Raw genomic sequence first — 72,089 nt, 5'->3', positions numbered from 1 at the left:
CTATACAGTAGGTCCTTATTTGTTATCTATTTTATATATAGTAGTGTGTATATGTGAATCCAATCTCCCAATTTATCCCTCCTCCCCCTTACCCCCTGGTAACCGTAAGTTTGTTTTCTACATCTGTGACTTTATTTCTGTTTTGTAAATAAGTTCATTTGTACCCTTTTTTAAGATTCCACATATAAGCGATATCATATATTTGTCTTTGTCTGACTTACTTCACTCAGTATGAAAACCTCTAGGTTCATCCATGTTGCTGCATGTAACATTATTTCGTTCTTTTTTATGGCTGAGTAATATTCCAGTGTATATATGCACCACATCTTTGTCCATTCCTCTGTCAATGGACATGTAGGTTGCTTCCATGTCTTGGCTATTGTAAATAGTGTTGCAGTGAACATGGGGTGCACATATCTTTTCGAATTATGGCTTTCTCCAGGTATATGCCTAGGAGTGGGATTCCTGGGTCATATGGTAGCTCTATTTTTAGTTTTTTAAAGAATCTCCATACTATTCTCCATAGAGGTTGTACCAATTTACCTTGCCACCAACAGTGTGGGAGGGTTCCTTGATGGTGGCTACTGTTTACTGAGAGCTGACTAAGGGTCTGAACATGTGTTATAACAAATTTCATCTTTGTAAAAACTCTATAATGGGAAGCATTTAGGAGTCCCAGCTACAGATAAAGAACATTCAGCTGCAGCACCTGGAATTATGTGGAATACAGACGATAATAATAATAGGTGCAGAGTCTCTTCCCCACCTCCTCTTTTCTGTGCAGAAGAGGCTGTTTTTCATTCTAGGGCCGTACTAGTCAATATAGCTTTCTGTGGTAATGAAAATGTTTTACGTCGGCACTGTCCAATATGGTAGCTACTGACCACATGTGGCCATTGAGCATGTAAAACGTGGCCGATAACACTGATGAACTAAAATTTTAATTTTCTTTTAACTAGTTAAATTTAAATAGCACACGTGGCAAGTGGCACCATTTTGGACAGCACAGCTGTAGAGGGTAAAACTGCTTGGTGGCCAAGGTCCCAACAGAGTCTAAGAGTTTCTCACACTCCACTCTTCTTTCTCTTAGCTCTACTATTGGTCAGCTTCTGGGACAGGATCCTCAGACTAAGGCACTGCTAAGAACTGAGGAAGAGGGAAAAGGATCAGGATCTTTCTTACTCCCTTTATTCAAAATGAAATATTTATAGGGAATTCCCTGGCGGTCCAGTGGTTAGGACTCTGGGCTTTTCACTGCTGAGGGCACGGGTTCAATCCCTGGTCGGGGAACTAAGATCCTGCAAACTGTGCGGGCACAGACAAAAAGAAAAAAAAAAAAACCTAAATATTTAAGTGTGCAAACACTTATTTCACGTGTTCATTTATTTATCTAACAAATATTTATGGAACTCTCCCCACATGGCAGGTATATCTGCTTATTATAAGTCTATGCATTGGCCCCTGGGTTAAAACAGCAAGCAAGGCAGGACTGGAGAGTCAGACATTAATTAAATCATCACACAAATGCATCATTAGAAACTCAAATAAAGGGAAAGTATCAGGAGTTGTGAAGGCATTTAAGGATGGAGGATTCACGTGAGGCATCGGGAAACACTTTAATTTTTTTTTTTTTTTTTTTTTGGCTGCGTTGGCTCTTCGTTGCTGCGCACGGGTCTTTCTCTAGTTGCGGAGAACAGGGGCTACTCTTCATTGCAGTGTGTGGGCTTCTCATTGCGGTGGCTTGTCTTGCTGTGGAACACGGCCTCTAGGCGTGTGGGCTTCAGTAGTTGTGGCTCGCAGGCTCTGTAGTTGTGGTGCACGGGCTTAGTTGCTCCACGGCATGTGGGATCTTCCCTGACCCGGGCTCGAACCCCTGTCCCCTGCATTGGCAGGAGGATTCTTAACCACTGTGCCACAAGGGAAGCCCTGGGAAACACTTTTCTGATGGTGCTCAAGTTCAGCTTGTGGAAGTGATGTTTTAGCTGAGAAACTAAGAATGAGTTAGAGTTAACTGAGTGACAAGGAAGCAAAAGCATTCAGGGTGGAGGGAATAGCATGTACAGGCCTGAGGTGTGCAGAGTGTAGACATGATTAAGGAACTTTAAAGAAAGGGTCAGTGGGGGAATTCCCGGGCAATCCAGTGGTTAGGACTCTGCGCTTTCACTGCCGAGGTCCCAGGTTCAATTCCTGGTCGGGGAACTAAGATCCCACAAGCTGCATGCAGTGTGGCAAAAAAAAAAAAAAAAAAAAAGAAAGAAAAGAAAAAGAAAAAGAAAAAAGGAAAGGGACAGTGGGAAGAGACAGACTGAGGCTTTCTACACAGCTTCATTTGCCATATCAGGGCTTTTGACCTTTATCCTAAAAGCAGTGGCTGGCTACTGAAAGGATTTAAGCAGAAGAGTGACCTGATTAGAAAATAAACTTAAAAAACAAAACCAAACACACAAAAACCTTGGCTTTTCACAAGGGCGTCATTGTTCCCTGTTCCTTCCTTCCCTCTCCAGCAGGCAGGCAGGTGACTTCCCCAGACACAGGGCTGCAGCTGGCTCAGGACAGACTAGAAGAGCTTGGTCCTGGGCCCAGAGGATGAATGGAGCTGAGCTGTGTTCTTTCCTCTCATGCTCTGTGTGTTCTGTGTGTTTCTGCCATTGAATAAATACTGGGTATTTATAAAAACTGTCAGCAAGCCACCCACTCCCTTTTCTCTGCCTCAGGCTCAGAAGCCCTCAAACAGTAACAGGCTGTACCAGAATCTCTGTGATATCCAGAGATCCAGCTCCTAAAGGACAGCTAAATATAACTCTCTTCCACACGCTGGTGCCTGTCGTCTCCACTTTTACGATACTAGCTCTGAAACATCCAGGAAACTTGAACTTGACGGGCAGTTTAGACCAAACCAGGGCAGAGGGGTGTCACTGGGGAGGTGGGGTGACTTTCAGTATTTTCTTTTCTGGCCACCTTTCCATTGAGCCACAGGTCACGGATTGGCCTTCAGAGGGTAGAATGACAAGTGAAAGAATTTATTCCAGTGAGAGAAAGGCAAGAAGAGTGAAAAGGAGAGGAATGACTTGTGAGTGTATTTGAACTTCAAAATAATGAGACTAAAACTTCCTTCACAAAATGCAACTGTTACAGTCCTCTTCTTCCAAAATGAATTGATTTTACCTCCTTCCCTGGCATCGTAGAAAAGTCACCCATTTTGCTGTAACACACTTGACCTTGATTCCCAGCTCTGCCGCTTACTCGGGGCAAGGTAACTCACCACACAGAGCTTCAGGGTCCTTGTCTAAAAATGAGTTAATGGTGCTTGTTTGCAGGGTTGTGTGGCTGTGAGACAATGTGGATGGAATGCTTAGAAATAAGCAGGGATTTCCCTGGCGGTCCAGGGACTCCACGCTTCCAGTGCTGGGGACGTGGGTTCGATCCCTGGTCCAGGAACTGAGATCCTGCAAGCTGTGTGGCACAGCCAAAAAAAAAAAAAACAGAAAAAGAAAAAGAAATAAGCACTGGCTTTGTTATCCAGTAATGCATCTGTGTGTCTCTCTTCCCCATGACACCGAGCTCCTCAAGTGCAGAGAACTCTCACTGGCCTTTATATTGACTACCTACTCCTGAAAGTGTTCAAGATAAAAAATGAATTGTTGATGTAGTTATCTAATAGTGAAGGAATTCCTCTCTTCCTGCCCAAGATGGTCTATCTTCTAATTTCCTACACCCTTGACTGTTTATTTAGACACAAATTGGGAAAATAAAATTAGTGGATACACTTCCAGAAAGATAGTTTCCTACAATGTTTCTACTTACACATACACATACATATCTTAAATTAAATAACTTTATTTTTAAAGCAGTTTTAGGGTTACAGAAAAATCAAACAGAAAGTACAGAGATTTCTCACATGCCCCTTCACTCCCTTTCCTCTACTGTATTAACATCTGGCAATAGTGTGGTACATTTGTTACAACTATTGAGCCAGCAATGATACGTTGTTATTGACAAAGTCCATAGTTTACATTAAATTTCACTCTTTGTGTTGTACATTCTATGAGTTTTGACAAACGTATAGTGGCATGTAGCCACCATTACAGTTTCATACAGAATAGTTTTGCTGCTCTAAAAAGCCCCTGTGCCCACCCATTTATCCCTCCCACCCCACCCACCAACCCCTAGAAACCACTGATCCTTATACTCTCTCCGTAGTTTTGTCTTTTCCAGAAGTTGTGTAGCCGGAATCATACAATATGTTGCCCTTTCAGATTGGCATCTTTTACCTAGTAACATGCATTTAAGATTTATCCATGGATGCAAAGTTGGGAGGCCCACACGGCAAGGAGGTTGAGGGCAGCCTCTGGAAACCGAGGGCCACCTCCAGTGAACAGTCAGCAAGAAGCCAGGGTCTTCCATCTTGGAAATGCAAGGAAATGAACTCTGCTATCGACCTGGGTGAATTTGTGAGTGTATCGTTCCCTAGCTGAGCCTCCTGATGAGAACCTAGCCCTGACCAATATCTGATGGCAGCCTTACAGAAGACCCACCCAAGCTGTGCTGCACAGAAATCATGAGGTAATAAATATATGTTGATTTAAGTTACTAAGTCGTGGTAGTTTATTGTGCAGCAATAGATAACTAATATACACTTGTTGAGAGATATTTGGGTTGTTTCCAGTTTTTCCTGACTATCAACTATGCTAATATAACTGCTCTGATGCATGTCTCCTTAGTGCATACCCACAATTGTTTCTATAGAGCAAATTACTTGAAAGGGATTTACAGGCATAAGGCACTGGGCAAGACAGAGGGTGGCAAAGTTTTTCTGGGAAGGACCAGGTAGTAACTGTTTTAAGCTCTGAAGGCCCTGTAGTCTCTGTTGCAACTATTCAATTCTGAAATCGTATTACGAAAATGCCGAAGACAATCCATGTGAGAATGAGCATGGCTGTGTTTTAATATTTCATTTGTGAACACTGATACGTGAATTTTGAATAATTTTCACATGCTACAAAATATTGTATTTCTGGTTTGTTTCAACCAATTAAAAATGTAAAAAACATTCTTAGCTTGCAGACTACATAAAAACAGGTAGAGACCAGATGGGCCCACAGGCCATAGTTTGCAGGTCCTTGGGATTTTCAACTTACAGGATAGGGCAACATTGTTTTCTGAAGTAATGGTCCTGATTTTCTCTCCCATCAGTAGTGTAATGTTTAGGAGTTCTCGTGGCTCCACATCCTCGCCCATATTTGTGACATCTATGCAATATTGAGTTTTCCAATCCAAAACATAGATGAGTCTTTGCCTTTATTCATATTTTCTTTTATGTTCTTGGTAGTTTTTTCAGATGAATTTTTCCCTCATACTTATTTTGAGTTTCTTTTTTTTTTAAACGTTCTTTTTGGGGTTTTTTTGGCTGCATTGGGTCTTCATTTCTACGTGTGAGCTTTCTCTAGTTGTGGCGAGCGGGGGCTACTCTTCATTGCGGTGAGCGTGCTTCTCATTGCGGTGGCTTCTCTTGTTGCAGAGCATGGGCTCTAGGCACGCGGGCTTCAGTAGCTATAGCTCAGAGGTTCAGTAGTTGTGGCTCATGGGCTTAGTTACTCCACAGCATGTGGGATCTTCCCGGACCAGGGATCGAACCCGTGTCTCCTGTATTGGCAGGTTGATTCTTAACCACTACACAACCAGGGAAGTCCCGGGTTTATTTCTAATTAAATTATTTTCTTGTTGTAATATCTAGTGGGTTCTTTTTTCTCTTGTATTTCAAATTATTTTTTGTACCTTAATTATGTAATCCTCCACCTTAGAAGGTTTCTTTATTTTTTCTTTATATTTGGGCAAACGTAGTACAAGTTGTCATTTTAGTGGACACATGATATTCTCAAGAATATTAAAGGCTTGGGGGGCTTCCCTGGTGGTGCAGTGGTTGAGAGTCCGCCTGCCGATGCAGGGGACACGGGTTCATGCCCCAGTCCGGGAAGATCCCACGTGCCACGGAGCGGCTGGGCCCGTGAGCCATGGCTGCTGAGCCTGCGCGTCCGGAGCCTGTGCTCCGCAATGAGAGAGGCCACAACAGTGAGAGGCCCGCGTACCAAGGGAAAAAAAAAAAAAAAAAAACAAGAATATTAAAGGCTTGGGACATCCCTGGTGGTCCAGTGGTTAAGAATCCGCCTTCCAATGCAGGGGATGCGTGTTCAATCCCTGGTCTGGAAAGATCCCACATGCCGCGGGGCATCTAAGCCCACACAACTGGAGTTGAGGCCCGCGCGTGACAACGAAGAGCCTGCATGCCGCAACAAAGACCTGACACAGCCAAAAATAAATTAAAAAAAAAAAAAAAAGACAAAGTCTTAAGACTCTGAAATAGCTTTGCATCGTTTCCTGCCCACTCTTCTAGGTTGCTTTTGAAATATGTATATGTACATATTACATATGTGTGTGTGTGTGTGTGTGTGTGTGTGTGTGTAAAGGTGACATGGAGCTAGGGTGGTGAGGATGGATATAGACATAAGCAGGGCCGAAAGTGAGCAGAAAGAAACAAATAGGTGAAAGTGGATCATGGGGAGAGAATTTAATGGAAATGTTTATGCAAAGGTGGTTGTGGAACATGGGGAGACTAAATAATGTTACTAAGTTAATATTAATGATAATAACAATTACGTATTGAGCATCTACGCTGTACACTGTGCTCAGTGTTTGATAGACATCGCTTATTTCACATCAACCAGCAAGGTTCCTAGTATTATCTCTATTTCACCACTGACAAAACTGGGGTCCCAAATGGCTAGATAACCTAAGAGCACCAACAAACCAGCAACAAGCTGGGATTCGAGTCCAGCCAGCATGCTCCTAAGCCTTTGCTACTTCCATTCTGCCATGTTGACTTTCCGTGGGTCGGATATCCCGCAAGCAGCAGCATCCACATGAAGAGGCCTGGACCTCTGTGTTCGTGTTCATTGTAATGTTATTATAGCAAACAAAACAGAACAAAAACAACTACTTCATTACAGGTAAATGGTTCAATAATCTATGTTACATGTTTACACTTACTGTAGAATATAATACAGTGGTTAAAAAGAATGGGGTAGGGGGAATTCCTTGGCGGTCCAGCAGTTAGGGCTCAGCACTCTCACTGCCGAGGACCAGGCTTTGATCCCTGGTCGGGGAACTAAGATCCCACATGCCATGCAGCATGGAAAAAAAAAAAATGGAGTAGGTTGATAGGTACTGACTATCGACCTAAAAAATCATCACCCCATACTAGTAAGTGACGGGAAACATTTACAGAATAATATTATGATTATGCTGCCATGTTATTTTTTAAGATACAGAAAACAAGACTTAATGGAGTCTCCAAGTGTATTCCTGTATAAAAATTCATCAAACTGTACATTTAGAATTTCTGCAACTGACTGTACGCAAATTAAATCTGAATTTCAAATTAGACCGTGTCTATGTTTTCATGCACATCCATATGAAAATACATAGAAACCGGTCTGGAACAATTTACACCCAATTTTTGGCAGTGGTAACTTTGGGGAAAGGAAGCTCTCTTCTTTTCCTCTACATACTTCTGTATTGTTTGAATATTTTAAAAAGGTGTCATTGGGTGTCTAATAAATAAATAGAAGTACATGTTTTTGTCAATAAAAGAAATAACATAAAATAATTAATCAATTCATAGACAACATTAACAGACAGCAAATACACTTTGGAAGAAAAGAAGCTACTGAGAATCCATGTAGAGATAGACCCAACGGCTTCCTTGCAAAGTATTTCAGGAATATGTTTTCTCTATTTTTGCCTCCCTGGAAAGAAGTTGACCCTAAGCCACTTTTGTAAGGAGGTTTTCCTACAACCCTAATCACCAGTGGGCCTGAGGGCTGCATGTGGAGATATGAACACTCAGCCACCCTGAGAGAGATACCTGACCCCACCCGGGAGCTGGAGCTGACAGGAGACTCAGGACTTGCTTGAAAGAACTGCCTCAGTAACCTTCTCACACTGACGTGGCATGGGTGTGATGCAGCTGCTGGGAGTGAGCAGGCAGTACACCTGCATGAGTGGTGTGAAGGAATTATGGAATGAGGAATTCATTCTGGAGGACTTCCCTGGTGATCCAGTGGTTAAAACTGTGCCCTTCCAATTCAGGAGGCATGGGTTTGATCCCTGGTTGGGGAACTAAGATCCCACATGCCGTTCGGTGCAGCAAAAAAAAAAAAAAAAAAAAGAATTAATTGTTGAAATCTGACCTCACACGATTTGTGGAAGGAGCCGGGCAACTGAACATCTGGTAAAGGGAGCTGGAAGGACCAGAGGAGTCCCTAGCCAGTCTGAGAAGCCAAGGATATCCAGCCACTGAAGTAGGACCACAGAAGTCATGCTGATGGAGGAATCCGGAGGCAGTATTTGCCTTTGGGGGTCCACCTGCTGGTGGATCTGAGGCTGCTGTTGGCAACGTAGAGGGAGTGAGGACAAGCTGGACCTGCTAGGCACCTCTGCATCTGGGGTCATCTCATTGAACCATGGTGGCGTTCAGATATACTGCCCCCAAATTCCTTTCTTGCAAGTCTAACCTTGAACCACACAGGGAAAAGCATTCTGGAAAACATAGTTTCTAACCTAACCAAGTTAATGGTGGGAGATGATTCTGGAGGAAAGGTGGTGAGTTCCATTTTGGACATGTTAATTTGGGGTTGACTGGGATATGTGCTCGTGGTGATGTCCAGTAAGGAGTCGGGCTTGTCCAATCTTCTTCAATATGCAAACAAACTGTTCTAAGACTCTAGTTCTAATCCAGGCCTGGGGTGAGAAAGTGGAAGGCCACTGTGGATTAAGAACCTAGGAACTAAAGATATCGACCAAGAATAAAGTCAGCCTCAAGAAATAAAGTCCAAAAAACAGAAAGCCTGTACCTTTCAAGCAGTGACTTGGGGCGGTAGGATGGGAGTGGGGATGGCGAGACTCTCCAGGGCAGGTAGGAAGAGCTGGAGAGATGGCTTGAGATACCTTACCCTTGAGTGGGAAGACAACTCTACATTAATTGAGAGTCACTCTTTTCATTTTTTTTTCTTTTTTTTTCTTTTTTCATTTTTTAAGTCTTATTATGCAGGCATAAGGCAGGCTATTCAATGAATGATCCTTCTTTCAGAAATTTCAAAGACAAGTTTGTTACTTAACACAATTGGTGACCTTATTGCTTCACAATTCTTCAGAATCATAGAGTGAGTTCTGACTGAGGTTCCAGGTGATGTAGTAAACATTCCACGCAGAGAGGTCCACCAGCAGGTCAGGGGACCCTCCCGCCGGCATCACCACCATCACCACTATCACCCACCCCTCCACTCCTGCCACTGCCAACACTAGCCAGGTTGGAGGAACAGAGGCTGGGAAAGGTGGTAAAGAGAGGGCAAAGGATGGTGGCAATCCCAAAGGAACATGGAAGTTAATAGTGCTTTCAGGTAACGTTTCTTCATTTGTATTGGATAACAAGTGTAGTCAATGAACAATTATATCTGCAGTTTTCTTTTTCCTCCACTTTCTTAGTCATCAAATGAAACTTTGGCTTCCTGTTAGACTATGTACGTGGAGGAGTGGTATATTCCTCTGACTGCCTTATACAAAAAGGACTTCTGTCTCTCTCTCTCTACTTTTATTCTGCTATATTTTTCATGATAGTACTTATCTCTGATATTATGTGTTTCCATGTTTCCTTTACTTATTGTCTGTCTTTCATATCAGAATATAAGTTTCATTACAGAAAATGCCTTCGTTCACATCTCTATCCCAAGCAGATAAACCAGTACCTGGCAAATTGCAGACATCCAAGTGTTTGTTGAATGAATGAACGAATATATGAAGATGCATTACATTCTAAGAATGGCTCCATGTGAGAGAGAGTTGTATTATGGTTATATATAGGAAAATAAAATTCTGATATAACTTTATTTTTATCTGATGACTTTAGGTCTAGCTATAGAATTGGTATGCCTTATATATTATCCCAACAGTTCCACAAGCCTCAGAAAAACTGTATCCTTTATATGAATATTACCAAATAATAGCAAGTTAAAAATATTTGATATACATTTTGGTCAGAAGAGCTGAAAAGCTTTGCCGGTACCCATTTTTTTCCACTACTCTGTGTGCCTGTCCGCCTCCTTGGCTGGGTCCTCTTCAGCCTTCTGCCTGCTAGCTGGTCATCCCTTTGGTTTGGCCTTGGAGCCCTTGCTCCTCTTTCTCAACTGAGCATTTTTCTAGGTCAGCTTCTCAAGTGTCATGGTGCCATTCCTAGCCAGATGAAGTTTGGGCCCCTGGTTGAGCCCTGTCATGGGGCTCTGTTCTGGCTTCATCTGACCTGTCTGGTTCTTTGTATGAGCACATGGGTGGGACTACAGACTCCTCCCCTCATAGCTTCAAGGGCAAGACACCAGCCTTATTCGTAAGCTGCACTGTAGCTGCACAGTAGCTGGCCTACTGGTATTGAAGAAGTGAATGGATGTTGACTAAATACTGAAATATCGATGAGTGAGATTGATAGAACTGGGGGATTTGCTTTAAAATACTCCAGTAAAAATGAGTAAAATGAAATAACGTGGCTGAGGACACAGAGGAAACGAGAGTGAAAAAATGTTGGTAATGGTTGAAGCTGGTGATGGGTATATGGGGCCTCATTATATGTTTCTATTTTTGTGTGATTTTAAAATTTTTCATTAAAAAAGAAACAAGTTTCTTTTAGATTCTTATGGTGGTTTTCTGCTGCTAAATCCAAATATTTGTACATTTTATAGACAACATTAAAAAAATATACTGTTTTAATTAAGATAACTGAATAAAGAAACAGTTAAAAATAGAAAAACAAAACAAAAAAAGAAACCAGAATTGGTTGGTGAGGCAAAGCCAGGGAAACTTGCTAATAGGCTAATAGTTCAACGAGCATTTATGAAGTGGAAATTTGTAAATGAAATTTTACTGTAGGGATGAGTAGCTGTATCCAATAGAGTTGTGCACATCAGGGAATTAAATACACATAAGGAAAGGAGCAGACTAAATATACCCATATCAAATACAATTCATATATGAGTTGAGTTGAAGTTAGCTAATTTTTTAAAATTAAATTGAAGTATGGTTGATTTACAATGTTAAGTTTCTGCTGTACAGCAAAGTAATTCAGTTATACATATGTATACTTTTTAAATATTCTTTTCCATTAGGGTTTATCACAGGATATTGACTATAGTTCCCTGTGTTATACAGTAGGGCCTTGTTGTTTATCTATTTTATATATAGTAGTTTGTATCTGTTAATCCCAAACTCCTAATTTATCCCCCCCCACCCCCTTTTCCCTTTGGTAACCATAAGTTTGTTTTCATTTTTAAAATTTATTTTATTGAAGTATAGTTGATTTACAATGTTGTGTTAATTTCTACTGTACAGCAAAGTGATTCAGTTATACATACATATATCTTTTTCATATTCTTTTCCATTATGTTTATCACAGGATACTGAATATAGTTTCCTGTGCTGTACAGTAGGACCTTGTTGTCTATCCATCCTATATATATATAATACTAGTTTGCATCTGGAAGTTAGCTGGTTTTAAGATATCACATTTCATAAACATTTAAAATCACTAACTTTGATTTTTCAGGTTTTAAAATATTTTGTAACCAAAGCATTTTTTTTCAGGTCTCTCATACCTCCACAGGCCCTTTCAAAGATCTCTTGCCCTAGGAATTGCCCATAAAAATGGATACAAATGGCTTCATGTGCTGAGTTCTGTTGTAGATGCTTCAGATAGGAAGGAGTGTAAGAAAGGGTGTCTGCTTTCTGGAAATGTATCATCCAGCTCCTTTCCTTTCCTCAGGCCATACCTCTTTCCCTTTGCAGTCCTAAAAAATTCTGTCCTTACTATCCATTCTTTTCATCATTCTGCTTGGTTTTGGCATATCCCATTCATTTTCTTGAGAACTCTTTAATTAGGACAAAAGTGGGTTTTTAAAATTATTATATTTCTTTATATAATATTATTATATAAATAAAATTATTTTATTATTAGGACAAAATCGAATACAAAAATAATTATGCTTATATTTGAAATCACATTCCTAGATCTCAAGCATATACCTTCACTTGCCTAGATAAAATATTGTGCTGATTTATCTGAGTATTCGTTCTCAGAGGTCTAGCTGACTTTCTGGAGATTTTGCCGAATTTCATTTGGGCCTACACAGGCCAATCACCAATTCCTTAAGTACTTACTATGTGTTTTGGGGGGGGAATCACAGAAAGAGGAATAAGAATATTCTAGGCCGATATAAAATATCAAGGAGCCAAAGCAAATTGCAAAGATAGGGGCCTGCTTGAAGAGATTTTCAGTGCATCATTCCAGGCATGTAAATATCTTTTATCCTGTTTGCAGAGTGTTTTGGAAATCAAGGCAATTGTACACAAGAAAACTGACATATGATTCAGATGAGGGAGTCCCACTTACATGGAGAAGAAAGCATTTTAAAAGGAAAAAGACGAGAGCATCACAAAGTGCAGGTCTACAATGAGATGATCACATTTCCCTGTTCCATATGCAAGCATGAAATTGACCTACCTGGAATATTCCTCCATAAAAAGCAGCATGTAGCTCTGGCTACACTGGGCTTTCAGTGGATGGGTGGGAAGAAACCAGGGCTCTCAGCGATTGCTGATCAGAGGCAGTCCATCATTGCTAAACTATTGTCATCTTCTGCATTTACTGAAAAAATCTTACATAGCATTAATAATGCTTTTGAGCTCCTTTGGAAGAAACAAATACCAGCATACTATAAGATTATTGATAACATTCACAAGAGTTCAACATATCCTCAAAAAATCTGTCACCTATTAATTAAAGGAGCAGCCATTTGCGAAGACAGGAATTCTACATGGAGAGCTGTCATGAATGATAAATTCACTGTCATGAATAATTTTGGCAACAAACCCAATGTGTGTTTTTTTGGTTTGTTTGATGGACATCACGGTGCCTCGGCAGCAGACTTGACTTCAATGGAACTCCCAGTTTTACTTCTCCACCAACTTTCCAGACTTGATCCTTCCTACGAAATGACCCCTGAAGAGCAAAAAGTAATCAATTCTTTTCACACAGTGTTTAGAGAAGACTACAGAGCTATAGAAGACTCCTTCTCCTCCATAAAGAAGAAGACAAAAGCATTGAAATGTGAGTATGAGAACATACACAAAGCCTTTGCAAAAGCATTTTGGAGAATGGACAGGCTTTTACGTCTTGGAAGGAAAGAAGTGTCCAGGGCTCGATGGAGCGGCTGTTCTGCAGTTACTTGCATATTGGAAGGCAACATTAAAAGTCCCAAAGCTAAGATGTCTTGGAGAAGATTCAGTGACCTTGATGCTTTGGTCCCTTTCCGGGGGATGCCGAAAATAATTTCTGGAGTGCTACATATTGCAAACACTGGTATGTATATTGAATGGTACCAGGTTACACCTTAACATGTTTTATTCCTGGCAGCAAAACCTCTCTTGCTTCCAGAATTATCTAGTGACCTATTATTTAATGACTTACTAGTGCCTAGATATTTCACTGACCAATTTAAGAAACGATCAATAACCACAGTTTAAATGTAGATTTGCAGGCACAAAATGAATTGTAATTATGTCTCAAGGAGGCACGTATATGAAATAATGTGACCAAAACATGACGTTTTCTAAATGGGGTAGCAACACATCTATTGATAAAGGCAAAGCAAATCTATTACATTTGCTCAGATCGGAATGAAACCAAAACATTTCCCACACTTTCCTTTTTCGGGAGAATGGAAAGTTTTTTGAGTGTTGTTAGTATAGCTGCTCAAACTGGTCAGTTTTTCTGGTAACTAACATATTTGCAGCAGGTCACTCTTGTGCTCACTGGCCAAGTTGCATCAATTTCATCTTAGGAAAAACAATCGTTCATGATTCAGTTTTATAGGCGTGTATTTCCTTCTCCAAAAATTTTGGCTGGATTCTTTTAATTTTATTTCAAGAAGCAATTTTTTGACATGCTGTGCTAAAGTTCTAGCTAAGGAGCTTGCCAAAATGGAAAGCCCAGAGGTAAGAGTTTTAGCCAAGTTAACCCAAGTTCCATGAGATGCTTAACTAGGGTTCCACCACCCCTTTCCTTGGTAAAATTATTAATGACAGTGTCCACTTACTGAATATTGCATACAGAGTAATTTCTCATGTAGTCTTCCAAGAACTCTGATATCTAAAGATATCTAAGTATTGTTTTTAAAAATATATATATTCGACATGTAACATTGTGTAAGTTTAAGAAGCACAACATGTTAATTTGATACATTTTTATATTGTAACATGATTGCCATTGTAGCGATAATTACCATTTCTATCACATTACATAATCATCATTTCTTTATAGTGGTTGAAAAAATTAAGTTCTAGTCTCTTAGCAAGTTTGATGATTAAAATATATACGTTCTCTCTCTTCCCAATATTGTGTATTAGACCTCTAAGACATATTTCCTGCTCATTGCAAGTTTGGACCCTTAAACCATATCTGTTCTCCTTCCCAACCCCTGCCGCCATTTCTAAGTGATGTTGACCCAATTGTCCAGATGAGAAAATAGAACCTCGGAGAGGTGAAATTATTTGTTCAAGGTGTCAGAGGTAATAGGAATTGGAGCTGGAAATCAAACTGCCTCTGAAGGGGATTGCTTCCAGAGTCTGAGGAGTCTGGGACTCAGGGAGTGGGACTTTGGCCCACACCAGGGCCAGATATACTCACCAAGACCATGACAATGTCAAGGTCCCTGGAAGCTGGCCTGTTTCTGATCTAACTCTGGTTGTGAGCCCAAAATGAGAACACCAGATTAAGCAATACCACGGAGCCAAGTGCAATGCCTATTTCCTTGGAGCATTTGCCATTTCTCAGGCCCTACCCTGAGGTTCCAAAGTGCTTCAGAGCAGGCCTACTTCATGGATGGAGAGTTTTCGGATTTCAGACTAATCTGGGAACAGACCCATATCCTTGAACTTTGAACCTCTATTAGAAAATATCATTTGATATCATGGTTCCTGGGAAATTAAAGGAAAATATATGAGATACTTAATACGTAGACACTATCATCAAATGTTCAGTTTACTATGATTCATTACTTCCAAGCCCACTGTTGTTTGGCAGGTTCTAATTTCCAGGTCAAACATTTTTTGGATCTAATTTACAGGCTTACATACATAACTGTGTTAAAATGTTTTCATTAGGGCATCCTTCATTCTAATAGAAACAAATAAGTAGGGGGAAAAAAATCCAACTTGTGAAAGGGAGGTCATGATTTATGATACAAAAGTGCTCCTAAAAGAAAGTAATTTAAATGAGTTGCAAAAAATAAATGTTCACACAAATTTATCAAGGGCATGTTTTGTATTTTATAAAACAAGACCTATAAAGATAGCAAGGGAATTCATTTTTCTTGTTTGAAATTTGTCAAATACCAGTATCATCACAACTCTGGAATTAAAACCAAGAAAAAACTCCACCTCACTTTATAATGAAACATGAGTGTGGTGATACAGTCATTGAATAAGTGTTGAATTTGTGCATGTGGAAAAAGATCCTTCCAGACATTCTTGACTTTTTGCTCTTAGCACTTCTCATTTACATTGCATTTTATCACTTCTCCTGGTGCTGTCTTATTTTGCTTCAGTTAATCCTCACAGGATTAAAACTCAAACATATTGATACAGCATACATAATTACACTTTTTTCACAACATCAAATAAACCACAAATTTTTATATTTCTAATTAACCACACTAGTTCCTTATAAACATATGGGATTCTTATTTGATCCCTTAAATCCTTTTCCCCAGTGATTTTATATTTAGTACCTTTATTGAGATACAACTCACAAAGCACACAGTTCATCCAGGTAAAGTCTACAGTTCAATGATTTTTAGTATATTCACTGATACAGCCTTTTCTCCCCATCTTTTTATCTTTGAATCAAGTGTCTTCTTAGAGAACATATAGTTGGATCTTGTTTGTATTCCTTTACTGTGGTTGCTGTTATAAATTTACCATAGATTTGGTGGCTTACACAACAGAAATTTATTCTCTTACAGTTCAAGAAGTTCTAAACCAGCATAACTGGCCCAATGTCTTCATGGCAGTGCTCCCTCCAGAGGATGTGGGAAAGAATTTGTTCCTTGCTCCTTCCACCTTCTGATTGGCTGCCAGTATTCCTTGGGTTGTGGCCACATCACTCTGATCTCAAATGTGCCTCCATATGCACATTTCCTCCTTCTGTGTCTGTAGCCAAATCTCCCTCTTGTGGTTGAATTTAGAACCCACCCAGACAATCCAGTGTTAAGCATCTCAGGATCATTAATCACATCTTCAAAGTCTTTGCCATATAAGGTAATTGTTACAGGCTCCAGAGATGAGGTTCTGATATCTTTGGGGATTTTATTCAGCCAGCCACCATGTTTGTTTATTTGTTTTTCCATTCTGCTAAACTTTGCCTTTTGATTCAAGTATTTAATTCATTTACATTTAAGGTAATTAATTATAGGGTAGGATATATGTCAGACATTTTGCTGTTTGTTTTCTATATATATATATATCTTTTGTTTTTCTATTTCTCTATTACTGCTTTCTTTTTTTTTTCCTCAACTAAGATTAGTCATCCTTTTCTTTTTATTTAATTGTATATATATTTTTATACAGCAGGTTCTTATTAGTCATCCATTTTATACACATCAGTGTATACATGTCAATCCCAAGCTCCCAATTCATCACACCGACTCCCCCACTCCCCGCCGCTTTCCCCCCTTGGTGTTCATATGTTTGTTCTCTACATCTGTGTCTCAATTTCTGTCCTGCAAACCAGTTCATCAGTACCATTTTTCTAGGTTCCACATACATGTGTTAATATACGATATTTGTTTTTCTCTTTCTGACTTACTTCACTCTGTATGACAGTCTCTAGATCCATCCACATCTCAACAAATGACTCAATTTCGTTCCTTTTTACGGCTGAGTAATATTCCATTGTATATATGTATCACATCTTCTTTATCCATTCGTCTGTCGATGGGCATTTAGGTTAGTTCCATGACCTGGCTATTGTAAATAGTGCTGCAATGAACACTGCGGTGCATGTGTCTTTTTGAATTATGGTTTCTCTTTTTGAATTATGGTTTTCTCTGGGTATATGCCCAGTAGTGAGATCGCTGGATCATATGGTAATTCCATTTTTAGTTTTTTAAGGAACCTTCATACTGTTCTCCATAGTGGCTGTATCAATTTACATTCCCACCAACAGTGCAAGATGGTCCCCTTTCCTCCACACCCTCTCCAGCATTTGTTGTTTGTAGATTTTCTGATGATGCCCATTCTAACTCGTGTGAGGTGATACCTCATTGTAGTTTTGCTTTGCATTTCTCTAATAATTAGTGAGGTTGAGCAACTTTTCATGTGCTTCTTGGCCAGCTGTATGTCTTCTTTGGAGAAATGTCTATTTAGGTCTTCTGCCCATTTTTGGATTGGGTTGTTTGCTTCTTTAATATTGAGCTGCATGAGCTGTTTATATATTTTGGAGATTAATCCTTTGTCCAATGATTTATTGGCAAATATTTTCTCCCATTCTTAGGGTTGTCTTTTCGTCTTGTTTATGGTTTCCTTTGCTGTGCAAAAGCTTTGAAGTTACATTAGGTCCCATTTTTTTATTTTTGTTTTTATTTCCATTACTCTAGGAGGTGGATCAAAGACAATCCTACTGTGATTTATGTCAAAGAGTGTTCTTCCTATGTTTTCCTCTAAGAGTTTTATAGTGTCTAGTCTTATGTTTAGGTCGCTAATCCATTTTGAGTTTATTTTTGTGTATAGTGTTAGGGAGTGTTCTAATTTCATTCTCTTACATGTAGCTGTCCAGTTTTCCCTTCACCACTTATTGAAGAGACTGTCTTTCTCCATTGTATATCGTTGCCTCCCTTGTCATAGATTAGTTGACCATAGGTGCATGGGTTTATCTCTGGGCTTTTTACCTTGTTCCATTGATCTATATTTCTGTTTTTGTGCCAGTACAATATTGTCTTGATTACTGTAGCTTTGCAGTATAGTCTGAGGTGAGTGAGTCTGATTCCTCCAGCTCCGTTTTTTTCCCTCAAGACTTCTTTGGCTATTCGGGGTCTTTAGTGTCTCCCTAAAAATTTTAAGATTTTTTGTTCTAGTGCAGAAAAAAATGCCATTGGCAATTTGATAGGGATTGCATTGAATCTGTAGATTGCTTTGGATAGTATAATCATTTTCACAATATTGATTCTTCCAATCCAAGAACATGGTATATCTCTCCATCTCTTTGTATCACCTTTAATTGCTTTCATCAGTGTCTTATAGTTTTCTGCATACAGGTCTTTTGTCTCCCTAGGTAAGTTTATCCCTTTTGTCTCCCTAGGTAGGTTTATTCTTTTTGTTGCAATGGTAAATGGGAGTGTTTCCTTAATTTCTCTTTCTGGTTTTTCATCATTAGAGTATAAGAATGTAAGATATTTCTGTGCATTAGTTTTGTATCCTGCAACTTTACCAAATTCATTGATTAGCTCTAGTAGTTTTCTGGTGGCATTTTTAGGATTCTCTATGTATAGTATCATGTCATCTGCAAACAGGGACAGTTTTACTTCTTCTTTTCAAATTTGTATTCCTCTTATTTCTTTTTCTTCTCTGATTGCCATGGCTAGGACTTCCAAAACTATGTTGAATAATAATGGTGAGAGTGGACATCCTTGTCTTGTTCCTGATCTTAGAGGAAATGCTTTCAGTTTTTCACCATTGAGAATGAGGTTTGCTGTGGCTTTGTCATATATGGCCTTTATTATGTTGAGGTAGGTTCCCTCTATGCGCACTTTCTGGAGAGTTTTTATCATAAATTGGTGTTGAATTTTGTCAAAAGTTTTTCTACATCTATTGAGATGATCATATGGTTTTTCTTCTTCAATTTGTTAATATGGTGTATCACATTGATTGATTTGTGTATATTGAAGAATCCTTGGGGCTTCCCTGGTGGCGCAGTGGTTGAGAGTACGCCTGCCAATGCAGGGGACATGGGTTTGTGCCCCGGTTCGGGAGGATCCCACATGCCGCGGAGCGGCTGGGCCCTTGAGCCACGGCCACTGAGCCTGCACGTCCAGAGCCTGTGCTCCTCAACGGGAGAGGCCACAACAGTGAGTGGCTCGCGTACCGCAAAAAAAAAAGAAAAAAAAAAAAAAACAATCCTTGCATCCCTGGGATAAATCTCACTTGATCATGGTGTATGATCCTTTTAATGTGTTGTTGGATTCTGTTTGCTAGTAGTTTGTTGAGGATTTTTGCATCTGTATTCATCAGTGATATTGGTCTGTAATCTTCTTTTTTTGTAGTATCTTTGTCTGGTTTTGATATCAGGGTGATGGTGGCCTCTTAGAATGAGTTTGGCAGTGTTCCTTCCTCTGGAATTTTTTCGAAGAGTTTGAGAAGGATGGCTGTTAGCTCTTCTCTAAATATTTGATAGAATTCACCTGTGAAGCCATCTGGTCCTGGACTTTTGTTTCTTGGAAGGTTTTTAATCACAGTTTCAATTTCATTACTTGTGATTGGTCTGTTCATGTTTTCTATTTCTTCCTGGTTCAGTCTTGGGAAGTTATACCTTTCTAAGAATTTGTCCATTTCTTCCAGGTTGTCCATTTTTTGGCATAGAGTTGCTTGTAGTAGTCTCTTAGGATGCTTTGTGTTTCTGCAGTGTCTGTTGTAAATTCTCCTTTTTCATTTCTAATTTTACTGATTTGAGTCCTCTCCCTCTTTTTCTTGATGAGTATTAGAGTATTTTGTATTAGATAGTTTCTAGTACATCATTTTATTTCCTGTATTTCTTTTACTATATATATATAGTCAAAGAAACTGTTGTGGCCTCACTGTTGTGGCCTCTCCCATTGCGGAGCACAGGCTCCGGATGCACAGGCTCAGCAGCCATGGCTCACGGGCCCAGCCGCTCCACGGCATGTGGGATCTTCCCGCAATGGGGCACGAACCCATCTACCCTGCATCAGCAGGTGGACTCTCAACCACTGCGCCACCAGGGATGCCCCCTTTTACTATATTTTTTTTTTTTTGCGGTACGCAGGCCTCTCACTGCTGTGGCCTCTCCCACTGCGGAGCACAGGCTCTGGACGCACAGCCTCAGCGGCCACGGCTCACGGGCCCAGCCACTCCGTGGCATGTGGGATCTTCCCGGACCAGGGCACGAACCCGTGTCCCCTGCATCGGCAGGCGGACTCCCAACCACTGCGCCACCGGGGAAGCCCTATATATTTTTAAAATATATATTTTTTGTGGCTATTCTGAGGATTATAATAAAATCTTAAGTTAAAAACAATTTGGCTTGCATTAATGCCAACTTAATTTCAAAAGATATATGTGGCATCTTTGCTCCAGTATAGCTCTATTTCCTGCAGCCTTCTTTTTACTTTATAGAATTACATCTTTACACATTACAAGCCTATAAAGTTTTATATTATTGTTTTATGCAGCTTTCTTCTAAATAAGACAGGATAATAAAAGTGTTAAAAGTAAAATACATTTTTTACTGCTTTATATTTACCGATATACAGTTGACTCCTGAACAACATGAGTTTGAACTGTGTGGGTCCACTTATATGCAGAATATTTTCAATAGTAAACACACTATTACACAATCCATGGTTGACTGAATCTGTGAATGTGGAACTGCAGATATGGAGGGCTATTGGACTTGAATATCCACAGATCTGTTGTGTGTCCTAGAACAGTGCTTCCCAGATTCTGAAAGACAATTGTAGTTACCTTTCTTTTTTTGTATGGGTCTGAGTTACAGTCTAGTGTTTTCATTTTTGCCTGAAGGACTCCCTTAAGTATTTCTTGTATGGAAAGTCTGCTAATGATGAATCCTCTCAGTCTTTTTTAACTGGGAATGTGTTAATTTCTTCATTTTTAAAAGGATAGTTTTGCATTTTGAATATCATCACATTTCCATCTAGCCTCCATGGTTTCTGATGAGACATAATTGTTGGTCTTATTGAGCATTCCTTGGCTGTATGTAATGAACTACTTTTCTCATTCTACTTTCAATATTCTTTCTTTCTCTTTGTCTTTTGACAGTTTGACTATGATGTGTTTAAGTACTGACTTCTAGTTTATACTCTTTGGAGTCTGTTGAGCTTCTCGTATGTTTTTATTCCAATTTGGGAAGTTTTTGGCTATTAGTTCTTCAAATATTCTTTTTTTCCCACTTGTCTTCTCCTTCCATTATGCATATGTTGGTATACTTGGTGGTGTCCCACAAGTCTCTGCGACGATGTTCACTTTACTTCATTCTTTTTTTTTTTTTTCCCTATTCTTCACACTGGATAATCTCAATTTATCAATCAAGTTTGCTGATTCTTCTGCCAGATCAAACCTGATGCTGAGCTCATTCTAGTGAATTTTTTGTTTAAGACATTGTACTTTTCAACTCCAGAATTTCGTGCTTCTTTGTTATAATTTCCATCTCTTTATTGATAAGTCTCTAGTTTGGTGGATCATTGTTCTCATGCTTTCCTTTAATTTTTAGCCCCATTTTCCTTTAAACATATTGATAAATTTAAAAACATTTTTTGTCCAGTTAATTCTAATGCTTAGACTTCCTCATGGACAGCTTCTATTGACTTACTTTCTTTCCTGTATATGGGCTATGCTTGCATTACTATGTTTCATTACTCTCTCATTACTCTTTTTTTGTTGAAAACTGGACATTTAGAATAATATAGATGTCCTCCCTCTCCAGGGTTTGTTGTTGTTACTGTTTGTTTTGTGACTTTTATGAACTAATTCTGTAGAGTCTATATTCTGTCATGTGCAGACACAATGTCTCTGCTTGGTTGGTTATCTTAGTGTTCAGCTAAGGACTAGATGGAGATTTCCTTAAATACCTACTACTAATATGCATGTCTTCCAGTCTTTGCTGAGGCTCTGTCTTTTTTGAGGCTTGTCTTGTAAAAAATGGCAGTCAGTTTACAACTCTATGCTTTTACTTCCTACTTGGGTTAATCATCAAGATTAGTCATAGGTGAGAAATTAAGTCTTGTTCAGGTCCTGGGCATGTATACACCCTGCACACATGCATGCCCTCTGTTTCCCCAGGAGTATGTTTGAGCTTTTCAAAACCCTCTATAGGTTTTCATTCCTCAGCTCTTTCTTATACTTTTTGGGGGGTCAGCCTCTTGTCATCCCCAGATGCTTTCACTGCCTCAGGCAAGTGTGATTTTAAACAATTGCTGCTGATTGTTTTTGGCAAACATATTGAGGATGAGTTATTTGCATAGAGTAAGCTCTGAGTCAAGTCAAATGATGACAAGATTTGAGAATGGAGCTTTCTTCAGGGACTTGCAAGATAGTTCACATAATGACAATTCTCCGGGGATAGATATTTTTAGGGAGGTCTAAAGCCACCCTTTCTCCTGCAGAGGCTGCTAGACTGTTGATTGCAGAGCTAGCATCACTATAAAATGTTTGGTTTTCAAGGCTACTGCCGAGCTGAAGAGAAGTGGTTGGAAGTAGGCCAGGTTACAAGGCCATGACCACTTGGTTTTACCTACTTTAAACTGTTTCTCTTCAATGTTTCTCAGGTTTTTGCAAGCCTTTGGTTCATTTCCAGCATTTTAGAAAAGTTGACTTTAACAATTTTTGCCCGTGCTCTCATTCCTTTTACTGAGGAGTAGATTTTCAGAGATCCTTACTCTGCAATATCTAATCTTTTCTTCTGCAATATTGAATCTGTTCATTTTAAATTTTGTATTTTTCATCTTCAGAAGTTTGATTTTTAAAATTATCTTCCATGTCCGTATTTAACTTTTTGAACACAGGCAATGCACTTATAACATTGAGAGTTCTTGCCTACTAATTCCAACATCTGCATCAATTCTGGGCTGGTTTTAATTGATTTTTCATTTTATTATGGGTAGTATTTCCCTACTTATTTGCATGCTTGATGTTCTAGTTTCTTAGGGCTGCCATAACAAATCAGCTGAAACATGGCAGCTTAAAACAACGAAAATCCATTCTCACAGTTCTGGAGGCTAGTTGACCAAAATCAAGGTGTTTGCAAGGCCATATTTCTTTCCTCCACTGTTCAGCATCAGTTTGAAATAGTCCATTATTCTGGCAGTCTGTGTGGTGGGTGAGAGGCATATATTTATTTTCGGTTCAGTGTTTCAGTGAGGGCGTGGTTCTTTGGGCTCCTAGCTTTGTTGGGGAGAACCACTAGTTTTCCCCACCTTGAACAAGCCCTAGGTTTTGTTTCCTGTTCCATAACCCCGTGAAAAGTCTAAGCTCATTTATTCAGCTCAATAAATGCTCTCAGGTAAAAACTGGCTTTTGCTCTTGGCATACTCTGGGATTCAGCCATTATTCTTTTGACAGGAGAATTCTTTACTTTCTTACTAGCTCATCAATGTATATGACTTAAAAGTATATACATTATCCAGGATATTTTCCTATTCTCAGTGGGAGTCAATCCAAGACCCACAATGGCACATTGCTTCTCCTTTGTAATATTTGAGTGTTTTAGTGTATCTGCTATTCCAGTATCTTTATGTCTAGATTATATATATTTGTTAATACCTTCTTTTAATGAGGCCCCAGAAACTACGTTTTTCCCCTAGTGTCCTTGTTCTCTGTCCTGTGAGCTCACTCTGGATCCAGAGGCCAAGCATGAATTTACCCACTACTTCCCTATTACTCACAATTCTTTGTTCCTCAAGTCCCCTTTCTTCTCTCTTCTTCTCAAGGTTACCAATGACTCCTTTATCTAATCTTCACAACCTGTGAGGTAAGAATAATCCCATTTTAATAGAAGCTTGAGGCTCACCAAAGCCTTATTATATATGGTTATATCATTAGTGAGCCAGAACCCATGTCCTTTAGTCTATTACTTCAAATGAACACCAGCAGCTTCCTGTTTCTAAGGTGTCCCTTCATTCTTATGTGTCTTTACCTTCCTCATTCACAACTGAGGCTGTGTTTGCAGATCTTTTAATTTGTTGTGATTTTCCTATCTAGATGTGATTGTCCTTAGTGGTTAAATAAGTTGCTTTTAAAATTACTTCCAGCCCCTTCTTTTTCCCCTAAAACCTAATTCAACTCCAGAATCACCTTATCTTAAGCAGGGGGTAAAAAAAAAAAAAAAAAAAAATACACACACACATTCTTAAATGACACTGACCTTGTATAGACTTTTCCTTCCCCCATCTCCCTTTTTTGGGGTATGTTGGTTTGTATATATGTGGACTCACATATATACAAACTGGATTCTGAGAATATAATCAACAAATATTTGACAGATAGTTGAGACTGATGTGTGAAGTACTGTTAGGCTCCAGTCAGAAAATGGTGAACTTGAGTTTCATGTTCACACATCTTACAAAACAATCAAAGGAATCTTTTGAACATACAGTGAAAACTAGCTCCACATCAATAAGGCTCTAATGCTAATCACCAGTAGGAAGAGTCAACACATGGCACCCATGCATACAATTTCAGCCTCTTTTGCCAAAATTAGAATCCTGAAAAAACTGGATATAAGTTGTTTTCCTAACCTCATCTACAGGTATTTCTACTATGCTTCCATTTTAGGGATACTTCACTAGGGTTTAAATTTTCCTTAGTTTGTTTATGCTGCTTTTCAACTGCTCCTTTTTCTTTGTCCAATAACTATTTCCTCATTTCCCAAGTTCCAAGTTCCTGCTCCCTACTCCCTTAAGCCTATAACTCTTTGTAAGGATTTTCTTGTAGTTTTTTTTAAATGGGTCTGAAATGAAACATTCATAGCTTCATCTCAATCTCTTTTGGATAGACTCTCTTCACCTGCTTTCCCCCTTCATGGAACACAAAAGAAAATAACCTTTGTTAAGTGTCTACTTATTAAGTTACCTTCTTAAACTTGACAAAAAATATTGCAGGTGGTAAACTGTTACTCACGGAAATAAAGTGACTTAATGAAAGTCACACAGACAAAACTGGGATTGAAGTCCCAAGTATCAAGCTCTCAAGTCTTTCCTCTTCCCCATGCTGCTGCTTCTAAGCCAAGCCATCTTTTTATCCAGGGCACTCATGCATCCTCGGGATGTTTCCTTTTCTCACCACCGTATAACATTTCTCTTACTCTTTCTTCCAGTCCTTTCCTAAGACTTCCGTTTAAATGACCTTCATGGCCCCATCTGGGAAAAAAAAAAAAAAAAAGATCTTGCCCATTCAGATCTTGAGTTCCGTTTGGGATTGATTCTAGAGGTCATTCTGAAGTTGACAGGGACACTCCTTTTCACAAACCAGAGACAACCCAGCAATTGCAGAAGGCAGTCATTGCCTTCTGCATAAGGAACACTTTGCCTGACTATACATGTCATCTATTTTATTTATTATTTATTTATTTTATTGCTGAGTTGGGTCTTTGTTGCTGCGCACAGGCTTTCTCTAGTTGTGGTGAGTGGGGGCTACTCGTTGCGGTGCACGGGCTTCTCATTGCGGTGGCTTCTCTTGTTGTGGAGCACGGGCTCCAGGCACACGGGCTTCAGTAGTTGTGGCTCGTGGGCTCTAGAGCAGGCTCAGTAGTGTGGCGCACAGGCTTAGTTGCTCCACAGCATGTGGGATCTTCTTGGCGCAGGGCTCGAACCCGTGTCCCCTACATTGGCAGGTGGATTCTTAACCACTGCGCCACCAGGGAAGCCCCCATACGTGTCACCTTAAAAAGGCTTAAATATCATCTCAAAGCAGTTCATTTTAGTCCCCATTAATGTCCTTAAACATGTTGCCCTTCCAGTAACAGTTCTTTTTTTTTTTTAAATTGGAGTACAGTTGATTTACAATGTTGTTAATTTCAGGTTCCACTTTTGTTCGATAACATTTTTCTGAACAGCACCATCTCTCCAACTACTGAAAGCTGGTAACTTTATGTCTAGGAATTTGAATACTTATTTATGCTCAGATTCATTGTTTTTGTGTAAAGGTCTTCTTTATCACAGTTCACTGCTTAGTTATTCCCATTTCTTCCAAACAGATATTACAGGAACCCTTTAAAGCCAATCTACGTCTCAAACTGTCATGTCTTGCTCCTCTCTCTTCAGTTCTCCAAGACACACGGATATAGTGTTATTTTTAAATCTCCCTCCAATTTCCCAACTTCCTTGAAGCTCTTTGTTCATTATTCTATTCTAGCTTTCAGCTTAATGTAGACAACCACTTTCAACAACCCCGATTGCAGCTGACAGCACATGCAACCCGAGGTTCAGAAAATAGAACTATTAACTCTGCATATCCACTTTTTCGCCACGTCTATTCCATTGATGCTCTTCCAGGGCCTCTTATTGTCCTCTATTTCCTGAGCTATGCACGAATAGTTGAGAAACACTGGGTACTTCTCCTTCATTTTCTTCTTCCTTCATGCAAACTCACACAGGTTAAGGATGTGAGTTAGTCAGAAGGCACCATTTATCAGGATGAATAAACTGTCCAAGTAATTAAATAACTCAAATCAGATAGCAAGTCAATGGCAGGGCAAAACCTGCAGCCATTACTTACTGTCCTCATTTTCTAGAAAATTTTATTGTGCTGAGCTTAAGGGATGTTCACAATAATAAAATCAACGAAAATGGCACTTCCTACTCTGTTGCACAGCAATTAAAAAAAAAAGGCAAAGAGTAGTACATAAGATATGTTTATCAAGCTCTCTGCAGAGGCAACTAAAATCAAAATACCAATGTATTACCCTTCCACTGTAACTACATAATCATATTAAATGCTTTTCAAATCACACAGAAGAAACACAATGCTTTTTCTTTTTGCTGAGTGAGCTTTGGCTTGCCACATGCAAATAAAACATTTAGAAGTCAGTGGATTGACTATTTTGAACCCCTGTATTTCCAGAGCTATGGTCGCACTATTTATATGTGTAGGTACACAAAGAAAGAAATTTTCTAATTTAAAAGAGGAACTGAACCATATGTTCTCCTAAGAGAACAATTCAGTCTACCCAGTTGGCATGTTCAATACCAACCCATGCTACTTTGCTGGTACAATAATAATTTAAAACTCAGCAGAAGTCAAGAATTATTTTACTGATTTCTGCAGAGTGTAAACAGAATGACTGGCAAAAAAGTTAATAGAAAATATTAATAACCAAACCACAAATAAAAGAGGTCATTCAGTTTTGAGGACTATCATTTATACAGCTATCAGGTTTCCAAAATATTTTCCACACAATCATCTTTTGGTCCCATCCAATAGCTCAGATATTAACAATTGCCATTATGTAAATGAGCCAATAGGCTCACTCTATGCCTGACACTAATGCTTCACCAGCTCAGGTTCTGTCCAACATATTAGGTGTGTGAACCTTACCTTCTGAAACCTAAATCCCTTTACCTAAAACGTTAGGGGATTAGAAATGAAGGCCTGCAACAACAAAATTCTGATTCCAGGTACGGTGCCATGTTTGAAATCAGAATATTCTAACGTAAATTTTGCCTATGATTCCAGCAATATTAACTCTCATAGGTATTATAAATATACAATTATGTTCCTAAAAACTTGGGAAAGTCAATTTTTCCTAACAAACTAAAAGATTCTCAGTCTTTTTTTGTATAACAAAGAAAATTTTGGTAATACAACCATCCTTCAATCTGTTCAGAGCATTATGTTCAGATTTTCTTAAGATTTTAATAAAGCACACATCACAGGTTCATCTGAATCATGAACTACAATCAGATTTTTAATACCTCAGTTTTCAATCAAAGGGTTTAACGTTGGTTAGCTATTATCCATGTAATACATTAATAACACCTATTTTTCTTCACGGGGCTGACTTAATTTCTTTTTAACACACATAACAAACCTAATAAGATGGGCATTAACAGTGGCTTTCTAATTTTTTAATCACCCATACCTATAATATATTCAGGTTTTAACTTTGACCAGTTAAAAATTTACCAAACTGCACTCTTAGAAAAAAATCAAAGTTTGTATTTTTAATTGAAAAGGCATTTATTAAAACATTTTTAAAATGTCTGCTCTATGGAATATATGTTGGTTATAAAAAAAGTTCAATTCTTGATTCTACAAATATGTAACGCTCAGAATCTGCTTCATAAAAAAATTACTTATTTTTCATTATCTGTAGTTTGTTATTTTAATACTAAATTCAGTATTTTAAACACTAAATTGCTTAAAAATGAGGAATAAATTAGCCCCCCAGTTTGAAATCTGAATTACTGTAAATCTTCTAATAATGATATCAATACTACATATATTTAAAGAATATTTTTAAGCGGCCTGATTTCTATTTATGAAGTTAACAGCATGCTTTGATATAAATGGTTATAAATATCGAGGATCAATTTTTAAAAATAATCTTTTAGGTAATGTGCAAGCAGTCTTATGCAGAAATGGGAAAGGCTTCTGCCTAACCAAAGAACACACTACACGAAACACAGATGAAAGAAGAAGAGTACTTCAGAACGGAGCAATAATTAGTTCACATGAACCATACGGGCTCCTACAAGGGCAAATAAAAACCACACGAGGACTTGGATTTCATGGAAATCTCAAACTGAAAAAATTCATTATTCCAGCACCTCAAACTATTTCTGTGCCTATAGATGACTTATGTCAATTCCTTATCTTAGCTACTAATGGACTCTGGGAAGTTCTGGATACAAAGGAAGTCACTGCACTGACAATGACAGCTTTTCAAGTATATAAAGAAGCAAAGTGTTCTATCACAGGAAACAAATTGTCACCATCCAAAGGGTCTCTGCTTTTCCCAATCGATGAACAAAACACATCTAAACCAGAAACTAACATCCACATAGTGTTTCAGTGCAAATCTGAAGAATGTGTGTCAACTATAAATTCAAAAGAAAATTTGTCAGATTCAAAATATTCTATTCGTAACCTTAAAAATACAGGAACATTTCCACCAAAAATGACTAAGCGTGATCCTTGCGGTGAGAAAGAAACTGATGGACCAACCAGTGTAGACGGTGTGCCAAAAGACTCAAGTGAAAAAGAGAAAGGATCATGCACTAAGAGTTTCTATGGAGGTGCTGCCGAGTATATCAGCCATGAACTTGTAAGTGCTGCTTTGGCGGCTGGCTCCAGAGACAACATTACAGTCATGGTCATACTTTTCAATGGAAGCGAGTATCTCCAGAGAGCAAAAACATGAAGACAATTCTTCAGTGAACCAGATGCTAGGATAACATCAACACCACACAAATCATTTTTAAGAATGTAGTAAAGGAAATATAAAAGCAGACTGTGGGTTATACAGTACCATTTATATATGTTCACTGTTTCATGCCAAAAAAGAGAAAAACCAGTACCTGCTTTTTATACCACTTTATTCCAACCTGAGCACCTCAATATAAAACTAAACACTGGTGAACTGTTTTCCTTACTAATTTTGAATTGCTGTAAATGTACAAGTTCTGCTAGCAGTTCAACATTTAAATAGATTAAATCATCTCTGACACATGGTAGATTTCATATAATGAAAATACCTAAAACAATTAGTGCAATATACTGAACTGATCAAAATAAAATGAACTTTGGAAAACAAGGCTGCAAGATTGTTACTAACTATCCAATACTTATGTTACAAATTACTGGTACATTGTTTATTATGGTTCTAGCCAGGTAAGAACAATTCAAGCCCCTTTCTTTCAAAGGAGGAGAGAAGGAAAAAATTAGCTGTTTAGTAACTGTACATTTTGTATACTTTTAAGCAACTCTTAAATATTACAGAAAAGTAATAAACATATATGGAGACTACAATGCAGTACCCTATTTACAGTACAGCTGAAGATCGAATTTGAAATAATCAAGTTTGAATGTACATAATTGTTAGTGCATTGACTATTTCTATGTCCAAAGGGCACAAAAGCCCCTCCCTACTCCCAAACAACAAAAGCTATGTAATGGCCAGCAGTGATTAAACAGAAATCACAGACACCTGGTTTGTTTCATTTCTGTTGAAGAACTTACATGTTTGAAGGGAACACTATTCTTTAAGATGCATTTTATCAGTTTTCATATTCCTAAAATAAGACAGGGTTACATATGATTTTTTTTTTTACCCCATTTAAAAAATAACAGGACTAGCTATAATTTAGATGCCACTGATGTTCATTTTTTCCCCCTGAAGATGTGGGAATGTTTCCTTGTGGCTAATTTGTTAAAATGTGGAATGTGTACTTTAAATATCGGAGCTAAGCATAAATATCTTTAGAACCTCCTTCCAAAGAAAGAATTTTTTCTGAAAAGCCCAAATGAGTAAGTTCCAAATCTTTTTCACAGAACTGGCTGGTTAACTGTGGGTTCAGAGTCATCTGTTTATATCCCTGGTGAAGAGAAATGAGTCCCGCTAACATTCCAAGGAAATAAGTGTACACACAGCTCTCATTTTCCCCTTTCACTGCTGAAACATTAGTCAGAGGGTCACATGCATGTTATTAAAAATTAAGTTCAAAACACTTAAAATAATTCTGTATTAGAAACTTGACTATCGTAAGTCTCTTCTTTTTGGAAGTCATACTGGGCTGGTTAAATGCTCCAATTCCACTGTTATTAACAATTAGGAAGCAGAAGAACATTCCAGTTAGTTTAAACTGGAGGTTTAGTTACTACAGCACTGACTCCTGGCTGGCTGCGTGGGTTCAGTAAGGTCTACTCCTCTTCCTCTGGCAGAATTTGCTCCTGGATTCTGTGGTTCATTCTTCGGCAACTTTTTAGCTGAGAGATAAATTATCAGAATAAACACAATTAGAATAGCTGTATTTAATTCTTTATATAGATTCACTTAACAATACCAGAAAAGTTGTACTTTAAAGAAAATCTAAGTAAGTTCCTAAAGATAATGACCAGCCATTATGTTTATAATAAAGAAGCTCAGCTGCAACCCATCAATGTTCTCTGGACTGCCACAAACTTTCTGGAACAAGTCAGGATATAAACAAATACTATCATCCCAGGAGAACTTGTCCTCTACTGTGCAAATTATTACCCCACATCACGACAGACTGTACCTCCTATTTTCTTCACTTATAGACTTTACCCTTCAAACATCTATCATTTTCCTCTCTTGTGGCTGATTAAGAATCCTAATCTGATTCATCAGTAGCTCTGCCTGATATACATGGACTTGATCCTGAAGGCACTATCTCAAAAAAACATTTCCCAATCTTGAGCCAGATAATCATGGCTTGCCACACATTTGGACAAAGCCCCACAACTGGCAGTTATGGCTTTATCTTTGCTAAGTTCTATGGAGCTTAACAGCTCTTCTCTGGAGTATGGCTCCCAGTGATGAGAAAATGTACCAGCTAGATGTAGTCTGCTTGGATCCCAAAGATCCTTGATGTGTTGGGATTCATTAAACATTAAATATCTCTAAGAGCACCGACTGTAAGGGTGGCTAGACACACTGGTTTCTATCAGCCTTGGGGATACATCACTGAGGTAAGACTCTAGCTTTACCTTAGCCTTGAGGTTACACAAAAGCTGAACAACATCTACTTCAAAATCTAAATGCCTAGTTGTGTTCTGGATCTTTTACAGTTTCTTTGTTGTAATATTCTACGATAGCATTAATCATCTTTAGAATCCTAGATGCTGGGCTGGGCAATGGATCTGGGAGCCAGGAGCACTGAGGTTTGGGAAGAAAAGCGTTCCCTTGGGCCACTTCTCTAGGAATGGCTCTAGGGATGGTAGTGTATATGGTAATAAAATGGTAAATTTCCAGTCAAATGTATTTACAAACAAAGCCCAGCCAGGACAAGACTAGGCTAACATTACAAACTTTATTATAATTAATACCAAATTAGGTTTTGGACTAAGTGAGCATTTCTGCCTTTGGCATAATTCTGCAAGGGCTTATTGTAATTAGATCTGAGTGAAATCAGGAGGCTGAATTAAACTGGAATGAGGAAACTTTAACTTGTATTGATTAATTTTTACTGTGTGAAGATGAACTACAACGTATCTTCAGGGGGTCTCAAAAGAAGTAGTCTCCTGTCTCCTACCTTAGTGAGTGCTACCCAAAGCGAAGCTGGTACTATCTGCTTTGTATATAGATAACTGCAGCTTACCAACCTGACCCTGAATTGATTAGGACTGTGAGAAGCTAAAAATCCTGAATCAAGTTAAGGAAGGTGTGCAATGAAAAAAGCCACTGAAGACCTTATCAAATTAAAAGCAGATGATAAATTTATGTAGACTCCTACTAAACAAGTGTACTCTACTTGGGAACCCATCAAAAGTACAAATATGGGGCTTCCCTGGTGGCGCAGTGGTTGAGAGTCCACCTGCCGATGCAGGGGACATGGGTTCGTGCCCCGGTCCGGGAGGATCCCACATGCCGCGGAGTGGCTGGGCCCGTGAACTGTGGCCGCTGAGCCTGCACATCCGGAGCCTGTGCTCCGCAACGTAAGAGGCCACAGCAGTGAGAGAGGCCCGCGTACCGAAAAAAAAAAAAAAAAAAAAGTACAAATATGAGTTCACTGTGTGATTTATTTAAGTTACTAATGGAGAGGTTACAACTCAATTTACACTTGAAGTTTCTTTCAAGGAAAGATACATTCTAATTTTAGAAAAGTAAATGAAAGCTCTAATACATAGCCTACTTTCTGACTGAAAGAAATAACCTTATTATGAAGTCTAAATAAAAGGTACAAATTAAATAAAGCCCATCTGGTGGAGTCTTAATAGCATCAGAAAGGTTTAAAAGTTCAGCCTGATTTGAAGGCCCTATTATCTCCTTGTTTCCTAACTTTTCAGATGTGGCTGTGGGTGTGATCTGTCCCATTTATTAAAAAAAAACCAAACTATATATTGTCTCATAATCCTTCACAACTATGCTAGTATTTCCCTAATAAAATGCAAGCCTGAGTTTCTCAGGAAAATATTTTACACAGTACACAGGCAAGTTTTTACCTAAATGAAGCCGCCACTAAACTCTCTCACCTAGTGAAAGATAATATGACAGTACCTGCAGCTCTTATTGAGTTTTCTTTAGCCTCTGAATCAGCTGGTTCATTTGTATGACTTCAGTATAAAAGAATACTTATTTGGGACCAAGGATGTGGACACCCCAGTTAATAATCACTGCTGTATAATAAAAGATGTTGTGGGATGAGACCAGCGCTTGGCACACAGACATTGTGGATGCAGCAGACTGTGAGAGCCACCACAGTAGACCCCTCCCATGGGATCTGCACCTGAAAACTACTAGGAGGCGGCTAGGGTCAATAAAAATATTTTAATTGTTGTTATAGAAAAAAGGAGGCTTCAACTTCATTACCTATAATCAACGACTGTGCAAGAGCAATCATTATTAGTTAAAAGTACTTAGAGGAAAGGTAAGAGCACAGTGTAGGATCAAATGACCATCAAGGCACTAGAAAGCCTGGATATTGTTTTGCTTTCCCTTGTTCTCTCTGTGCCTCAGTGCTTTGAATCTTTCTCCATTACAATATTTGCGTTAAAACAATTTGCTAAGTCTGTATGTACAATGTACTTGTCTGTGTTATAGTTGTCAGTAATCAATGATTTAAAAAGAACTTGAAAAATAAACAAAAATAGTGTTCAGAGCAAAGGAGAGATGAAAATAGTTACTGATCAGTAAGAAAAAAATCTCATCATGTCTGTATGTTGCACTGAAAAACATTACAGAGTTTACCTTCCTTTTATATAAAAACTATAATCTAATAGAAAAACATGTATTTATCCTTTTTTTTTTTTTTTTTTTTTTTTTTTGGCGGTATGTGGGCCTCTCACTGTTGTGGCCTCTCCCGTTGTGGAGCACAGGATCCGGACGCGCAGGCTCAGCGGCCATGGCTCATGGGCCCAGCCGCTCCGCGGCATGTGGGATCTTCCCGGACTGGGGCACGAACCCGTGTCCCCTGCATCGGCAGGCGGACTCTCAACCACTGAGCCACCAGGGAAGCCCTATCCAAAATTTTCAGTGAAATCTTTAGAAAAATCTATCTGCTTGAACTATCAGCTCCGAGTTCAGGCTTTCAATTCACCTAGAAGAAACTTAACTAAACTGAAAGCATTGCAACCTAATAGGTAATAATTTTTCAAATTTAACAATATGCCTAACAAAGTAATGCTTCTGGAAGAAATCTAGGATAGTAGTATAATCATTAAAAAACAAAACAAAACAAAATTCCAAGAATTAAAAAAAAGACAGTCAAAACAAATATGCCCCCAGTGTAACTTGTTCTACCTACATTTTTACTGTTTGCAAAAAAGTTAATCTTACCTATTGCCATGAATATTTCATTTACATTCATTGATGTTTTAGCTGATGTCTCCATAAATAATAAACTGTTGTCATCTGCATAGGACTGTGCTTCCTGTTTATAGAACAAAAATTGAGATATATCCTTTGCACATACTATTACTATACCTGCCTTATTTCTGTTATAGAAAAAAAGAGGCTTCCTTATTACTACTCCAACTTGATCATCTACAACCAACAACTGTATAAGCAATTATTTATAGTTAAAAGTAAAACAAAGGTAAGAGTACTGCATAGTTTATAATTTCCCTTTTGCCTTAACTTCTTGCACTATCCCATCCTACTTTATCTGGCCTCACACTAAATCTACTTTCAGATGACGAGTTTCGGAGAGAGGGACGACAATCCTAAATATAAAACTCTCTTTGATGTTTATGGCAATTTTACCTATGCTCGTTATTTACAAGGAAGGTAAAGGGAAACCAAGTGTTTAACACTGGCTTCAACCACTAAATGGTACCCTTGTATTTAATTCTGAATGACTTCTACAAGCAACATTTTAATTCTGAGTATGTCATGAACCATTCCTTTGAAAATTCTATTACTACTTTACGTTGTCATGCTTTACAGTTTACGTGTATTATTGCCTTTGATCCTCACAGCTGTTGTGAAGAACAACCAATTATCATTCCAATTTGATAAAGAAAAAAATGAGGTTCCTTTGAAATGTATGTGACAGGGCCACTTGTGACTACATAAGTGTGCTATCTGCCTCTCTATGCTGAGGAGGTAACTATCTTAGAAAGAGTAATAGATATTATACCTCACATGGTTGTCACCAGAATTAAATGAAACCACATGTGCAGATGATGCTCAGTTTACTACCTAATAGTGCAAGAAATATTAGTGCCCTTTCTCCCAGGACGTGTACTCCATCATCAAAAAAGAACATTAACCCATCACTGATATTATACATATAATGGCCACAACCAATCTTCTCTGGTAGAGAAGCTGAAGAGCAAGAGGAGGGGAAGTTTTAAAATGTCTAACTAGAGATATTGCTTTATTTTAAATGACTGTACTTTATTTTGCAGCTGGGAACACTCTTAATTAGCTATATTAGATAACATACACACTGGATTTTTTTAAGCTTTTATTTTTGAAGGCCCTTTTAAGAACCACCACATATATGTATGTATGTATGTGGGTATGTATATGTGTGGTGATATAGATAGGTAGATAAAAAAAGTTAGGAAGGATACTAAAGTATACGTGGGGTTGGAGGGATTAGGGTAGGAGGCAATCACCTTTTGCTTTATATATTTCCACACTGTTTGTGAACAATTACTTCTTTTGTAATTGTTTAGGTCAACAAAAATCTTTGAATCAACTTATATATTACAATTAAATAAAGATATTTAAAAATTCAGGTTTATCATGAGATTTTATTACATAGTACACATCTGTCTAAAAATTTTCTATCATTTGCATCATTTTAAAATTGTAACTGTAATTCAAGTGTGGGTACAGAAGAAAAATATGTGCCTCCAAGTGAAAGTTAAATTCAACATACCTGGAAATCGACAGCTCTTTTATTTGCGAGGTCAGCCTTGTTTCCTGACAAAGCTATAACAATGTTAGGGCTGGCCTGCCTCTGAAGCTCTTTAACCCAGTTTTTGGCTCTGGCAAAGGACTCCTGGGAAACAAAGAAACAGCTATTCGGCACAGGCTCAAAGAATGGCTAGAGAGCGTGTCTGTGAGGCGAGGCTTTAAAGACTGTCCAATGTGACTCCTGGAAAGCAATTCTTAGCACTACTGTAGTAGCTGAGACAATTGCATCTTATTTTTTTAAATCAGCTTCTCTATTTCATAAAAGCTTTGGCAGAAATGTCATGCTTGGCTAACAGAAAAAGATTAAGAAAAAATCTTTTCTATAATGGAAATTCCGAATACCAAAAACGGATATTCAAACAAGTTTTTTTGTAGAATGCATTTCTACTTACCTCGTTTGTGATATCATATACAACTATGGCTGCTTGTGCTCCTCTGTAGTACATTGGTGCTAGGCTATGGTATCGTTCTTGACCAGCTGTATCCCATATTTCAAACTTTACTGTTGTGTCATCAAGACACACCGTTTGGGTTAGAAAAGCAGCTGAAAGAAGAAAATGTCTGCAATAAGTTTATCATTTTCCTACTAATATTTTAATACTACAGAAAACACCTAGGAACCTGATATACTGCATACCCACAGTTAATAGTGGCTTTAAATACCTGTAAGATCTATGCTTCAAAGCTAGATAAATATATGCTTACATATAAAAACCTTCATAGTAAAATCACAGCTTGAAAGTGTTTCCTACATTCTTAAAAAGTGGGTTGTAATATTAAATAAGTTTTTTAAAGTTCTTAAATTGTTTTACAAATTGTGTATTTAAAAACTTTAAATTGTAACATGATTTAAGAAATATATATATTGATATTCTTTTTTTTTTTTTTTTTTTTTTTTTTTTGTGGTACGCGGGCCTCTCACTGTTGTGGCCTCTCCCGTTGCGGAACACAGGATCCGGACGTGCAGGCTCAGCGGCCACGGCTCATGGGCCCAGCCGCTCCGCGGCATGTGGGATCTTCCCAGACCAGGGCACAAACCCGTGTCCTCTGCATCTGCAGGCGGACTCTCAACCACTGTGCCACCAGGGAAGCCCATTGGTATTCTTGAAAAAATGGGGGGGAAGGTGGATCAGCATACCTATAACTACCATCTATACTGACAACAGCATACCTCTTGCTCCATTCTCCTGGGTTTAACTGGCATAATCTGGGAATTTAGTCCCAGTCCATTACCACTAAATCAATATATTTTTTATATTATTCCATCAAAGCATCACACTAATTTTTGTAATCGTTATTACCTCAACCTAGACTTAATTTGTTTAACAGAGATTCAATATTAACTCCTTTCATTCCTTGCCTTATGGATTTTGTGATTTGTACTTTTTCCATCTGTTCTTTTCTGAGATTTTAATCTTAGTAAGAAAGTAGCATTTTATAATGATATTCCTCCTTTTAAAATTAAGAGATTGCTGTCACATCCTGCAAAGAATTACTGTATCATTTATTTTCTCAATTGCTTCCTGAGAATAATATGAAGTAAAATGTCTATTATAAGTATGATTCTCTTGGCTCTAAGAATAAACATCAGGAAAGACACCACATAGATACTTCTGAAAATAAGAAACTGATTTATAAGAGGTACTTTATAATCAAGTGAATTGAACTTTAAAATATAACTCTTAGAGTAAGTTTTTAGATGTTGTTAGCTGCACCAAAGACCTACACACAGCCATTTTCCCCAGCATGCTGGCCAACAGTAAGCACACCTTACAGTTCCTTTCCTTCAGTAACTTCGGTAGTTAAACCCTGCTGCTCTATCACTCAATATTAGTTGGTAAACTCCTTCCTTTTTCTTTCAGGTCAAGGTGTATTCAACTCCTCTGAAATTGGCATAGAATTAAGTTATAAAGTTTTCAAAAACTCTGTCCTCCCATGCAAGAGAATTATGACCCAGTCCTGTAAATTGTAGCAGTTTACGAGCGATGTCAATCATAAGAGATTTACTAGTTAATACCAATGTGCTGAATAAACCAAGTCTAATTTGACTTACATCTCTTCTATATTAGACATAACATTTATTTTCTGTGCTATTTTTATTATGTCAACTGACTGCTGTACTGGCTTTGGTATCAACAAACTATAATCTTCTCAATTTTGCAACCATCATGATTGGAAATTTCTTTATTTTGAACTAATTCTATTAAGGGTTCTGTGAATTCTCACAATTGGCTAGTCATATTTAAAATATACTCCAATTCAAACTTCTTTTACCATCCAAAATTAGCAAAAATATCCATTTTTTAAAATCCTGTATTTATGATAAAGGATACCAAGAAAGTACTATGTCACTTTTTCCCAGTCACGAAAAGTTCTCATGCAGAATCAGTATTTTTATTTTTATTTATTTATTTATCTATTTTTTGCGGTATGTGGGCCTCTCACTGCTGAGGCCTCTCCCGTTGCAGAGCACAGGCTCTGGACATGCAGGCTCAATGGCCATGGCTCACGGGCCCAGCCGTTCCGTGGCATGTGGGATCCTCCTGGACCGGGGCAAGAACCCGTGTCCTCTTCATTGGCAGGCGCACTCTCAACCACTGCGCCAGGCGGTTAAGAATCTGCCTGCCAATGTTGGGGACACGGGTTCTAGCCCTGGTCCGGGAAGATCCCACATGCCGCAGAGCAACTAAGCCCATGTGCCACAACTACTGAGCCTGCGCTCTGGAGCCCACGAGCCACAACAACTGAAGCCCACATGCCACAACTACTGAAGCCTGCCCGCCTAGAGCCTGTGCTCCACAGCAAGAGTAGCCACCGCAACGAGAAGCCTGCACACTGCAACGAAGAGTAGTCCCCACTCACCGCAACTAGAGAAAGCCCACGTGCAGCAACGAAGACCCAACACAGCCAAAAATAATAAATAAATAAAATAAATAAAAATTTAAAAAAATGTATCAAGTGTCCATTCCATCCTTAAGCCTGAAACCTGCATTTTGCACAAAGCTCTTAGGCAATCTCTCTAAACCTAGAAACCAGAAGAGAATGTCCACCATCATGATTATGTAATATCACTTCAGATATTCTTATAATAATTAAAGTAATAAATTATTGGAAAGAGACATTATTTGGAAGAGGCAAGAAGACTAAAATGAAAATCCAAAGGTGTCAGCTAAAATAAAGCAGATAGTAAATTCTTTAAATTGGCTGCAACAGATCAAAGAAACAGCCTTACGATACACAGGCAGTGACCAGATTTCAGTGTTATGCTGGGAGGAGACTGGATCCCTATCAAATTAACAAAGAATAAGAACAATCAATTCACGCAACTCCTCTCAGAAGCCATCCTTCATCACACCCTTTTAAGCAGGTCCTACCTTTGTGCTCCCAGAGTTCCCTATGCAAGAACATGTTTCACACTTTATAATCACTGGTTTACATTATCTTCTCCTAGACTGGGAAGTTCCTTGAGAAACTAGCTATTCTTGTCCATATTTAATATCTAAAACAAATCTCAGTTCATATAAATGTCCAAAAAGTTTGCTGAAGTCCATGAAAGATATGTACAACTATTTGGGGGCTATTTTGACTAGATACAGTTCCCAAATGGGAAAAAATAGGTATTTCAAAAGGCCTGTCTCTACTCAAGTTATTATGTAACAAACACAATCTCAAAGTACCAACAAGATCTCTTTACCTGGGTAACACCATACTGTTAACGTGATATGATAAAAAGAGCATAATTGGGGGGGAGGAGAAAAAAGACCAATATTAGAGGCCAGTGGAATGAGTTTTAGGGTACAATCAAAAACACATTAGAACTACTTAAAAGTGCTGTAGTGCCACAAGGGCAGAAATATTATGGGAATAGGATAACCCAGTATCATAAACATTATATATCACAAAGACCATCAAGATTTCCCAAAGTTCTCAAGTTTTCAAATACTACCAAAGTATTTAACTTCCCCCATAAAAGTCAGTGAAGTACAGCTGACATCTTCAAATCCTCAGTGCTTCTAAAAGTACATTACTAGTCATTTACAAAATTGTAAAAATAAATTCTAGCACTCAAAATATAAACTACTACATAAATACTGTAGCAACATTAACCAACCACCAACTTACCTGAATCTGCAAAACCACTTTAATTTATCCAAAACGTCTATTTTCTGGCTAAGAACCATCACTTTCTTAGACCTCTTCATTTTCTCTTTACTTCCATCACCAGCACTAGCAGTTGGTTTTCTTTTCGGGCCCATATTTCACAAAGAAACAGCTTTTATCACTTCGAGAGTTACTGTGTACGCGACGACAAGTAAAGAAAAACAAAGCTGCATTGAGATGCAGGTGCTGGCCTGTCTAATAGGCTCTCTCTTTGGACTTCCACGATCAGTTCCTATTTGCAAGCTTGGCAGCAGGCAAGTAACACTTCAGTCTCAGCAAAACCACAAATTACTGAATGACAGACCTTGGGGTCAGCTGAGAGTTGGTGAAACTGTAAATGTTAAACCTGCAAATACCAAAGGCCTATAATGTGTAAGACCTTGATATATAGTAAGCAAGGTGGAGACACTGCAATACACTGGGCAAGGGAAAGAACATCCAAAATCAATAGCATTAACCAAAGGTTAACAACTCATAAAAAAAAGTTTAAACTAACACCAAAAATGATTCTACATGAACTAAACAGAAGGGCAAAAAAGGAAAAACCAAGGAACCAATATCACCCCAACCCTCAACTTATTATTTTATCGAATTTGATTGGAAAGAATTACTTTATTAGAACTGACCAAAAATCCTATAAGACTATCAGGTTTGATTATATAAAAATTAAAGACTTCAGGTTTGTAAAACATGTATCATACACTCAAAACACAGGGACAAACCCATTTAGAAAAATTTCTATAGTGGATGTTATGAGATTAATTTTTTTTTTTTTTTTTTTTTTTTTTTTTTTGTGGTACGCGGGCCTCTCACTGTTGTGGCCTCTCCCGTTGTGGAGCACAGGCTCCGGACGCGCAGGCTCAGCGGCCATGGCTCATGGGCCCAGCCGCTCCGCGGCATGTGGGATCCTCCCGGACCGGGGCACGAACCCGTGTCCCCTGCATCGGCAGGCAGACTCTCAACCACTGCGCCACCAGGGAAGCCCGAGATTAATTTTTAATATGTAGAAAGCTCATATAAATCTTAACTCCAAAAGCATCAAAGATAAATGTGTAAGAAAATCCACAAAAGGCATGTAACACAGAAAAAGATCAACACCACTAGTAATCAATGAAATAATCCTCACAGCAAAAATAGTTAAGTATTATCCCTTAACTTAGCAAAATTAAAAAATGAAAATAAAAGAGTATAGCAAAAACTCATGCTCTGCTGGAGATACTGTATAACTGTTTTGAAATAATTTTGCCAACATGTGGCAAAGCCATGAAAACTCTATTTGTTAACCTAGTATCTCATGGAATCTCTAAAAGATGATATGGGAGCAGGAGCGTAGGGAGAACACACCTTTAAGTTCAAAGTATTTTTGTATTTAATAATAAGAAATAACCTAATGTATAAGTGAAAAGGCACTGATGGCTTGGTTAAGTATTAAGAAGCAACTAAATTTAAAATACTAATAAAATGACCTCTTAATTGCCAAAAAGTAAAAAAAAAAAAAAAAACACAAAAAACCCCACATACATCCACACACACACACACACATATATATATACACACATACATATATATACATACGTATATATATACATAATATTTTTTTCCATGACTACGTTCTCCCTTACATAAAACTTGCACGTAAGTGGTGGATTTGATGCCCTATTAAAACTGAAAGGATATAGTTGTTAGAGAGGGGAAGAGCCTTGTTCAACATCTCAGATGCTGATCAGGGGCTTGTGATCATAAAATCCAAGTTAGAGGTTGTTTGGAAGTGATGTGTAGGGGAAGCAAAGGTTTTTAGAGCCAAGTAATTCAATGGTTGAGTTCGATGGATCTGAATCAAACTTCAGGGAGAAAGGTGGCAGAAACCGACCAAATGGCATCAAGAACAAGGTATCAAAGTTATCTGTGAAAGTAGAAGTTGGTTTGCTGGGAAAATGAGTATCAGTGGCAGTAGTATTATAATACAATATAATGAATTTTATCAGACAGATGAGCACTGACTTCAGATGATAAAATTGTACACAGACAAGGATATACGGATGATCTATGGCAGTGGTCCCCAACAATTTTGGCTCCGGGGACCAGTTTCATGGAAGACAATTTTTCCACGGATTGGGGGAGACAGGTTCAGGAGGTAACGCAAGCCATGGGGAAAGATGGGGAGCAGCAGATGAAGCTTCGCTTGCTTGCCCGCTGCTCACCTCCTGCTGTGCGGCTCGGTTCCTAACAGGTCACGGACTGTTACTGGTTCGTGGCCCTGGGGTTGGGGACCCCTGGTCTATGGGACTTCCCTGGTGGTGCAGTGGCAAGAATCCACCTTACAATGCAGGGTAGGTGGGTTCGATCCTTGGTAAGGGAACTAAGATCCCACATGCCGCAGGGCAACTAAGCCCGCGCGCCACAACTACTGAGCTCATGCGCCTCAACAAGAGAGCACGTGTGCTGCAAACTACAGGGCTCACGCGCTCTGGAACCTGTGCGCCGCAGCTAGAGAGAAGCCCACGCGCCACAATGAAGAGCCTGCGAGCCGCAACGAAAGATCCTGCATGCCGCGACTAAGACCCAAAGCAGCCAAGAATAAATAAAATAAATAAATAATAAATGATAAATCTTTAAAAAAAGTATATGGATGGTCTAAAAGCCAACAACAGCCAAAATAAAAGCTGAGGCCATTTTTTATTTTCAACTGTATATGTGTATAGAAGAGAGTACCCAGTAGACCATGGCAGCAAAGATGAAGACCACGTATTCTTGGAATAGTTACATTTCAACTAACGCAAGGAGGAAGGTAAGAAAGGGGATAAAAATAGATTGGGGTAGAAAGGAAAGCATACACAGTGATTAAGCCCCAACAGAAAACACTCCAAAAGCCTGGCAACAAAGTAAAAATTTAATAGAGATCACATATAAAAGATGGCCATACATGGGCTTCCCTGGTGGTGCAGTGGTTGAGAGTCCGTCTGCCGATGCAGGGGAGGCGGGTTCGGGCCCCGGTCTGGGAAGATCCCACATGCCGCAGAGCGGCTGGGCCCGTGAGCCATGGCCGCTGGGCCTGCGCATCCGGAGCCTGTGCTCCACAACGGGAGAGGCCGCGACAGTGAGAGGCCCGTGTACCACAAAAAAAAAATAAATAAATAAAATAAATAAAAAAAAGATGGCCATACAGATGGCCAAGAAGCACATGAAAAGCTGCTCAACATCACTAATTATTAGAGAAATGCAAATCAAAACCACAATGAGGTATCACCTCACACCAGTTAGAATGGGCACCATCAGAAAATCTACAAACAACAAATGCTGGAGAGGCTGTGGAGAAAAGGGAACCTTCTTGCACTGTTGGTGGGAATGTAAATTGATACAGCCACTATGGAGAACAGTATGAAGGTTCCTTAAAAAACTAAAAATAGAATTACCATATGACCCAGCAATCCCACTACGGGGCATATACCCTGAGAAAACCATAATTCAAAAAGAGTCATGTACCACAATATTCACTGCATCTCTATTTACAATAGCCAGGACATGGAAGCAACCTAAATGTCCATCGACAGATGAATAGATAAAGAAGATGTGGCACATATATACAATGGACTATTACTCAGCCATAAAAAGAAACGAAATTGAGTTATCTGTAGTGAGGTGGATGGACCCAGAGTCTGTCATACAGAGTGAAGTCAGAAAGAGAAAAACAAATACTGTATGCTAACACATATTTATGGAATCCAAAAAAACCCAAGAAAGGTCAGGAAGAACCTAGGGGCAGGATGGGAATAAAGACGCAGACCTACTAGAGAATGGACTTGAGGACACGGGGAGGGGAAAGGGTAAGCTGGGACAAAGTGAGAGAGTGGCATGGACATATATACACTACCAAATGTGGCAACGATAGCTAGTGGGAAGCAGCCGCATAGCACAGGGAGATCAGCTCAGTGCTTTGTGACCACCTTAGAGGGGTGGGATAGGGAGGGTGGGAGGGAGGGAGACTCAAGTGGGAAGAGATATGGGGATATATGTATATGTATAGCTGATTTACTGTGTTATGAAGCAGAAACTAACACACCACTGTAAAGCAATTATACTCCAATAAAGATGTTTTTTTTAAAAAAAGACACATGCGCCCCAATGTTCATTGCAGCACTATTTACAACAGCCAGGTCATGGAAGCAACCTAAATGCCCATTGACAAACAAATGGATAAAGATGTGGTACATATATAAAATGGAATATTACTCAGCATAAAAAGGGACGAAATTGGGTCATCTGTAGAGAAGTGGATAGATCTAGAGACTGTCATACAGAGTGAAGTAAGTCAGAAAGAGAAAAACAAATATCATATATTAACGCATATATGTGGAACCTAGAAAAATGGTACAGATGAACCGGTTTGCAGGGCAGAAATAGAGACACAGTTGTAGAGAACAAACATATGGACAACAAGGGGGGAAAGTGGTGCAGGAGGTCATGGTGGTGTAATGAATTGGGAGATTGGGACCGACATATATACACTAATATGTATAAAATGGGTAACTAATAAGAACCTGCTCTATGAAAAAATAAAATATAATTCAAAAATTCAAAAATAAAGATGGCATAAATTAATCAACCAAAAAATAAAAAGATGGCCATATTCCCAAAGTAAATCCCACTTATGAGGTGATCTATATAAATACTCATCATATTGAACTCATTCTTAAAGACCAATAAGCATCAGATAAGGATTGATATCCAAAATATACACAAAACTCCTACAACTTAGCAACACAAAAACCCAAACTATCCAATTAAAAAAAAGGACAAACGACTTTAATAAACATTTCTCCAAAGATAAATGGCTGGGAATTCCCTGGTGGTCCAGTGGTTAAGACTTGGCACTTTAACTGCTGGGGCCCAGGTTCGATCCCTGGTCAGGGAACTAAGATCCCACAAGCCGTGCAGCATGGCCAAAAAAACAACACACACACACACACACACAAACACACAAATGGCCAAGAAGCACATGAAACGATGCTCAACATCACTAATTAATAGGAAAATGCAAATCAATACCACAATGAGATACCACTTCACACCCATTAGAATAGCTATTATCAAAACGGAAAACAAGAGTTCCCAGGATATGGAGAAATTGAAACCCTTGTGCACTGATGGTGGGAATGTAAAATGGTGCAGCCACTGTGGAAAACGGTATAGAAATTCTTTAAATACTAAACACAGAATTTCCGTATGATCCAACAATTCCACTTCCAGATATATGTCCAAAAGATGTGAAAGATATTTGTACACCAATGTGTACAAATATTTGTACAAATAACACAGTGTTATTCACAATAGCCAAAAGGTGGAAGAGACCCAGGAGTCCATCAAAGGATACAAGAATAAGCAAAATGTTGTATATACATAAAATGGAATATTATTCTGCCTTAAAAAGAAAATTTTGACATGTTTACAAGATGGATGAACCTTGATGACACGCTAAGTGAAAAAAGCCAGTCATAAAAGGACACTATCATATAATTTCTCTTATATGAGTGAGGTTCCTAGAGTAGTCAAATTCAGACAGAAAGTAGGATGGTAGTTCCCACAGGTGGGGGGCGGAGTGGGGAAATAGGGAGTTTTTGTTTAATGGACAGGGTTTCAGTTGGGCAAGATAAAAAAGTACTGAAGGTGGACATGATGTTTGCATAACAATGTGAATACACCTAATGCCATAAAATTGCACACTTAAAATGGTTAAAACTGTAAAATTTTTATTATGCGTATTTTACCACAACAAAAATCATTCAAGCAACATCTAAAGATAATTGTTGCCAAATGAATGCAATCTTGGAAAATATGAATGATACATAGGGAAGTCTGCATGAAGTCATGCAAAATGAGGATCAGTTTTTCTCCAACATTATCTAGGAGGAAGATATACTTTTTAAAAGACTAATTCATGCAATTTTTTTCAGAAATAATATGGGAGTAACCGAGATCAATGCGTTTTTCTTTTACTATCATAGCTTGCTGTCAACTCTTCTAAGGGAATCTACTAGCCAGGACATAAGCTAGTCACATGTCACTAGCTGAACATTATCATACTAATATTTCCGATAGTACATTAATGTACACTGCTTTAAAATTAGTCGTAGGAGTTTGAACTTGGTCAGTATTAAGTTAGTACCCCAAACCCAATCACCCTAGAATGAACTGATAAAACCAATAATTGAACCTTCAAGGCTGAGAGTCTGTGGTTACCACACCAAGGGCACAATCCTTAAAGCCTTTACTCACCTGATTGGTTTTATATAACAATCATGTTCCAAATACTAAACTGGGAAGCAGAATGAAGGCACACGTCACAAAGAGGAAAGGTGAAGAAATGGGAGAAAGAGGAGAGGTTGTTACAAGCTATTAGCTAGTATCAGACAAATGCTCCCCAACAAACACCAAGAGAAAAAGTTAATGAAATTAACTCAGCTTTAAGGGATATATGTCCATGAAAGACATTTAACAGATACTTTGTTAAACAGTTTAAACAGTACATTAAAAAATTCCTATAATGTGCAAGCAAAGATGACTTCTGGTTCTGCATGTAAGGAACGTAGAAGTCACCACTCCATCCTGACAAATGAAAAGCTAAATAAACTGAAAAATCAACAGTTGTTCTTGGATCTGAAACAGAAGTGAGGTCACAGGGCAATCTGTTGTCCCCAAAATTGGAGAGACAAGCCAGGTGGATACAGAAAACCACAACATGTAAGAGTAGAAACCTGAGGAAACCAGTGCTGGTGTAGGAAACTGTAATTGACAAATTGCTGGAGGTTAGGTATGGACAAATCTGAGTTAAAAACTCCAGGGGAACCCACCAGACATGGGGGGGTGGTGCACCACACTTTTGTGAGTTTTACATCCAGGAACTTGATCAGGTTCTCACAGTACATATCAGAGAAAAATCCCTGCCTGCTTCTGGCAAGTTAAGAGGAAAAGGAACCATTTTGAAATAAACCAGACTAGCATGTTCTTAACAAAGCCTGTCCCCATGAGAAACTAGTTAACTAGTTAACCTGTTGGAGTATTATCAGACTCTTAACTGACTTGGGGGAAGAAATATCCAACTCAAGCCAGTTCTATCCTTCCATGTGGGAGAAGGCAAATCTCTAATTCCAGTCCATTCTAGCCATCCTGTCTCATCCAAGGGGGGGAGAAAAAAACTGATGACCACTTGTGAAGTTCACTGTTTAGACAAACAGGCTCACTAAAAGACAGACCTAAACAGAGGACTATAGAATCGTCCCCCCCCCACACACACTTCTTTACTGCACTACTAAAGGCCTATTTATGGCACTTGCTTTCACCCACTATATCATATCCAGCTAGCAAGAAAAATCACAAGGCATACTAAAAGGCAAAACACAGTTGGAAGAGACAGAGCAAGCATCAGAACCGGGAACAGCAGAGATGCTGGAATTACCAGACTGGGAATTTAAAACAACTAGGATTAATGTGCTAAGGACCCTAATGGTAAAGACAGAATACAAGAATAGATGGACAATGTCAGCAGAGAAATGGAAATCTTAGGAACACCCCAAAATTGCCAGAGGTCAAAAACACCGTAAGAGAAATAAAGAATACCTTTGATGGGCTTATTAGATGACTGGACATGGCTGAGGAAAGAACCTCAGACCTTGAGGCCTATAATAGTAACCTCCAAAACTGAAATATAAAGAGAATAAAGACTGAAAAACACTGAACAGAATATCCAAGGACTGTGGGACAACTACAAAAGGTGTACTATATTCATAACGGGAATACCAGAAGGAGAAGAAAGGAATAGAATATGTGAAGCAATAAAGACTGAGAATTTCCCCAAAATAATGTCAGACACCAAATTACAGATCCAGGAAGCTCAGAGAACACCAAGAAAGAGAAATGCTGAAAATTCTACACCCAGGCATATAATTTTCAAACTAAAGAAAATCAAAGATAATGTGCAAGGATTGTGCCCTGGCTATTTTGCAAAGGAGGCCTCTTTCCCCCTTCTCCTTAGTGATATCCCTTCTCCATTTGGTTTCAGAACCTAGCACTTAACACTTCCCAAGTCTCAAGGAAATCTACCAGACTTTAAAAAAATTACTGGCCTTGAAAGTGACTCTTTTAATGCTTAGCAATAAACCTATCCACTAAGTGAGCTTAAAATAAAAGTTCTGATATCTGAGTATTTTACAATGTAAGACTGGAAAAGGGCAAGCTAAAGAAGGCAGAAGAGACAGAGAAGACTAAGCCCCAGAGTAACAATTACAGGAAACCTGCAATCCCAGAATATAATTATTTATGCCAAGCAAGGCCCAAAGAAATTGCAAATATCTATCTTTAAGGGAAGAAAAAAGTGATGAAGAGACCGGAATCCCTTTGACTCCATAATCATTAAATAAAATTACTTTGGTTCAGTAACCACATCTAGAAACTGATTCTACAGAAATAAGTCCAGAGGAGAAAAAATTCCAAGAATACATCCACTATTAGATAATTACCTAAAACAGCAAACAAAAATGCAAACATTAAATGTCTAACAATAAGGGTATGGTTAAAAAATAGGAGACTGCCAGTTACTAAAAGTAGTATGAATACAATATAATACAGATATTGAGTATTATCATTAATAAATGAAACAATAGTATGACTATTATAAATGATTCTATATAAAAATATCATGAAGTTATAAATAGTTCACAGAGAATGGAAACATAATGGGCTCTAAAAATATGAAAAGATGCTTGACCTCGCCCCTATTATGGGAAAAATATACATTAAAAAATGCAGAGATCAATGTACATAAGCATGGCAAAGATCTGTAAGTATGACACTACCCTGAGTTAGTAAAATAGGGTAACAGGCATTCTGTGCGCTGCTGGTTGGAGGGCAGTGTGGAAAAATGTATCAGAATTACAAAAGTATATAACCTAAGACACAGCAATCAGAAATACTTGGAATATGTGAGAAATAACTATGAATTAAATTATTCAATGCAGCACTGTTAACGCCCCAAAATATAAAACAATGTGCAAATCTGAAACTAGAACTGATAAAGCATATTGATTATGATCCATTCAAAGGAATGCTGATACAGCCAAGAAAAATGAGGATGCTCTTCATAAAATGATATGAAAAAATCAGACTGTATTTTCCAAGATGGCCAGAAGATTTCACACACATTCTTGTTACAACATGACACTGACATTCTTTCCTCAAATCTGTACAAGCCTGTGATATGAACATAATTGAAACTATCTACGTGAACTTCTGGGGGGTAGCTCATAAAAAGCTACCCAGCCTCTGCCTGGTATTTTGGGGATATTCATGTTTGAACCCAGCCATCATGCTGTGAGGAAACCCAAACCAGGTGGCAAGGCCACATGCAGGTGTTCTGGCTGACAGCCCCAGCTGAGGTCCCAACCAATAGCCAGAATGAGCTGCCAGATGTGTTGAGATGATTCCAGCCCCAGCACTGACTGCCACCCATGACATCAGAAAATCACCTAAGCCCACTCAACCCCCAGAAACAAAAGAGATAATAATTGTTTTAAATGACTAAGCTTTGGGTTCAACTTGTTTCTGAGCAGTAGATAACTGGGACAGTATTAAAGTGAAAAGTAAAAAGTATACTACAGTAGGTCTGGTATGTTTCAAATTGCACAAAAAGGAGAAAATACACAGATTTAAATATAATCGTAACTTTGCAAGGACAAAGTAACACTACCTCTGGGAAAAAGAACTAAGTGGGTAGAAGACAGGAGGGAGACTTTTCGGTGTCAACCATTTGAGATTTGACTTATAAGAACAAATCAATGAAATAATAAAAATGTGATACATGTGGATGGCATAAAAATGAACACAGCGGTGCTCACTTTGGAACATGAGTGATTTGAATTTTTATTTAAAAATACTTTCACATTATTTTCCTTACATCAATAAATCAATATATAAGGGGCTCTGTACCTGCCAAGTACCACATATTTTATAACAGAGTGCTTATCTCATGCATATCCTGACCCTAAACTTTATCAATTCCAGAATACAGGTGGCAATGAAGAAAGACCTGTCTTTAATCCCAGCTGTCACTTAGTTGCAAAACCTCAGGCAAATCACTTTTGTTGCCTCAGTTTCCTCATCTATAAGATTAGTATTTCCTCATCTATAAGATTAGTATTTCCTCATATAGCTATGGTAAGGTCCAGATGACACTGTGAGAATGCTGTATAAGTTCTATGACTGCATCATATGACATGTAACTAACTTAAAAATTACCTTACAAGCTACCCTAAAATTACCCTGTATTTCCTCGAAGTCACATTTTTCTAAAATTTACAAATTACTTATGAATACGATAGATGAGAAAGTTAGGATTGTCGAAGTTCAAGTTCAAGCACTCTAATATTAAAGTACCCTATGTGTCCAAGATACATTCACGTTACACCTCAAACAGAATTGATATCAACTAAGTGGAACCCCTCTTGGCTCTCGTTCTATGTGAAGATAAATAACTTTAAAAAAAAATTTCTTGGCCGTGCTACATGGCACGTGGGATCTTAATTCCCCAACTAGGGACTGAACCCACACCCCCTGGCAGTGGAAGCAGGAGTCCTAACCACTGAACCACTGAAGTCCTTAAATAACTATTTTTTCAACTGAGAAACGCTGAAGGTGTCTGATAATTAGAGTGACTCCAGTCCCATATCATCACAGTATCTCTTCTTTTTGAATCCAAAGAGTGACTGCTATCTTCAGCTTTGCAAACAGGCTAAAAAACCATGAATGACTGGTTCCTCATCCTGCTGTTACCCTTCCTCAGCTATATTACCTGGAAAAGAGGGTGAACATGTTGTTCACCAGCACTTCCCTCAAATACTGTTTTTTAACACTTGTAAAATACTAAGGATTATTTCTTATTTTCAAAATCCAATATGTGACTTCACTCTCATCTTGAGGAATTTAGTAATTTGGTAGTTGCAGTTCATGTTTACATCAAAATAGCCAATGATCAAAAATCAAAAGCCTCTGGAATTACTCCTGTTGCCTTTCTCACTCTAATACATCCCTATTTGCCACCAAGAGGCCTGGTAACAAAAGGCTCTCAATGATAACTCCAAATGATGAATTAATTCAGCATGCATGGTAAGGAAGACTGCATATAAGTAACCTCAGATTACTATGGTATAAGACCCAAAAGGGGGAAAGGTTAACTTTGATTCCTAATATTTAGCACAGTGCTAGGAGCTTGGTAAATGTGTTGAGTAAATGAATTTCAGAAAAGCTTGATAATCTTATTTCCCAGTAATACCAGAATAAAAGCAGCAAATTAGTGAATCAACAGAGGTAGTTCACCATAGTTAGAGCTAATTGGCAAAATCATTCTACCAAACAGCTTTGAACACTTCAGCAACAACAGAGGGCATCGATGAATTAAGTAAGACAGGGCAAAAACAGACGTTCATGATCCCAAATTGTGAAATAAATTTTAAGAGGAAGAAAAGGTTTAACTATATTGATTGCATTGTTTAACGTGGAGCAGAGTACACACTTTAAAAAAAGTCTGCCCTCAAAGAAACCTGATTTAGCTCACTCTTCTCATTTTATAAGTGTGTACGTAAACAGTGCTGTTTGTAAAAGGAAGCCAGGATTGAAGCTAAGCTTATTGGCTCCTAATTCACAGCAATGCTTCAGTAGCCACATATGATAACATTTTAAACTGGAACACTAGGGAATAACTGATGTTAAGACTATTAAAATTTTTTAGGTCAGAACTGGTACAAACATATAAAATACCAAATCTTTACAAATTTCTCCTAGTAATACAACCTATCTCAAATACTGAATATGTACTTTCTAGAAGGAAATATTATTATGCATAAAGGTAATATTCTTTCACTTAGAACCAAAAGATAAACTCCCACAAATTTTAACTCTCACTGTAACAGAAAGAATAATGGATATTTAAAAAACCATTTTTCTCATGAATTGAAAACTATATGCTGGTGGTTTGTCCCTAGGTCTTCTATCCTTTCTCAAAAGTACTTTTAATTGAAAACAATATGCAGATGCAAAAAGATAAAGGAAGTAAACAAATGCACAGATTACAATTACACAAACAAGTCTTTTTACAGCTAACGAGTGAAGGGCAATAGTAGAAAGCTTACTACTACAGGAAAAACATGAGTTATTCAGATTTAAATTTTCTAGCTGCTTTTATTTCTCAGTTTAGGAAGCAACTTTAATATCTACATACATGTCGTATTCTATCTGTGTAATTACTCCCTCTGAGAAAACTTCCAAAATGTCTTAGCTGATGTGGGGAGCAGGCATTTAATGTAACATACATAAATAACCGCTTTTTTGAAAATCAACAAATGGTGGGAGGGTTAAGCAACAATCTACCATATAGAATTTAAAGAAACTTAGCTATATATGCTCATGCTATTTACTTGAAGGAATTTGCAAAAATTCCATTTTTGGAAAGGCTCAAATTTAGGAAGTACCTGCTCATAAAGTTTTTTACATCTTATTTGTTCCTATAACTTTTTCTTTTCTTTTCTTTTTTTTCTTTTCGGTACGCGGGCTTCTCACTGTTGTGGCCTCTCCCGTTGTGGAGCACAGGCTCTGGACGTGCAGGCTCAGCGGCCATGGCTCACAGGCCCAGCCGCTCTGCGGCATGTGGGATCCTCCCGGACGGGGGCAGGAACCCGTGTCCCCTGCATCGGCAGGCGGACTCTCAACCACTGTGTCACCAGGGAAGCCCCTGTTCCTATAACTTTTAATAAGAAACTTTATCTTCCAAGAGGAGAAAATCTGGACATAAAATTCTTTAACACTGTCAAATCTTAAATTGAATGCTCTGCACTAGGTGGAAAAGTCACGGTTCTAAAATAATGTCATGTAATGACAATACAACAAAAATATCAACAGTGATAAAAATGACTCAGCAGGGCTTCCCTGGTGGTGCAGTGTTTTAGAGTCCGCCTGCCGATGCACGGAACACGGGTTCGTGCCCCAGTCTGGGAAGATCCCACATGCTGCGGAGCGGCTGGGCCCGTGCGCGTCCAGAGCCTGTGCTCCGCAACGGGAGAGGCCACAACGGTGAGAGGCCTGCGTACCACACACACACACAAAAGACTTAGCAAACAGTAATGGTGGTGATGGTAATGGTAATAGCTAATATTTAATAAGCATTTTACTCCATGCTAGACATTGTGCCAAGAAATGTATATGCACTTTCATTTAATCTTTACCAAAAACCTCTCAAGTAAGGTACTATTATTTCCATTTCATATAAGACGCAAATAAAGCTGGGTATGACTTGCCGCAGATGATATACGTGGTATGTGCTGGAGCCAGAATTTTAAATCAAACAATGTGGATATAGAGCTGCCCGCCACCCCTTTCTTAACCACAATGCTCGACTCTTAAGAAGGTCCTGGTCGTAAATTGATAAGGTAAGGTAAAAGACTGTTAATAATAACTTTGAAACCAACCTTGTTTTTCTTAATTTTAATAATTTTTCCCCCAGATGTTTTTGAATCTGAATAGAAAAACAAGTCCTGGTAGCCCCTTAGAGGAAACTGGACGGATGTTAAATATAGAATAAACTTTGTTCTTCCAGTAAAAACAACCCTGAAATAATTATTTTAGACACTCTACTTTGGGTTAATAACTGCTGAAAATAGCTTAAAAAAGAAGGCACTTATTTCTTTAATTTCGTGTATAACCAGTCCTTGATTATTTGTGGCAATAAAAGGGAGCAGCATCGGTACAGATAACTGACAACTATGGATATTCTAACTCCTGTAAGTAAAGACAAGGCAGGGTATCCTTGATGGAACAGAGAAGGAGCCATGCTCTCTTAAAGAGGCCTAGCAGGTTAACAGGAAGGGGTTCCCATATAAAGAAATAACAGGTTAATACGTAATGTAACCAGTACATAATACTTGTAATTCTCAAACTGGAGGAGTTAGATGAACAATAAGTTTTTTAAAAATCCTACAGTTTAAAAAAAAGAAAAGCAATTATTCCATTTTTGGGAGAACTTTAATATGTAGTGTAAATGTAATATTGGCTCCTCAGAACACAGAAAGCAGGGGTTCTCAAACTTTGGCATGTATTAGAATCATGTGGAAGACTTGTTAAAACTTAAGATAAATCTTTAGGGGTTCAAGGTGTTAAATGAAAGATGGCCAGTCCAAACATCCAACAAGTATTTACTGAAGAGCTATGTGCCTCCAGATGAGATAGCAAGAAGGGTGACAACCCTCTGAGTCTAATGCTCCCTGCTAACCTTATGGGCTAGTCTTAGACAGACAACGGGAATGTAAATGTCATGCAGACTTCAAACCCCTACAAATAAGCTAGAACTCCCCAAAGCGCTAAACCCACCACCTAACTACCTATCTCATTATGAGTGCTATAGAGCCAAGGGGCAGGGGTGTGGGGTATTGTGAGACAACGTGAATTCTTAAATCAAGCTATCATGTTTAGGAAGAACCACAAAAACTAAAGAAACCTTGATGTTTTTGATGAATATAAGGTTCTAGAATACACAAATTCAAGAGTGTATTCTTGAATATGATTTCCACCTTACAACATAACCAGAGATGAAAATTTTAAGTGAGCTCTTCAGACCGCAACTAATGTTATTAAACATAAACAGTTAAGTAAAAAATAAAGAACAGATGAAATGTAAAACATCTGGCCAGGTTCATTTTTAGACAGCTCCTACCACACATCAGCCAAAACAGAAAGACATATTACCTACAAGTTACAGACCTTAAATAGCTCAAACCTTGAGATCTTTAAATGCTTAGATTCTACTCTAGTCCTTAAGGGTGAAGAGCTGCAGCAAAGAGCATAAAAAAAAACAGTGCTGGAGTCTGAGTTACCCGTGCTGGGGTCAGCGCGATGCCTAAAGCCAAGGGGAAGACCCGGAGGCAGAAGTTCGGTTATAATGTTAACCGGAAGCGTCTGAACCGGAATGCTCGACGGAAGGCAGCGCCGCGGATCGAATGCTCCCACATCCGACATGCCTGGGACCAGACCAAATCGGTGCGGCAGAACCTGGCTGATATGGGTTTGGCTATGGACCCCAACAGGGCAGTGCCCCTTCTTAAGAGAAAGGTAAAGGCCCTGGAAGTGGACGTGGAGGAGGGGCCTAAGGACCTCATGCGGAAGCCCTATGTGCTCAATGACCTGGAGGCAGAAGCCAGCCTTCCAGAAAAGAAAGGAAATACGCTATCTCGGGATCTCATTGACTATGTTTGCTACATGGTGGAGAACCATGGGGAGGACTATAAGGCTATGGCCCGGGATGAGAAGAATTACTATCAAGATACCCCAAAACAGATTCGGAATAAGATCAACGTCTGTAAGCGTTTTTACCCAGCGGAGTGGCAAGCGTTTGTCGATTCGTTGCAGAAGAATAAGATGGAGGTTGAGTGACTGGTTTACACCTGCCCCAGGTTGAGGCTTCCTCCTGGACCAGAGAAGCTGAGCCAGGGTTTAAGGCAGGGAGAGGTGTGTGGCTACAGATGAGGCTAGCCAAACCCCATGGAATCAAAAGGTTACAGTGCACACATACACACACACACACACAAAATCTCTCTCACACTTCCCTTTGGGGAAGGCACTGTCTCCCAGAGGCTTCAATTTATGTTCTTCTGGAGTCTCTGGGAAAAGCCAGAACCTGCTGTTTTCAGAGTGGGTGGTTTGTTTGAATATAGTCTGTGTACAATAAAATACAGTAATAAAAAAATAAAAATAAAAAAACAGTGCTCATCCGTAGGCAAGTTAAACCAATACGTCTTACACCTTAAACTTACAAAATATTATGTCAGTTCTCTCAAAAACAAACAAACAAAAAACCCAGGATTCACAGCTGTAATCATAATGACACTGTCATACCTCCTAAGGATATTAATATGTGGTCAACATAGTGGAAAGGTATCCAGCCAGTATCCATTAAAATAGAAATTGGGATGTAAAGTCCTTCTAAAGTTGGTTTAAAAAGCCAGCTCAATCTGTACTCATAGAAAATATTAAGGAAGTTTTATGTGTTAGAATGAAAACCTTTTGACAATTTCATTAATGAAATGTAGACAATCTAATTGGTATTAAATGGAAATGGAGATTATATACATATACACACCCATACACACATATCAGAGGATATGTATATGTATGATGATGCACTGATAAGGGGTTAAATTTCTCTTTTAAATGTCCTTCTTAAGATGTCATTAGGAAAAAATACACTTCGAAGATAATTGGGAGCATCCAAAACAAAAACAAAGTTCTAGTCTTAGGCTACATTTCCCAGGAGTTAAGTTCTTTACTACAGTACTTCAGTGTTTTTGTTATTTTAATATGTACTGCGAAGGGGGGCAGGGTTAGCACAAAGCAAGTCCCAAACATATCAGCCCAGGTATTTTGCCTACGATGCATATGTACTTTGGAAAATGCTGCAACTGACAATCACTTGCCAAAAAGCAGTTATAATAACTAACTTTTTGCACCAGTTTAAGGTGGGTGGACATAACCTCAATCTCTTTAAAACTCTTCCTACCATGTGGGCTAGTTAACTTTGGCCCAATTTGCTTTCTGGAGGAGGCTAAAGCTTGAGAGGTAATACTTCATTATTAAATCATACGTATCTATATTTTTATATTTCATTATTAAACGGTATACACACACACAAATGTATTAACAAAGAAACCACAAAGAACGTGTGATACACTTTATTAAAATTTTTTAAAATACCAAGATTTCTGAATCAAAATAAAAGCTGCATGATATGGACTACATTTTTGATGCTCATCCATTATAAAAACCATAAAATACTAAAGTGGGATCACACTGTAACATGATATACAAATGGAGGGGGTTGACAATCACTGTTATACTGCTGAGTCTATTAAAGTGGAAATACCACTTATCTACTATATTTCCTATATGTAGGGAAAAGCCAGGAGATACTAGAGTTCTGTAATTTATCTTATTGGGAGGATCTGAAACTACAAATAAAATTCTCAAGTGTACTTACTTGAGAACATATACTCAATGCATAGCATAAAGTTATGCTCCTGAAAGATGGACTCCAAGAAGTTGCTACATGCCAATGGGTATCTGCCTTACATATTTCAAAAGTATGACTTTAAAACGTATAAAATACCTGGAAAAAATATGGTACTGCTTATTACACACCCCTTGTAAAATATTGCAAATCTTAAAGCTGTCCACACAGTACCTAATTCAAAAGCTTCATTTGGCAGATGAAAATGACGCCCCAAAAATGCTGTTTTGCCCCGCTGCTATATAGTTGTGGATTTCTCTGATGAGGTTCAATTCAATCTTGTCTTCTATTCACAGCCATGCTCTGTTAGTTGTCTCCTCTTTGTCCTGCATCTTACTGTTCCCTTGCCTCAGTCTTACCAAAAACACTGTAAGCAGTGCTGCTTACTCTACCTCTTTCCCCTCTCCTTCCATCTTTCTCTCCAGGTCCCATTTCCATTTCATGTCCCTCTTCATTAATCACTTATTCTTTCTCTTCCCTCAGTTATTTAGAATTAGAATTTTAATGTTAACTCTTTTACTATTTACTTTTACTATTTTCACTATTCATTCTAAAGCCAATATAATTCAGCACAAACATGTAATAACTTGAAGAAGCTTCTAATCATTATCAAGAAAGATATCAATCAAATCTTATACTTGGGGACACTGATTCCACTTACGTTTGCATCTGTATTTTAGCTTCCATACAAGCATCTTGAGGATAACCAACAAATCAAAATATTAAACAACATTACCTTAACAAAAACCAAGTTATAAAGCTTGAGCCTGCTGCTCAGCTCTTCACTCTGTGACCTACTTAGTACCCAACATCATACAATCAGAACAGCAAAATCTTATTTGTCAACATATGATTCAATTAAATGAAGAAAGGATAAAAGAAAATCTTACCCCCAATGGTACTCTCTTGAAATTCATGAAATTGGCCCTTCACAAAACGAAGCACCAGGCTCGATTTGCCAACAGCAGACTCTCCCAGAAGTACTAATTTGAACTGGCATATTTTATTTCCAGTATTTGGCCCATTGGGTCTTGTTGCTCCTCGATTAGCCATGTCCAAATTTGAAAGAAGTCCCTAATTTCAGTCTCTTAAATGAACTTCCAGGATGCAAGGTGTCAATTTTTTTCTTTCTGGAGGTAGAGAAACCTGTAAAAAAAAAAAAAAAAAATGAAGTAATTAAGTATACAAAACAGCAAAACAAAGCAAATCTACTATTAATCACTTTGGTAAATTCTTCCTGTAACACATTATTGCATGACAATTATAACCTCTAATAGACACTGAATGTCATTTAGTTTAATTCACTACCTTTGTCAGTATTGTAAAGGCATGAGATTTGAGCCTAAAATCATGCTGTAATTTTCAAGGCTTTTAAAACATTTTAAAGTTAACCTTTATCAAAGACTCAATTTTGTGCCAGGTGGTTTTAAGTACTTAACACAGCCACTCAACAATCCTATAAAGTTGACTATTGCAATCCTTAAAAATGAGGAAAACAGGCACAGAGAGGTTAAGTAACTTGAGGTCACACAGTTACTGTGACAGAGCTTCAACAGAGCTGAGTTTCAAACCCTGGCAACCTGAAAGGTGACTCAAGTACTTACGTTAAAACAGTTTTGAGTAAAATTAAGTTAATAAGTGGAAAGCTCTTAGAATAGATCTTAGAACATAGTAACAGCTCAATAAATGTTGGCCATTATTACTTGAAGGCTTGTTAAACGGTACATGTTTTTTGCTTATTTAACGGTAGTTTTGGAGCAACACATATATTAAGTAGGTGGTGTGTCTGGTGCCTAAAAGACTTAAAACCGTTTTCTGATGTGCTCAAGTACATCAGACGTGGAACTGTTAACTGTGGTTCTCTATGTGGTGAGTGAATTAGTGTCTTATTTAGTTATACTTTTCTGTAGTTCTGGAGCTAACAAATGTGTCGTTACTTTCTATTTAACACATTTAGAAAAAACTAGCCTGAAGGGCAACTTCTGTGTCTTCTACTATTATCTAAGAACGCTAATTTTCAATCTCAAAGGAATTAGGGAACTTTCAAAGAACTCTTTTCCAATCTACTCACAAACCAATCATAATAGTTTTCTTCCATCTTTAATCAAAACTTGATCATGTGCTAATAACATTAAATCTGATGATTCCTCTTCTCAAATCACTGTTCTATTTCATTTAGGTACCTAATAAGAAATTTGCCTTACCCATGAAATGAGTTTATACAAGAATCCCTCTTGACCATGAACTCATTAATAAACATATCCATGAGAACTTACATTCATGGCAATAAAATCACCTCTGCCTTACCTAAACAGCAGCTTTGAAGAGTCCTTACCTTTTAGTAATACGTACTGAAATACTGACAAATGAAATAATAGGTCTGAGTTGCTTCCAAACAACGGGGGCGTAAATAAAACAAGATTGGCCATAAGATAACTGAAGCTAGGTGATGGGTTCATTATACTATTCTTCCTACTTCTGTACATTTAAAAAATTTTCTGTAATAAAAAAATGCTCCAACCCCACATCTACCCTCCTACCACCCCCAAAACATATCAGATTTGGGGATCTAATCCTGCCTAGCTATACCAATTTCTGCTGGAGCAAGTGCTTTCATTTCAAAGCCTCTATTTCCAGTATACCTAACTTTCATAGCTACTGTGGAAAGTAAACAAGAGACTATATATGTAAAAAGTTTCTAATACAGTGGTCAACACACAGCAGGGATTGAATATTGGCAATTAAATTGCCCCTTTGATGAAATAATGACCAAGTATCAATAGAAAGTCAGGTAGACTGAAAATGCACCAACACACCTTCAAATAGTACACACGATAGCAACTAAAACACTTCCCAGCTGTCTGATTACCTACAAAACAGCAAACTGAATTACTCATCAAGGACAATATGCTCCGAATTTCCACAGTCCTCCCAAAATTTCACGGAAAACATTAGATGCCCATTAAAAAAGATTATGATTTAGCTTTGTCTTTTAAGGTTTAAAGCCTTGCATTATAGTTCCCTCCAAGGATCTCAAACAAAACATAACTAAATCTAATTATAAATAAACAGTTAGCATAACATTAAGGTTAAAAGTTACATTTTGTAATAGTTGCATTCACTACTTAAACTTTTGTTTCACAAAAGCACAAGATTTTGCATAAAGTGCATTTTAAATCTTTTGAAAACACCTGGCATTCTAGAGTTAAAGTCCTCCTGGGTGCTCTTTGATGAAAACTAACAGCAGCTTACATTTCTGGGTATTTATTTTGTGCCAAGCACCATCCTATGAATTAGGCTCACAGCAACCCTACGAGCTCTTTTTATTATCCCCATTTTACACTAAGAATAAAGTTTCTGAGCTGTCCTGAATTACCGCAGTGGTGTCCATGTGGGTTTTTTCCCTACTAGTTATGTGAAAGGCAATTGACTGGACACTTAGGCACCACTTCAGCAAAAGACAAAAAACAAGTATGTGAATTATGACGTTCAGAGATTGAAAAAGTCTGAGTCTCAGGAGGGTGACCAGCTTCCAGGGAGGCGAACAACAGAGCACGTTTAAAGGGCTCTACCCACTGAGTGTGTTCAGCGACCTAGTTGTGCCGAGTTGTTTAAGGCTGCGGTTCACCACCTTCCAACGATGAGACAAGAGTCCCTAGACAGCCCGGCTTCCCGAGCCGCCTCCTCCCTCCATTACCCGGCTCAGGGAGTCGGGGGGTAGGCGGAGCTCCCCAAATTCACACCTGCTGGAAGCCCCAAGTCCTCCTCCGAGAGCACCTGAGCAACTGACACCCAGCTCCGATCGCCCGAGCAAGCAGGCCCCGCCAGGCCCCTGGGCCGTCTCTCCCATCCTCCTCCCCGGAATCCGGCCTGCTTCTGGCCGGAGACCACCCCCCCAACCCCGGGCTGCCAGGACGGAGCAGGCGGAACCGCGGCCTCCGGCCCTCTCTCGCGGCGCCATCTTGAGAAGGGAACAGGGTGACACCCGTCGCTCCCTCGGCCGGTCCCCAAATCCTGGCCTCCGGAGCCCCTCGAAGGATGAGTCACCAGGGCCGGCGGGTCGAGACGCCGGGTTCGGCCCATCTCCGGTCCCGGGCCCCGACGCGCGAGAGGGAAGGGCGGAGAACTCCGCGCCGGCAGGGCCCGCGGACCACCCGGGGTCCCGACCCGCTCCGCGCGGGCGGAGGGCCGGCTCGGTTACCTGAGTCCGCAGCGCGCGGGGCGGCGGCGTCGAAGCTTCCGGCTGCGGGTCCCAGGCGGAGCCCGAGAGGAGGCTAAGGCGGCGGTAGCGGCGCGTCTCCTCGTCTCGCCGCTCCCCTCAGACTGGACGGTGCGGGGCTCGTGCCACGGTGCCGCCCCCGTCGGTCTCCGTCTCCGCCTCTCGCCGCTCCGCCTTCCTCTTTGCTTTCTCCTCCTCCGCCGCCGCCGGCGCTCGAGTTCCCACTAAATCTTCCTCCTCCTCCCTCCTCCCCTCAGGCCGGCCGCCGGCTCCTTCGCTAACCAAAACACAAACACTCCAGTCCCAGCGCGGTAGCCACTTCCGCCGCCCGGCGCCGGCCTCGCCGCCACGTCCCCGCACGTCGCGGATTACGCCCCTTCGTCACTTCCGGTCGTTCCCCGTCCGCCCTTTCCATCCGCTTCCCCGCCCCCTCTCAGAGCCTTAAGACTCCGGGCTGGGCCGCGGGGCGGGGCGGCCGCGTCACGTGACCCCAGCGAGCCGCGGGGTTGGCTACGGCCGCGGGCCACCTTCCCTCCCCCGCTTCCCCGGCGCGCGCTCGGCCCCGCCCCTGCCGCCGCCATTGTTATCTGGGCGGCTGTCTGTGGCTCCCCGTGGCCGAGGGCGGGGACGGGGCGGGGTCACTCCTTGGCCGGCCTGCTCTAGGGGGAGGCCAGGAGAGCTTGGGTTTGTTTCTCCCAGCAGGTGTGGGGCGGCGAAGTTTCCTCTGTGAATATTAGCCCCCAGTTCCCCTTACCCTACCTCTGCAACACCCCAACTCTGCCAGCTCGGCTAAGGGGCTTTTTTGTGGGGGCTTTTCTAGCACAAGAGAGCCTTCCAACACGTCCCTGGGGATGGCTGGATAGGTAAGGGGCATTGACTCCAGGGAGGAGGATGCGATCCTCCCCCCACCCCCGAAAGTTGTCTTTAGGCGGGGACATTTTCAATAATAACTTGCTTTTCTTGAGAGCCTACCTGTTTTGGGTGCGAAGGGGCAAGTTATAATAGGTAGCTTGTACAAAGAATTTCCCGTCGCGGGTTACTGCACTAAACGCATAACAGGAATTATCCCATTTTCTTCCTACGCTATGAGGCTCTCACTCTGAAACTAGCTCTATCGTCCTCCTCCCTACATTGGAATATACCTCCCCGAGGTGGTCCTCGCCGCTGTCTAGCACAGCGGCTGGCAGCCAGGAGTCTTCAGTCGTGGCTGTGGAATTCACGAATGTGCCGTGCCTGTTTTACAGGTAAAGAATTTGAGGCACAGAGATTGTGTAACTTGTCCAAAATCACCGCGGAGTAGGTGATGAAATTGTGTTCTAACCTGCAGGCTGGCTCCAGAATCTGAGTTCTTAAGCACAATTCCAGTAAAAGAACCCAAGACATTCATTAGCCTCCATTGCAGACCTACTTAAGGCAAGCTGTTTTGGCTCCATCTCACACAACAGTTCCTGGCTGGGCATCTGAAACAAAACAAAACAAAATTCCTTTCGGAATTTGGTAGAATGTTAAATCGATTTTTCCTCAGGATGAGGGTTGCTTTTTCAGTTTGCTGTTTACTATTTATAGCCCTGCCGTGAGGCCACCAGTATTGATCGTCTAGATGTGTACTTGGCCTAAGGTATCCTGTCGATGCTCAGTCAACATTCTGCAGTGAAGGTGATTTGAACCCTTGAACAGCCAGCCTTTCAGATCAACCTCCCAGTTACTAACCCCAAAAACATTATGTGTTATGTGCAAACGGTGTCTGTGGCACTTTATCCCAAGGGGTGGTTCCAATATGGTATGTTAGTCATGGTGATACCTCTTGGACAATCCCAGGAAGAATCTGGAAATAGGATATGTCACATCAGCTTTGGCATGTCAACAGTATGCCCCAAACCAAACCTATTCCATCCCAAACATGCTTCTGCTTGGTGACTGGTATTAACAGCCTCCCAGTCACCTAAACTTGAAAGAGCAGAATCATCTTCAGCTCTTTGTTGTCCCATTCTGTCACCCAAAATTCTCTAATCCCAAATCTGAGCTCTAATCCCAAAGCCTGGGCCATGGTAGTATTTGTATAAGCTGAAATTAATGCACACATTGAAAAATTAATGCACACATTGAAAAATGCCTTTTCAACCCATTCTTTACACTGTGGCCAGTCACTCTCCTACTCAAAAATATTCAATTGCTAAATAGAGTACAAAGTTCTTCAACTCTGGTCCCAACCCATGTTTCTTTCATTCTGTTTCTAAAGCCTCCCTCTCCCCAAACTCTTGCCTTGTGACCTAATCATACCAGTCTACTCTGTGTTCCCAGAGTGTCGCCTGTGTGTTTCCATCTTGGCATCTTTGATCACTTTGTTCTCTGCAACTTGGAATACCACTACCTCTCATCCCTGCAGGTCTCACCTTGTCCAGGATGCCAACTCCTCTGGATGGCACCTGAGGCTACTTCTACTGGATTTAGTGATCTTTTTCCTGTAGTTTCATGATACTTTACTCTCTGTAATAGTTCTAATATGTATCTGCCTTATTTTACAGTTAGAGAGTACCTGCCTAGACTTTCCTCCTCAGGCTTTCATTCCCATTAGGATTTTAAAGTTCTTAAGGACCAGGACCATAATTTATTCATGATTTAAATTCCTCTCAGAGGAACCTTGATTGATATAATAGGGACTCCCCAAAATTTGTGAGCTGAATTGCATTATTATTATTATTTTTTTTTGCCACACCATGTAGCTTGTGCAATCTTAGTTGCCTGACCAGGAATCAAACCCTGCCTTCGGCAGTGAAAGCACTGAGTCACTAACTACTGAACCGCCAGGGAATTCCCAAGCTTAATTACATTTAGAATGGTGAACATTTGACTTAAGTCCTCACAAATAACACCTGGATGCTGAAATTTATACATTGTTAGGAACTCCCCATCATTGTTCTAGGGTATTGCTTCCTCATTCATTTCTTTCTACCAATTTTAAAAATATTTATTTATTTATTTATTTATTTATTTTGGCTGTGCCGGGTCTTAGGTGAGGCACACAGGATCTTTGTTGAGGCATGCAGACTTCTTAGTTGTGGCATGCATGCGGGATCTAGTTCCCCGACCAGAGGTCGAACCTGGGCTCCCTGCATTGGGAGCGTGGAGCAGAGTCTTACCCACTGGACCACCAGGGGAGTGCCGCTTTCTACCAATTTTGTCTTTTAATTCACCTCCTTCGTGAGGGAATTCCTGGCTTTCCAGAGGTTAGCAGCACTTTCATTGCTGGGGCCTGGGTTCAATGGTCGGGGAACTAAGATCCTGCAAGCTGCGGGGCAAGGCCAAAAAAACCCCCAATTGTCTGTATTCATGAATACATTTCACAGTATTTTATAGTTTAGTCATAATGTTTGCCTGGGGAGTGCTGCTCCAGTGGCTGGTACCTCTAAGATCCAGTAGTAATTTTGGAGAGATGGAAATGCCACAGTAAAGCTTTGCTCTTGTACTGCCACTCACAATAGACCTGTGTTTTTTTTTCCCTAACCCTGGATAACTGAGGAGGACTGATAATTGGATACATTCTAGTAGCAAATGGGATATCCTACTGAAACTGTGTAACTTGGAGTGGGATTGAACCCACAGGCCGGGATCCAAACCCAGCCAAAACCCAGATTGGGACTTGAACCCATGGTCTTTTAACGGAGATCACACCTAGTCTCAGGACTTAATGAAGCTCAGGTTCTTGATGTCTCATCGCAGAAAGAATTCAGTGAGAGACAAAGTGATAGGTAAGAAGTGGATTTATTTAGAGAGAAACACACTCCATAGACAGAGTGTGGGCCATCTCAGAAGGTGAGAGCAGCACCAGGGTACGGGGGTTGTCAGTTTTTATAGGGGCGGGTAATTTCATAGGCTAATGAGTGGGAGGAGTATTCTAGCTATTTTGGGGAAGGGATGGGGATTTCCAGGAATGGGGCCACTGCCCACTTTTTGACCTTTATGGTTGGTCTTGGAACTGTCATGGCGCCTGTGGGTGTGTCATCAGCTTGCTGATGTGTTACAATGATCATATACTGAGGCTGTAGGTCTAGTGGAAGTCTACTTGTCCACAATCTTGGACCTATTTGGTTCTAATCTGTTTATGTCGTGTCCTCGGGCTATGTCATTCTTTTAAATGTTGTGCCCTGCCCCCTTCTCTCCTGTTTAACTACTAGGTGGTAAAATTTCTTAAGGAAGCTACAAAATGGATGGAGCCTAAATAAAGTCATGCAGAACTGAACACTGCCCTTAGTGCTGCCTTTGCCCTCAAATCTCTAAACACCAACTCAAGAATTCCCAGCACCTTGCATCTCTCAATCATACACAACACTCCATGTCTTCTACCTTCTTCTCCAGGAAATCTTTCCATTGTGTAGTTGAAGAATGACTCTTTGCATAGATGGTAATGAATGGTAACACTTACTTTTAAATGGGACTGTCTGGAGACAAACCGAAAGGTAATTCTGGCATAAGGAATTGTAGGCATGGTGGCAAGGCAGTGAGAAAAAGCCTATGGAAACTTGAGCTATTCAGGTTTAAAAGCTAGTGTCTTTGCAGGGCATCATGAAAGCCTCAGCTCAATGTCACATACCTAAGGGATTTCTAAGCCCATCAATTCTAAAGTAGCTTCCCTCCATATCAAAATGTTCTATTTTCTTCATGATACTCATCACTCATCATGTGAAATGATCTTATTTATTGGTTTACTTGATGGCTATCTATCCCTACTAGAATATAAATTCTATGAGGTAGGGATTGGCTTAGTCCATTGCATTCCCAGAACTGACACAAAATGAGGACTCAGTACTGTAGATATTTGTAAACAAAAGAATTGAATGAACACTTATACAGACATACCTTGATTTACACACAATCAAGTCATTTAAATTGCTTAGGGGGAGAAGAATATTTATATTAGCTATCTAGAAAATTACAGTACACTGTTTTTACAAATGTAAAATAGTATCCCTTAACTGCTTTTTTAAAAAAATTTGGATTTTGCAAGTTTTTCATGAGGTTTCTTAAAAAAGTGGAATCTCATAAATTTCATTCAAATTCTAAGTGAGGTGTTCTGTATCCCCTGTATGTGTAGAACATGACAAATATTCACCAAATACACATTCATTAAAACTTGAGTTTCAAAAAAATCCCATACTTAATTTTGAGTTCGCCACATTATTTTAAAAATTCAATATGCATTATTGTGTAACTCATTTCAAATTTTAATATATTTACTTGAAATGCTATTTAAAGCCTATTTATTGAAGTGTGTTTTCAAAGACTTTAAGATGTTCCTTACCACAGCTGCCAAATATAGTAACTTTACAGAATTTTTAAGGGATGTCTTAAGCGCTGAAAGAACTACATGCAGTGTGCATGTACTTTCACAAGGAAGGATCTAAAATTGGTGGTCACCAACAGAAAGAGGGTTATTTATTCTCTGATCGCCAGAAAAATTAATAGGCCCGTGGCCAGGAGTAGGCCCCTGGCTGAACCCATCCTAACGGGACTGTGCTGCTTGGAAAACCAAAGAGAAGTTTGGGGTCATTTGCTCTGGAGCCCAAGACCACATCCTTCAAGTTTTCCTGCCCTCCAAATCTACTAAAGAAGGGGGAAAAAAGAGAGAAGGAATAAGGGAGAATGGGGGGAATGAGGGAGAGAGAAAGAGGAGAGAGTGGGGGAGAGGAGAAAGAGGGAGAGAGATGGGTGGGGTCCTGACCTGGAAAGAGCTGAGCTCCAAGCCCCGCCCCCGTTTCCCAGGTAACCGGGTAAATAGACCTCCATTTCCTTTTCCCCAGTGAACTCTGCTAGGTGTGAAGTGGCGGGCCGGAAGCAGTGGGCAGGGAGTCCGAGTGGAGATGTGCTCTTTCGTGAGAGTGGGGTCCCCCAAAGGGTTGGGGTGCTCCAAGGGATTGGGATCTTCCCTCGAGCCAGGTGCAGCTTACCCCTTAGAGATGAGTGCCCTTGGAGGAATGAGGGTATCTGAGAGGAAATCTCCTCTGAGCATGGCTGTGGCACTCACCCAGGAAGGAAAAGATGATTTAAGAGAGAGAAGGGTCTTCATGGGAACAACATCTCCCACGGAGTTGGGGCTCAGAGTGGGATTAGGAAAAGAAGATTCTCCATGCAGTCATATATATGAGGAGAGGATGACTTCACCGGAAACAAAATGTCCATCGAGCAATGGGCTTGATATAAGATTACAAAGACAGAATATTTCTAGGACTTTCATGGACGGGAGTAATTTAGGAGTCAATAGGGTCTCAGCCTCACAGGAAACAAAATTTCCTCTGAGAATGTTGCCAGGAAGAGCGGGTTTAGGAAATGAGCGTTTTCTGGCAGGGTGTTGTCCTGGAAGGGTAACACAGTCTCCACTGGGCCTGGTGTGTGAAAGTCCACAGGCTCTAGGCAGCAGGAAATGTCCTGTGGCTGGTGACTCTGAAGAGTTAGGGGCTTCAGTGGGGAAGCAACCTACTTTGGGTATGGAACCTAGACAGGAAGTGGAAAAAGAGTCCACCCGTGTGGTGATGAAGCCCAGCATGGAGATGCAGCCTCCTGTGGAGGTGGCCATGGGGTTCCCCCAACCAGAGGATCCAGATGAAACTAAGCCTACAGAGCCCCAAATGGGCTTGGTGATAGAACCTTCTGAGTACCAGTTGGCTCAACAACCTGAAGAGCAAAGGGAGGTTGAGAACATTGAACCAGGAGTAGAACCTCCAGATCGCATCAGACCCATATACTCTGGGAAATTTTTTCATCGGTTGCCTTGCTGGCCAAGTGTAAGTTTTTTCCTAGTACTTTCCCTAGGAACTATGTATAGATAGCCATGTCTCTATCAAGATGATAAACTTTTGAGACTTGTTTGGATTTGCAGAGTCAAATTGCAGAGATTTTGTTGAGATTCTGATATTCCTTGTCCCAAGAAACTCTTTCCAGCTGTTACTTTGTCCGACCTCCTCTGACTCTCTGCCTCCTTTTCTAATGTCAGCTTTGTTTTCTGTGCACATGAATGGTTCCTCTTGATTTCTCCCTCCTTTCTCCTTTGACCTGCATTTCATTCCTCAATCTGCATTTTCTCAACCCTCCAACTGCAATACATGTTATATCCTAATATTCATGTACTTTTTTCAAAAACAGTTTGCTTTTTCTATTCATTATTCTGTGAGTTATTTACTCTTTCAGCAAAGACTTGTGGTGGTCCTTATGCTGGGTCCAGGGTACTATCAAATGAAAAGCACATGATTCTAATCCCATGGGTTTAGGCTCTCACTCCAATGTTGGAGACAATAACTAAACAAATATTATATAGATGTCTAAATGCATAGAAAACAAATTCTTCCTTAATAGAAGTACACTCTAAATATGAAGTGCAATGGAAAGTTTGGACAATTTTTTTGGAGGAGTTAGGAAAGGCTTTACAGAGCAAGTAGTATTTCAGCTAATTTAAGAAGGTGTCAGTATTTGTCAGATGGAAACAGTTGGAGCATCTTGGGCAAAGAATGGCATAGAGTATGACCAAAGCTTCTTGTGTTGGGAGGTATAAGCAATTCTGTTTAGCCAGCATGGTGGTAAGAGATGAAGAAGAAATCTAAAGGTCCAGAATGCAGAGGTAAAACGTATGGGTACAGAAGCAATGGTGGATCTTCATGAGGGAAGAAATAAATAAAATTTGCCTTTTGGAAAGATAATTCTGATATCAATAATAATGGTGGACTGGAAGGGGAAGATATTGGATGACAGGAAAAAGTTAGAAAGCTATTTCAAGGTAATAATGGCCTGAAATTAACATAGAGTTGAAAGAATTGGAGAGGAGAGAGCAATTCTGAGAACCTTTTAGGAGATGGTATTGTTACGAATTGCCATCCAGTTGTGGATCTATGTGGTGAAAGAGAGGGAAGTTCATGGATGACTTAGGAGTTTCTAGTTTGATAATGAGACATCTTCTGGTTTGGTGACACATGAATATCTGGTGTTGGCCATCCTGAGTTTCAGTTATTTACAAGCTATCAGATGAAAAAGCCAGGGAGACAGTTGGAGCCATGGGTGGAAATGGGACAAAGAAGGTCTAGGCAAGATCTTACCTTGGGAAACACATGAGATGATCAGAGAAAGAAATGTCAACTAGGTGAGTTCTTGAGGACAAGGATTTTCTCTTATTTATCATGTAGCTTCATGACATATCACGAGGTCCAGCTTACACTGGTCATTCAGTAAATATATGTTTGATAAATGGAAGGAAGGCTGGATGATTAAGTGGGAGAAAAAACAGTCAGAGAAGAAAGAGGTGAGTCTGAGAGGGTGGTATTGAGCAACATAAAGGGAGCATCCTTGAAGTATTCTGAGAATAAAGGAGAAATTAGAGAACACAATTCTGCTGAAGTGGTCACAGGGATTCTGCAGAATTTCTTTTTTTTTTTTTTTGCCATCTGCAGACTTTTGTTCCCCTTGGGAGTCAGGGTGTTCTTTTGTCTTTGACCCACTTTGCTTTCTGGTTCCCTTATTGGATTTCCCCAGCCACTCTCTTCTCAGTTGACCATGCCTGCTTCTCCTTTCTGGATCGGTTCTGCAGTCTATGGGTCTATGGCTTCAGACCTGATCTCACGCACGGCAGAAACCAGCTTCCGGTTTCCAATACGGGCTGTTCTAAAACCTCTGCTTCCTGCCTCCTCTCACGTCCTCCTTTCTAAATGTGAGAGGACAGGGAAGAGAGCTTCAAGGAGAAAGTGACCAGCAGTGTTAAAATGTCTTCGGTAGGGTAAATAGAATAAAGATGAATTAGCTTTGGGCATTAAGGGAATTAGCAACATAGTGAGAATGCAGATTCCAATATACTGAAGAGTGAAATTAGAATTGGAGAAAACTATTGTAACTTTTTTTTTTCCCTTAAGAAGTGTGACAGTGAAGAGAACAGAGTAAAGATTCCATTTAGGAATAATTTTATTTATTTAGTGAATCAGTAGGGGAGTTTGAGATAACACAAACGAGATAATGGGTGGAACCAGACCCCAGGTAAGCAGGAGGGAGTGGAAACGGGATCACAGGCCAGAGGAGAGATTAGCCTAGATTAGAAACAAGGTTCCTTTTAAAATAATTTTTTAAATATTAAAATATCTACTTTCACTATAAAACAAAGATAATAACATGAAAAATTTAGAAAACAGGAATGAAAACACAATAATCTTATCACCCTAACACTATGCCTACTGGCATTTTGCTGCCCTCACATTAATTGTTATCAGTGGCTTTACTATATCAACATCACTACCCATGGAGCTTTGCAGGTATTAACTCTTTATCAGTGAGGAAACTGAGGAAAATTAGATAATTTGGCCAAAGTCTTACAGCTAAGAAGTGGTAGCCTCAGGATTTGAAGTCACCACTTCCAATTTAAGAGTCTGAGTTCTAGACTGTACTATACTTCCCATGGCACTTTTCTCCTAATTCATTTTTATGTAGTTGTTACAACAAGCATAAAATTTTTCTTGAGTTTTCACTTACTATTATTTAATAAATTTTTCAGTGTTATTACAGACAACTTAAAAGATGTTTTAGTGATAAAAGCAATATTTCTTTAAGCCCATATATGATTATTTAGATAACTCATTCCCTCTCTTTTTGGACAATAGATTTTTTTCCCAGATTTTTCTATAAGAATAGTCTATGAACTTCTTTATGTATATGTCTTAGAATATTTCCTTAGGATAGAGTTTCAACAGAAGCCAAACGATGAATCTTTCTCTAGTCCTTTTTTTTTTTTTTTTTTTTTCTTGCGGTACCCAGTCCTCTCACTGTCGTGGCCTCTCCTGTTGCGGAGCACAGGCTCCGGACGCGCGGGCTCAGCGGCCATGGCTCACGGGCCCAGCCGCTCTGCGGCATGTGGGATCTTCCCAGACCCGGGGCACGAACCCGTGTCCCCTGCATCGGCAGGCGGACTCTCAACCACTGCGCCACCAGGGAAGCCCTTTTCTCTAGTTCTTGTTGCCAAATCCCTTCCTAAAAGATTGTACCACTAAGTTTTAAAAATTAATAATGATTTGTAAGGCATTGTTTTAATTCACATTTCTTTGATTTATAATGAGATTGAAAATTGTTTCATATGTTTGTTTTCATTGTTTTGTTTTTTTTTATTCTTATATCTGGTCATCTTGCTGAACTCTGATTGGTCTTAATTGCTTATTATTTCTTTTGGATTTGCTAGGTAGACAATCATATTGACACTTTTGTCTTTCCTTCTTTAATATATGTAACTCTCATTTCTATTTCCTATCTCACTGCATTGCCTACGATCAATAATACAATATTGAAAGGTCACTTTTCAGACTTTAATGGGAATGATTCTAATGGTTCACCATTAAGTATTATTTTTGCCATATCCATTCCCAGTTTGCTAAGTATGTTTAAAAGTCAGGAATAGAGGGGCTTCCCTGGTGGCGCAGTCGTTGAGAGTCTGCCTGCCAATGCAGGGAACACGGGTTCGTGCCCCAGTCCGGGAAGATCCCACATGCACCGGAGTGGCTGGGCCCATGAGCCATGGCCGCTGAGCCTGCGTGTCCGGAGCCTGTGCTCCGCAACGGGAGAGGCCACAACAGTGAGAGGCCCGTGTACCACAAAAAACAAACAAACAAAAACACTAGGTAAAAGTTTAGTGAGGAACTGGATATTTACAC

The 72,089-nt window shown here is 39.5% G+C and overlaps 4 protein-coding genes across 5 annotated transcripts in view; 3 read left to right on the top strand and 1 right to left on the bottom strand.

Moving 5' to 3' along the window:
• Positions 1 to 12,468: 12,468 nt before the first annotated feature.
• Positions 12,469 to 29,298, top strand: PP2D1 (protein phosphatase 2C like domain containing 1; the record flags this gene model as incomplete). Its single annotated transcript, XM_081235371.1, has 2 exons — positions 12,469 to 13,456; positions 28,452 to 29,298. 2 exons carry the CDS (start codon positions 12,469 to 12,471, stop codon positions 29,258 to 29,260), a joined length of 1,797 nt encoding a protein of 598 aa, XP_081091497.1. The 3' UTR covers positions 29,261 to 29,298.
• Positions 29,299 to 29,428: 130 nt separating this feature from the next.
• On the bottom strand, positions 29,429 to 61,769 carry RAB5A (RAB5A, member RAS oncogene family). Of its 2 annotated transcripts, XM_081235815.1 has the most exons (6): positions 61,405 to 61,766; positions 58,094 to 58,349; positions 36,340 to 36,491; positions 35,910 to 36,032; positions 34,358 to 34,451; positions 29,432 to 30,825 (listed from the first exon to the last, which is right to left on the bottom strand). In XM_081235815.1, the coding sequence occupies exons 2-6, from the start codon at positions 58,254 to 58,256 to the stop codon at positions 30,710 to 30,712; spliced, it is 648 nt and encodes a 215-aa protein (XP_081091941.1). In that variant the 5' UTR covers positions 58,257 to 58,349; positions 61,405 to 61,766; the 3' UTR covers positions 29,432 to 30,709. The 2 variants fall into 2 exon arrangements, with proteins under 2 accessions (XP_081091942.1, XP_081091941.1); XM_081235816.1 differs by lacking the exon at positions 35,910 to 36,032 and having other exon boundaries at positions 29,429 to 30,825; positions 61,405 to 61,769.
• Positions 54,987 to 55,854, top strand: LOC308618238 (nucleolar protein 16-like). Its single transcript, XM_081235817.1, has one exon. The coding sequence runs from the start codon at positions 55,037 to 55,039 to the stop codon at positions 55,571 to 55,573; it is 537 nt and encodes a 178-aa protein (XP_081091943.1). The 5' UTR covers positions 54,987 to 55,036; the 3' UTR covers positions 55,574 to 55,854.
• A 5,511-nt stretch (positions 61,770 to 67,280) lies between the features above and the next one.
• The window catches only part of EFHB (EF-hand domain family member B), a gene marked incomplete at both ends in the record, with an annotated part of 39,201 nt that continues 34,392 nt past the window's right edge, over positions 67,281 to 72,089 (top strand). Inside the window, 1 exon segment of the mRNA XM_081234740.1 lies at positions 67,281 to 68,201. Coding sequence (XP_081090866.1) covers positions 67,281 to 68,201 — 921 coding nt within the window.

Source organism: Mesoplodon bidens (genome assembly GCF_964165515.1).
Source record: "Mesoplodon bidens genome assembly, chromosome: 5".
Lineage (NCBI taxonomy): Eukaryota > Metazoa > Chordata > Mammalia > Artiodactyla > Ziphiidae > Mesoplodon > Mesoplodon bidens.
Note: the sequence above shows the minus strand (reverse complement) of the source record. Positions and strands in the feature narration are given on the sequence as shown.

What these genes read in the sequence shown, in the direction of transcription:
- LOC308618238 (XM_081235817.1), top strand. Translation starts at nt 55,037, where the DNA reads ATGCCTAAAGCCAAGGGGAAGACCCGGAGGCAGAAGTTCGGTTATAAT.
- RAB5A (XM_081235815.1), bottom strand. Translation starts at nt 58,256, where the DNA reads ATGGCTAATCGAGGAGCAACAAGACCCAATGGGCCAAATACTGGAAAT. An exon ending in TCAAGAGAGTACCATTGGGG is followed by an intron (nt 36,492 to 58,093) that starts GTAAGATTTTCT and finishes TTCTTCTTTCAG; the next exon opens with CTGCTTTTCTAACCCAAACG. An exon ending in AAAGAGCTGTCGATTTCCAG is followed by an intron (nt 34,452 to 35,909) that starts GTATGTTGAATT and finishes TTCTATAAACAG; the next exon opens with GAAGCACAGTCCTATGCAGA.